This window comes from Gorilla gorilla, chromosome 4, assembly GCF_029281585.2.
Source record: "Gorilla gorilla gorilla isolate KB3781 chromosome 4, NHGRI_mGorGor1-v2.1_pri, whole genome shotgun sequence".
Classification (NCBI taxonomy): Eukaryota; Metazoa; Chordata; class Mammalia; order Primates; family Hominidae; genus Gorilla; species Gorilla gorilla.
In genome coordinates, this window is record NC_073228.2 from 70,272,012 (window position 1) to 70,333,755 (window position 61,744).

Sequence of the window (61,744 nt, forward strand, 5' to 3'; positions counted from 1 at the left end):
GAAAGCTAAATGTACAAAAGGTACAATGGAGAAACATTCTGATCTAGTGAGAACGGGAGACCTAGGATTCATCTTTTCAGTCTCCCCCTGCCCTTCCCCAGCCCTCCCTCCACCCTTCACTCCAGTCCTGGCTCACTAAGATACCTCGGCAGAATACTTTACATTTGAAACCCACTGAAATGAAAGAATCTAAAGTTCAGACTGAAGGGGAAGGGAGCACCTTAAGTGGCAGTATCAAATTATAATTTCAGTTCTTAGCACCAAAACTCATTAACTCAGGGTAGTTACATGGTTGACTCATGAACTAAAAAAATTCTATGAATTGTTTAAGAAATCTGATCCAGATTTTATAAGCAACTTCCTCATCTCTTAAATATCAACATATAATGTTTTAGGATGAGAATAATATAGTAATAATTATATGTCACTGTCATAAAAGACAATAGCACTTCTAACTGAATTATACAGATAAACCCAGAACTAGCCTCTTACATATTGCAAACAGGTAATACAATATTGCAAAATGAAATTGATCTATTTAAGTTCCTTTTTAAATCTTCTCATATTAAATAAACACACACATATTTACTCAACAGGAAAATCTTGCAACAACAGAATTTCAAATACTATCCTGCCAAAAAACAAGCAATTTTTCCTCTCAGCAGGAACTCCTGGCTTTTGGCCCACAACATTTGCATAACCAAAATGTGTTATGCAAAGGTGTTCAAGGTGGCCTAAGCCATCTTGGAAAAAAAGCTAAAAGTGGCCGGGCACAGTGGCTCACGCCTGTTATCCCAGCACTTTGGGAGGCCAAGGCCGGCAGATCACAAGGTCAGGAAATCAAGACCATCCTGGCCAACATGGTGAAACTCCATCTCTACTAAAATACAAAAAAAAAATTAGCCGGACATGGTGGTGCACACCTGTAGTCCCAGCTACTCGGGAGGCTGAGGCAGGGGAATCACTTGAATCCGGGAAGCAGCGGTTGTAGTGAGCTGGCATCGTGCCACTGCACTCCAGCTTGACAACAGAGCGAGACTCCATCTCAAAAAAAAAAAAAAAAAAAGCTAAAAATATACTTCACTGTGGCAAGACCGCAGATGCCACTTCAGATGAGCAAGAATGAATCCACCAAGCGTCACGATAGAGGTGAAGCCTACATTTCACCAAAGCAGAAAAAGGATCCTACAAAACATGCCATTTTTAACTGATAAAATAATAAAACCTCCTGATACAAAAGTATGTGATAGGGCAATGCCTCTATGACATTCAAATGCTAAAATATTAGTTATTAAACTGAAGCAAATTAGGTCACACCAGTTCCCACAAAGCTGTCCAGCTCTAGACCAATTTTAAAAGTATGTTAGGCAAGACAAGGCTAAAAAGGACCACCACCCTGGGCATCCCGACACCTAAAATCCTCCAACCTGGGGATAATTTAAAGAAAGCTGACCTCCTAAACTTATTATAGAGTCCAGCATCCAGGAGAGGAAAGACTAGAAATTATCTAAGTGAATTCTGTAATTTGTACAAGACCAGAGTGGTGCTATACTGGAATAAATTTTCTCCTGTAAAATAAACTAAAGCATTCTTCCCTTTGGGGGGAAAAAAGCTACTGCTTCTCAGACTTTTGGTTAAGATCTAATCTGGGGGAATGCCATTGACAAGGTATTTTATTTGCAGCCTCTTCTGACATCATGACATCTTACTTAAAGACAGAGAAACAAATGGAAGCTAAAGAAAAAGCTTTTTAGTTAACCTATCCTACCTCTTATAAAGTATGATATTGAAAGAAAAATTTTAATAAGGATACAATTATTTGATAAATCTATGGGTACACATATTCAATAAGTAATTCTGGCCAGGCACAGTGGCTTATGCCTGTAATCCCAACAGTTTGGGAGGCCTAGGCAAGTGGATCACTAGAAGCCAGGAGTTTGAGACCAGCCTGGCCAAAAAGGCGAAACCCCTTCTACGCTAAAAATACAAAAACTAACTGGGCGTGGTGGCACATGTCTGTAATCCCAGCTACTCAGGAGACTGAGCATGAGAATCACTTGAACTCAGGAGGTAGAGGTTGCAGTGAGACAAGATCGTGCCACTGCACTCCATCCTGAGAAACAGAACAAGACTCTATCTCAAAAAATAATAAATACATAATTCTTAAATGAAAGAAAAATGATGCTACTTTACCTCTACATAAAGTGCTGTCCCAAGACAGGAGTACAATGTAACAATATCCAACTGAGAACTCTGTGGTATGTCGGCACTACACTGAACTAATTCTCTGAACTGAACAACACTCACTCACTCAACTTATAAGAACAGATATATTTCAAAACCAGCCAAGCACAGTGGCTCACGTCTCTAATCCTAGCACTTTGGGAAGCAGAAGAAGGTGGATCACTTGAGGTCAGGAGTTCAAGACCAGTCTGGCCAACCTGGTGAAACCTTGTCTCTACTAAAAATACAAAAAATATGGCTGGGCATGGTAGCTCACACCTGTCATCCCAGCATTTTGGGAGGCTGAGGCGGGATGATCACGAGGTCAAGAGTTCAAGACCAGCCTGACCAACATGTGAAACCCCATCTCTACTAAAAATACAAAAATTAGCCGGGCGTAGTGGCGTGCGCCTGTAATCCCAGCTACTTGGGAGGCTGGGGCAGGAGATTCACTTGGACCTGGGAGGCAGAGGTTGCAGTGAGCAGAGATCACACCACTGCATTCCAGCCTGGGTGACAGGGTGAGACTCCATCTCAAAAAAAAAAAAAATACAAAAAATTAGCCAGGCGTGGTGGTGCACACCTGTAATCCCACCTACTCAGGAAGCTGAGGCATGAGAATCACTTGAACCTGGGAGGCAGAGGTTGCAGTGATCCGAAATCGCACCCCTGCACTCCAGGCTGACCGACAGAGCAAGACTTCATCTCAAAACAAACAAACAAAACAAGAACAAATAAATTTCACAAGCAAAATGGATGACTACATGCCAATTCCCTCCTTGATTAACACAAAAGAAGAACAAAGAAATTAAGATAAGAAAAATTTTAATGTAGATATTTGGCCTGAATTAATAGATATAACAATATCTAAGTGGATATTACTAAAAGAGTTACCATTTATTGAGCTCTAGATATATACTAGGCAGTGTGCTAAGACTTGGTGTGTGCATGAGCTCACCTAAAAGTCTGGTTCCACTATTAGCTCTAAGGCTGTAGGGAAGCTGCATAACTTCCTCAAGCTATGTTTTTCTAACTCAGAGACAGATACCTTAAAGATCATCTGCTGCTGCCTCCCCTTTGACCCACTAACAGAGACTACAGGTTATTAAGCAATATAAAACAAGGGTTATTAACAGACTCTGCTTTTTGCTGCACCCTCCTCAACACCCCCGAGCTCCATAAATCTTAAAGTCAAATGCTCTTAGCCTACTTTATTTTGGTACACACCTTAGAAACAAACAGAACTATCAAACACCTGTGAAGGCAAAGATCAGCTCTGTTCTGCTCTACACGGCCTCTGCAGCAGCTAGCAGTACTTAGCTCTCAGTAACACCCACTCCAACAGCAAGTTGTTTAGCTGTTCCTTACACACACACACACACACACACACACACACAGACTCTGAAGCTTCCCAGGCCTCTCCATCTAACTACCACCCTCCTTACCTCTTGCTGCAAAAACTCCTAACTGGGCTTCCCACTTCAATACTTTCTCAACTCAAAAAGCCAAGTGTTCTTTTTAAACCTTAAATCAGAACATGTCACTCTCCTGCTTCAGATTCCCCAAGGATTTCCTACGCACTGCAAATAAAGTCTCAACTACTTACGATGACCCAAGGCCCTACTTGATTTGGCCTGCTTACTTTCTAGATTGCTCACTAGGCCCCAGCAACATGAGTTTCCTTTTAGTTTCTTTAGGAGCCCTTCTCTGCCAGGTCCTTCCTAGCTGGGCCTTCGTCCTTCTTTACTCTCTGCCAGGAACGCTGTTCCTGGCTCATTCAGGTGGCTAGCTCCTCCTCAAACTTAAGGTCTCAGTTCAAATGTCATCTCAGAAGAGTCTTTCCAACCATCCTACATATAAGGTAAGTTTCTACTAGTTACTCTCAATCACATCACCCTTTTGGTTCCTTTACAGGTTTATCATAATCTGAAATGGATTATGTACTTCATTTTATTTGAGTATATTCTGTCTTCTCTCACTAGAATAAAAACTACCTGTTTGATTCTCTATAATATTTGTTGAATAAAATAAACAAACTCCCATTCATGGGTCTGATGTTTTTTAAAATAAATAAACAAGAAATATACAAGACTTATTTGTACAGGACTTATTTGAAGCAAAGTTTGAAAATCTACTGAGAGACATAAAAATCTATTAGAACACAGGACAGTTAAGTACATAAAGATGTCAATTTCCCCAAACTTCACCTACAATTTCAGTACTCCCAATCAATATTCAGTATTCAATAAAAATCTCTATGATTTCTTTTTGAATGTCACAGAATGATTCTAAAGTTCATCTAGAAGAACACATAGGCCAGAATTGTCAAAGTCTGAAAAAAAAAGAGTAATGAACAGGTAACTAACCCCATCTGTATTAAAATTATAAAATGATAGTAATTTAAAGTGTATGGTAATACACAAGAGACCAAAATAACAAGACCAATCAGAAATAGTCCCAAACACATTTAGTAAATGACAAAAGCTGCAATTCTAATAGTGGGGCAAAAAACAGATTATTCACTAAATGGTGCTGACACAACTAGCTAGTTGGGGTAGAATTCACACACAATTTTATAGCCCAAAATATGTCTCACTTCTTATACCAGAAGTAAATTCCAGATGGATCAAAGAATTAGAAGTTTTAAAAAGAGAAGGAAAAGGAAAAAAAGAAACCATTGAAGTATTAAATACAATCTGGGGACTTCTTTGTTTTAAAAATACAAAAACGCATGCAGTTAAAAAGTCTTCCTCTCACTCATTCTTCTTACTATGACAACCAATGTTTCCAAGTATCATATATCTGTGATATACAAGCAAAAATGTATATGTTGTTTTTCATCTTTAAAGCAAAGACACATAGAGGCATATAATGGTCCTCACCTTGTTTTTCTAGTTTAGTAGATAGGTGAATATTTTACGTTCTGGAGAAAGGAAAGTCTTAAGTAGAGCACAAAACACAAAAGTCACATAAATAAATTAATGAGTCACAGCTAACATTTATTATTTACTTACTTTGTGCCATCCACTATGCCTAATGCTATTTACATTATCTCCATTTTACAAACAAGGAAATGAAGGTGTACAGAGGTTAAATAATGTGCCTAAGTTCCCACAGCAGCACAGTGCTGGGTTTGGATTTATCTGACTACATAACATTACAAAAGAATAGCTAGGGGGATATGTGCACACGTATGAAAAAAGTGAATAAAGCCAGGCACGTTGGCTCACGCCTGTAATCCCAACACTTTGGGAGGCCTAGGCAGGCGGATCACCTGAAGTCGGGAGTTTCAGACCAGCCTGACCAATATGGAGAAACCCCACGTCTAGTAAAAATACAAAATTAGCCAGGCATGGTGGCACAGGCCTGTAACCCCAGCTACTCAGGAGGCCGAGGCAGGAGAATCACTTGAACCCGGGAGGCGGAGGTTGAGGTGAGCTGAAATCACGCCATTGCACTCTAGCCTGGGCAACAAGAGCAAAACTCTGTCTCAAAAAAAAAAAAAAAAGAAAAGAAAAAGAAAGAAAAAAAAGTGAATATGTAGAGAACTCTTAACCTGTTAAAAACCAGTAGCCCCATCAGAAAATAAAGAGCAAAAGTAGGCAATTTATAAAAGACATATGACCAAGCGCAGTGACGCACACCTGTAATCCCAGCACTTCGGGAGGCTGAGGTGGGTGGATCACCTGAGGTCAGGAGTACAAGACCAGCCTGACTAACATGGTGAAATCCCATCTCTACTAAATACATAAATTAGCTGGGAGTGGTGGCAGATGCCTGTAATCCCAGCTACTTGGGAGGCTGAGGCAGGAGAATCGCTTGTACATGGAAGGTGGAGTTTGCAGTGAGCCGAGATCCTGCCACTGCACTCCAGCCTGGGTAACAAGAGCGAGTCTCTGTCTAAAAAAAAAAAAAAAAAAGCCAGGTGCGGTGGCTTACGTCTGTAATCCCAGCTCTTTGGGAGGCCAAGGTGGGTAGATCACCTGAGGTTGAGAGTTTGAGACCAGCCTGGCCAACATGGAGAAACCCCATGTCTACTAAAAATATAAAATTAGCCAGGAGTGGTGGTGCATGCCTATAATCCCAGCTACTAGGGAGGATGAGGCAGGAGAACTGCTTGAACCCAGGATTCAGAGGTTGCAGTGAGCTGAGATCAAGCCATTGCACTCTAGCCTGGACAACAAGAGCAACACTCCGTTTCAAAAAAAAAAAAAAAAGAAAGAAAGAAAGAAATACAACTCTCTCCGTATTAAAAAAAGTTCAGCCTCAATAGTGATTGATAAAACACCAATCAGAATCACATTTTTTCAGTTCCTAAATTGTCAAAATGTTTTAAACTGTAATATCTAGTATTGGCCAGGGTATGGGGCATACCTCAATACTATTGGTAGCTTTACAAATTGGTACAACAACCTTTTGGAAGGAAAATGTATAAATATCTATCCATATCTACATTATTCACATCTTTTGATTTGAATTCAAATCAAAAGTGGAGTTGATTTCAGCAACTCCACTTCTAGGAATCTATCCTACAAAGCTGTTTGTGCAAATACACAAAATACATATACATATGTACATGCGCATAAATATTCATACACACACACAATTGTTTACAGCTTTGTTTTTCTGGCAGAAAAAAGAATCCAGTGACCATAAGTTGATTAAGCAAATTATGGTATTTTCTTTTTTTCTGTTTGAAACAGAGTCTCACTCTGTCGCCCAGGCTGGAATTCAGTGGCATGGCTCACTGCAATCTCCTCCTCCCAGTTTCAAGTGATTCTCCTGCCTCAGCCTCCCAAGTAGCTGGGATTACAGGCACATGCCACCATGCCTTGCTAATTTTTGTATTTTTAGTAGAAATGGAGTTTCACCATGTTGGCCAGGCTGGTCTTGAACTCCTGACCTCCGGTGATCCAGCCACCTCAGCCTCCCAAAGTACTGGGACAACAGGAATGAGTCACCGTGCCTGGCAAATTATGGTATTTTCAAGTACTAGAAATGGGGTATTAAGTTGCTGTTAATGATTGATAGAGGTAACTCCGAAATAAATAGACAAACTTGGAACAGCAGTATACAAAAGAATAGTATATTATGATTCCATAATATAGAAAATTATACAAACACAGAAAAAAAAACTGGAAGAATATGCAACAAACTCAGTAGATTACATCCAGGAAGTAGTTCTTCCAATTTCAGTATATATAAAAAATAATGTATTACTTATAATTAGTGAAAGATAAGATTTTAAAATAGCATATCCTCCTTCACGCATTAAAATGATTTTGTGTGAATATAAAGTAACTTCTTTCTCCCCCCTCAACAGGATGTATATACTCCTACATCAGGTATATTAACGTTCTGCATATTTTAGGTTATAACTCCTAGATAGCATAAGTTTTGATTTCATTCCAAATACCTCCAAATACATAAAAGTTATTGTAATTAAAAATGAATTTAAAAATCTTAAAAGTAATGCAAAGTTAAACATCTTTGAACAGAAACTCAAAGTCATGATGATGACTACTTAAACATTTTCAAAATTACATAAATCTCTATGTTATTGCCAAGGGAAATGAATTGCCTAAAACAAATTACTCTGAATGTGAACAGTGTATGACAGTGATAATGGCAAGAAGAATGTCTGTCAGTTCAACCAAGTATGGGGTAAAGGGGCAATCTATAAGCATAAAGGTGACTCTCATCATAAATCTGAGTCGAATTTTCCTAGAAAAATGTAACCTTCGCCGGGCGCGGTGGCTCACTCCTGTAATCCCAGCACTTTGGGAGGCCGAAGCAGGCAGATCACGAGGTCAGGAGATCAAGACCATCCTGGCTAACATGGTGAAACCCTGTCTCTACTACAAATAGAAAAAATTAGCCAGGTATGGTGGTGGTCACCTGTAGTCCCAGCTACTCTGGAGGCTGAGGCAGGAGAATGGCGTGAACCTGGGAGGTGGAGCTTGCAGTGAGCCGAGACCATGCCACTGCACTCCAGCCTGGGTGAGAGCGAGACTCCGTCTCAAAAAAAAAAAAAAATAAGAAAGGAAAGAAAAATATAACCTCAATATATTTGGTTTTGATATCAGTTTATTTGTGTATAACAAAGAATAAAAACAGCCAAACAGCCCAAATTTTGTTCCTCGAGTACGTTGTAATGGGGGAAAGAAATCCAAATAAGTTGGGAATCTTGACTTTTCCTTTACTCCTGACTAATCTACTTAAGAATTTAATTTTTTATATAAACTAGTCAATATTATTCTTTCAAAGGGAGTCCTAAATTCTATTATAATCAACCAACTGTTCCATATTTCTTTTTTTTTTTTTGAGATGGGAGTTTCGCTCTGTCGCCAGGCTGGAGTGCAGTGGCACAATCTCGGTTCACTGCAACCTCTGCCTCCCAGGTTTAAGCAATTCTCCTGCCTCAGCCTCCCAAGTAGCTGGGACTATAGGCGCGTGCCACCATGAACAGCTAGTTGTTTTTTTTTTTTTTTTTTTTTTTTTGTATTTTTAGTAGAGACGGGGTTTCACCATGTTGGCCAGAATGGTCTCGATCTCTTGACCTCGTGATCTGCCTGCCTCGGCCTCCCAAAGTGCTGGGATTACAGGCATGAGCCACCGTGCCGGCCAATCTTCCCATATTTCTAACTACCAGTTTTTCCCTAGGATTGAAACTACTCCAAAATTTCCTGCATATATAAATTAAAACATTATTGCATTCTAATATTATCTAGAACCATGAGTGCTGTCTAGGATGAACCAATCCCATATTTACTTTCTCTTCCTCCCCCAAATCCCAATAAACAGATTTTTTTTTCTTTTTTAAAGAAATGCTTTTAACTGGGCTCAGTGGCCCACACCTATAATCCCAGCACTTCAGGAGGCCAAGGTGGGAGGATCAATTGAGCCCAGCAATTTGAGGTCAGCCTGGGCAACATAATGAGACTCTGTTTCTACAAAATAAAAGAAATTGACCAGATGTGGTGGCACACACCTGTAGTCCCAGCTACTCGGGAGGACTGTGTGAACCCAGGACTCGGAGGCTGCATTGAACTATGATCACACCACTACTCTCCATCCTGGGCAACAGAGAGAGACTTTCTCTGTAAAAAGGAAAAAAAAAAGAAATATTTTGATAATTTACTAATTACAGCTATGTTAGTCACTGACATTGGTGAAATTTCTACCTGTTTTTTAATTTCCAAAAACTATTCAGCATCAAACTGCCATATGTGTATCAGACATCTTCTACAGCATCCACACTAACTCTAGCTGCAAAGCTCTTTTATGCATTCAACAAGTATCTGCTACTCCTGGGCACAGGGTGTTATTCTGGGAGTGGGAAAAGAGGAAAAGAAATTTAAAAACTCAGATACAGACATGCCTACAAAGGGCTTATGGTCTAGAGGCAAAGGATCAAGAGTTTCTAGAAAAATAATATACATTTTGGAGAAGAGGGAACAGGAAAGACATTTCCTGGATGATGTAATATGTGATCAAACCCTTGAAAAATAGGATAAATTTAGATGTAGTAGAGTTTGGAAGATAAGGGAGGAAAGGAGTATTCCAGAAACAAGCATAGAAAGAAGAAAAAACAAACAAAAAATTCTTCTTAATGCAACACAAAATAGCCCAAGTAGAATAAACAAATATGCCATGCTTCAGTATTTATGTAAAGATTATCAGCTTAATAAAAATATGCCTTTTCCTTTACAATAAATTTTATAGGCCGGGCATGGTGGCTCATGCCTGTAATCCCAGCACTTTGGGAGGCCATGGTGGGAGGATTACTTGAGCCCAGAATTCAAAACCAGGCTGGGCAAAACAATCAGACCCCATCTCCATTTTTAAAAAATTAAAATGAAACAAAACAAATTTTATAGCATGCATACATACAGAAAATATTACAAATGAGCTTTTTGATGTAAAACAAATTCATAAAGAATACAGTCGGCCAAGTGCGATGGCTCACGCCTGTAATCCCAACACTTTGGGAGACCAAGGCGGGCAGATAACTTGAGGCCAGGAGTTCAAGATCAGCCTGGACAACATGATGAAACTCCGTCTCTAAAAATACAAAAATTAGCCAGGCATGGTGTCATATGCCTGTAATCCCAGCTACTTGGGAGGCTGGACACGAGAATCACTTGAACCTGGGAAGTGGAGGTTGCAGTGAGCTGAGATTGTGCCACTGCACTCCAGCTTGGGCAACAGAGCAAGATTCTGTCAAAAAAAAAATTCATGTTTGTGCTATTTATCTAAGCTTTTATATTAATATAACAATTGAAATCCCTCATACTTAAAAGAAAATCCAGAAGTCTGAAAGTAGGCAAAACAAACAACAGCTAATTTATAAAATAATTTAACCTATTTGTAGGCCGGGTGTGGTGGCTCATGCCTGTAATCCCAGCACTCTGTGAGGCCGAGGCAGAAGGATCACCGGAGTTCAGGAGTTCGAGACCAGCCTGACCAATACAGAGAAACGCTGTTTCTACTAAAAAATGATTTTAACACTGTCTTCATTTCCCAAAGATTACTGAAGTCATGTGAAATAAAAGGCATTAGAGATTCTATTTTTCTGACAAAATATTTAAGAGCCTTCCTTTTCTTCTAAGCCAAGTAATTAGGGCTCCTTTATATATACATCATATACACAACACTTCTAGACAGGAAAAGATCTAGCAGTGGTAAGTTTTTCTTTCTCATTTTCTGAACCCTAACAAATTCCACAGACCATCTATGACATGAACTTTCTGACTTTTCCTGTATTTCCCTCTTTCGTAATTAGTCATTCTACTTTAGGACAAAAATTTGCCATACAAGATCCTCTCTCATATAACATTTCTTTCCATCATAACTTTTCTTACCATCCATAAATACATCTTCATATCCACAACTTTCTTTAGATCTCTCTCCCTGACTGATTTCTGATGCCCACCCAAATCTAAAAGGTCAGATAACGCAAAACAAAACAGAGGAGAGCCTTAGATTTTGAGAGAGACTTGTCTGCCTGAAGTTCTTGGGGTTCCATGAGGACAACAGAGGTTTCTCCTAAGATGGGTTTTGAGTTTGAGTTTTCTTTAAGGAGTCCCAGGCTGTCAGAAATTACCTTAGATCCTCTCATGTGGGCACTGAGTGACAAGACAGACTAGGGAACAGTGGCAACAAGGCAGACTAGGGAACAGCTGGCAATAAGACACACAACTGAGCAGAAAAAGAAAAACTTACTACAGTCCCCACTGTAAAGATGGATAAACTGAGGCACCATGCAGTTTAAAAATTCATGTTACATACAGTTGGGCTCCACAGCTCACTCTCTTAACCATCCTGTAATTTTGCTGAATCTATGCCCAGTCACTGATGCACCTGTATGGTACCTCATGGCCCCCTTAGAGCTTAGAACCTGGGTTTCATTCCTGCTCTACAGCTATATAATTTAACAATTTTCCTCTGAATTTGTTGGATTCTAACCCTATATTTCTAAAATTTTATTAATATTACTGAATCTTAAAGGGAGCTGTGATGTCTTTAGTCTTTAGAAATATTAAATCTATAAACAAAGAACTATATGCAGTTAAACTGTATTCAAATTTCTACATGCTTTAAAACATTGAGGCAAAGTATTAAGAAACACACCTAAGAAACTGCAACCAATCTACTCTGGACAAAAATGTAGATACTATCTCTCCAAAATAAGCTACCTAGTGGTATTTATACATATTCTTCCATATAACAACAGTATCTTACATGCTCATAGACTTAAAAATAACTAAAGTGTCAGAATTATAGGCATTACACATTTCTGTTGGCTTGAAAAATGATACAAAATGCATAAACTTCTAGAATGATCAGTTTAATAAAAGAGTTCATACCAAAGGTAATAATACTAGGAATCAAAGAGGGCTAAACACTGCAGGCTCTTAAAGGCGAAAGTTAATAAAACCTTGTTTTTGGTTGTGAATGTTTGCCTTACAACATTATACACGATTCTCCCCTCTTCTTTTTCCTCTTGCAAAGATGTGGTGATGAACCCTTGCTCATGCAGATGACAATACTCTTGAAAATGGTGGCAGAAAAAAAAACGAAGGGAATATGGTTCACTTAATCATCTCATAAATTAGAACTTATTACCCCTGTGACTCTTGGATAGCTCCAGAAAAAAATATGTGACAAAGATGAAATGGCTGTTTGCTACCAATACTTTATGTGATGCTTCATTTTTTGATTCCTTGAATAACACAACACATTAGTCCATTTATGTCAGAGGTTGCAGTTTTTTGAATTTTTGCATAAGTGAAAAATCAGACCTTGTCGATGACATTTAACAGTAGGATATAAATAATTTCCACGTCCTTAGCACGGAACACTAGGCATAAGTGGGCTAACACAATTATGAAAGCATAGCTATTCAAGTAACTAATTATACAACTGATTTTTTTTCCTCATCTCTAAAACATAGTAAGGGATCAGTTATTTAAAAAACACAACAGTGAGAAGTATTTTATTTTTAACTCAGTTTTGGTTTGTTAAGGCCATTGCTTGGCATAAAAATACAAAAACAGGAGGAGAAACAAGAATACAAACATGAAATAGAAGCAGTAGCAAAAGAAAATGAAGAGGAACAAGAATATGCAAAGAAAATACACAATGGAAGAAAGGAAAAAGAACAGGTGTGGGAATTAGAAGGCCTATCATATGAAACTTTTTATCCCCTCCTCGATTCATAAAATTTGAGTAACTCCAAGAGTATCACAACAAAAAACAAGCAAAAGGATACACAAATAGTCACCCTCTAAATTTTGTTAAGAATGAGATAATGCTGCCACTCACGCCTAACTCAGGCACCAGCAGGAGGAGGGCACACTCCAGAGATTGCAGGAGAAGGGGGAGGACTCCTCTTTGCCCTAGGTGTACCACCACCACTGCCACCAAGGCCTTCGTTACAGCACCCACAGGTTCCTCCCCTCCCCAGAACGGGATGGGCCCTGCAGTGCTCCTACTCCCCCTTCCCGGCCCCCAGACTTCCTACTGCTACCACCACTAGTGCCGATGCCAATACAAGCAGTCACCCTCAACGTACCAGCCCACCCTACCAGGATCCTACCACCAGGCCCCCGTGGGTGCCCTTCTACCGCTCCAGTCGAGCTGTGGTCTCCATCTCCAACACCAACTGCATGAGGCAAGCTGCAGAACCACGTCATCTGCTCAATCGTACCACAGGCGGCGACCCCTTCTCCTCCTTCAGCCTGGCTTGGAGCAGCTGGGCAGGCAAAGCAAGAAAAACCCAAAACAGGACTCAGGGATTGGAACCATTGGAGCCTCACCTCGTTATGCTGGTGACTGGGTGTCAGGCATCAGTTTCATTGAAGGCACTCACACCCACCTTCCAAAGTCCAACCTCTCCTTCTGGCAAAAGCTGGCCAGGAACTGGGGCCTGGGGTGGGAGTGAGTGCCTTCACTGAAACCGGCCCCCGGCCAAGTCCAGCTGGCCAGGAATTGCTGGGCCCACCAAGGCTGCCCTCCTCCAGGAGCCTGAGTAGGAGAAACTCAGACCCAGCCAGCCCTCCCCACCCAAAGGCTGATTCCCATTCCTGACACCTCCAACCACAGTGCCCTGTCTCCCACTCCGTAGTATTACTCCCTGCCCGGTAGTCCCAGGTGGTCTTTGCAACACAAAGAAACCACAGTGGGTGTGGAGGCCCTACCGTGCAATCCAGCTCGAGCAGAGAAAATCGCCTTCTAGAGTCTGGAGTCCGAGAAGAGGAAAACGATCCTCTACTTGGAAGCTGCGAGAAGAAGGAGGCCACTGCTGTCGCTGCCCCTGCCACCTCCTCAGCTCGCCAATGCTGCTGGCAGTGTAGCCCCCATGGCACCCCTAATCTGCCCCCTGCCACTAGCAGTGTAGCCCCTGGATAGCACATCCAACACTCTACAGTTTCAGGCAATGTAACCCCAATACCCCCCGCAAAAGCCCCCCCACACACACCTCAAGGAGCATACCACCCAATAGTGCCCAAATCTCACCCAGCCATGGGCAGTTCAGCTCCTAATGGTACACCCCCAAGTCACAGACAGTGCAGCACCTAACAACGCCCCTAAACCACCCCCCACTGCCAGCATTGTAGCCCCAGATAACTCCACCCAACCCACTCCCTGCCACGGGCAGTGCAGCAGAAGATAGCGCCCCTAATCCTTCCCCAGCCACCAGCAATACAAGCTAGTGTACACAATCTGCCTCTCCCCACCACCCCTGCCACCACGGGCAGTATAGCCCCAGATAGCCAGGCAACCTGCCCCACCACCAGCAATGCAACCCCAGAGAGTGCCCCAAACCAGACCACTGCCACAGGCAGGGTAGCCTCTAGCGGTGAACCCCAATAGGACACCCAACCCTTGCCCCCAGAGGCACACAGGGCAGGCCCAGAAAACTCACCTACCCCATCACATTTCTACCACTGTGGTTGAGCTGCAGTCTCCGACGTCACCACCAACCACAGCGAGGCGAGCCATGGTGGCACAGGTTCCAGCCTCCAGCATGTGGCAGTGCCTCTTCCTTCTAGTCCTCCTGCTGCTGACCGCTCTCCTACTGCTCTATCACCACCACCAACCTCAGCGAGGTAGTGACCTAGGCTCCAGGCTCCATCCATCCTCCACCCTCCAGCAGGTGGAAGGTTGCAGCCTCTTCCAGTCCTCTAAGCTGGACACGGAGTTGCTCCTCCGCTCGACACAGAAGAGCCTGAAATGACCTGACGCCACCTCAGCATGCTTTATATATGAGGTTATGCAAACGCAGTTCCTGGGCTACATGTTCTGATTGGATGAGAAAAAAACCTCTAGGCCTACTCTGATTGGACTTTATTTTCATGCTGTGATTGGTTGTGTTAAGACTTGGTCTCATCCAATCAGAACATGATCATAAAGTCCAATCAGAGTAAGCCTGGAGGTTTTTTTCTCATCCAATCAAGACATGCAGTCCAGGAACCTCCGTGGGCATTACCGCAGTATATAAATGATGCTGAAGCGTGATGATGTTTTTTCAAGTTCCTGTGTCTTCATGTCGAGTTGCTCGCTGCCCGACGTAGAGGACTAGGAATCAGGAGTCGGTGGCCGTATGCTGGAGGCTGGAGCCGCGGGAGCGCGGCTCGCCTCGCTGCGGTTTTTGGCAGTGAGGGAGAGAGAGCAGCGTGGCTGGAGCGGGTAGGCGAAGGAAAACAGTTTTGGGATAGATAGAGGGGAGTAAAGAGGGTAGTTAGGGCCAAAGGGAAAAAGGATAGCTTAGCCGGAGAAGGCATTGCAAAAAGATGGCAGCGAAAATATGGTGGGGAAAAAAGTTTTTGGGTAGATGGAGGTGTAAAAAACAGGGTGGGGAGCGGGAGGGAAGGAAGGTTTTGCAGAAAGACGGTAGGTAAAAAGTTTAAGGGTAGATGAAGGGGGAAAAGAGGGTGGCAAGTGGGCGGAGGAAAGAGAGGGAGGTGATGGGGGAAAACGGGGCGAGCAGTAGGGAGAGAAGGTTTTGTGAAAAGATAGTGGGGAGAAAATACAGTGAGGGGGGAAAGTTTTTGGGTTGAGCAAAAGAGGGTAGCAAGTGGGAGAAGGAAAAAGAGGGTAGCCAACAGGAGGAAGACAAGGTTTTGTGAAAAGACAGTGGCAGAAAAGAAAGACGGTGAAGAAAGAAAAGACGGTGGGTGAAAAGTGTTTTGATAGATGGAGGGGGGAAAGAGGGTGTTGGGGAGGAGGAAAGAGGGTGGCGAGAGGTAGCAGGGATGGGGGTTGGGAAAACAACGGAAAAATAGTTTGGGGTAGAGGGAGGGGAAAAAAGAGGGTGGCAGGCAGGATAGGGGAAAAAAGAGCACTAGTGGTAAAGGGGGGAGACTTTGAAAAGATGGTGGGGAAAGTTTTGGGGTGTAGATGGAGGGGGAAAGAGGGAGGCGAATAGGCATGGGGAGAAGGCTTTGTGAAAAGACGGAGGGAAATGTTTTTGGGTAGATGGAGAAGGGAAAGAGAATGGCAAGGAGGAACGGGGAAAGACGATGAAGAAAACAGTTTTTGGTTGGATGAAGCAGGGAAAGAGGGTAGTGAGCAGCAGGAGTGGAGAGAAGGTTTTGGGAAAAGACGGGGGAAAATGTTTTTGCTTAGATAAAGGAGCAAAAGAGGGTGATGAGAGTGGGATGGGGAAAAAGAGGGTGGCCAGGGGTAACGGGAAAAGACGGTGGGAAGAAACTGGGGAAAGGGTTTGGGTAGATGGATGGGGAAAAGGGTGTTGAGCAGGAGAGTAAAGGCGGCTTTGTGAAATGAGGGTGGGCAAAAAATGAAGAAGTTTGGGGGCAGATAGCGAAAGAAAAAGGGTGGTGAGAGGGAGAGGGCCAAAGGCCGTTTGGAAAAGAAGGTAGGGAAATAATGGTGGGGGACAAAGGTTTGGGGTAGATTTTTTTAATAAGATCATTTGTATGTTTGCTTTTCAGTAGTTTGAGTTCTTTATGTATTTTGTGTATGAACCCCTTGCCTGATGCATGGTTTGCAAATACTTGCTTCCATTATTTGGGTGGTTTCATTTTTATTAAATTTTAATTCAGTTTAATTTTTTTTAGACGGAGTCTCGGTCTGTCGCCCAGGTTGGAGTGCAGTGGCACGATCTCTGCTGACTGCAAGCTCTGCCTCCTGGGTTCACGCCATTTTCCTGCCTTGGCCTCCCGAGTAGCTGGGACTACAGGCGCCTGCCACCACGCCAGGACACTTTTTCTGTATTTTTAGTAGAGACGGGGTTTCACCATGTTAGCCAGGATGGTCTTGATCTCCTGGCCTCATCATCGGCGCGCCTCAGCCTCCCAAAGTGCTGGGTGTACAAGCGTGAGCCACTGCGCCCGGCCTGTTTTTTCATTCTACTGATTGCTTCCTCTGCTTTGCAGAAGCTTTTTGTTTGTTTGTTTGTTTGTTTTTTGAGACGGAGTCTCGCTCTGTCGTCCAGGCTGGAATGCGGTGGCATGGTCTCAGCTGAATGCAAGCTCCGACTCCCGGGTTCACGCCATTCTCCTGCCTCAGCCTCCCGAGTAGCTGGGACTGCAGGCGCAGGCTACCAAGCCCGGCTATTTTTTTGTATTTTTAGTGGAGACGGGGTTTCACCGTGTTAGCCAGGATGGTCTCAATCTCGTGAACTCATGATCCGCCCGCCTCGGCCTCAAAAAGTGCTGGGATTACAGGCGTGAGCCACTAAGCCCGGCCTGGAAACGTAACTTTATTTTTTAGTGTTGTATTTGTATGTATACTTTAATAGCCCTGAGTTTTAATAAAGTTGCTTTTAAAAAATGTATCTTATGTTTCAGAAATATACCCTTAGGCATGTGATTAGTTGGGTGGCATGTTGTTTAGTTTTTACAATTGCAGGATTGTCATTCCTTTGTACAAAAAAAATGAATTTTTTTCATATACTAGAGGAAAGAAGGCAGATACTAAATAAATATTGTATGCTTCCACGTAAATAAAATTTGAAATTATATAAAGACAGAATGCATTGAACTTTTCTGGGGTTGAAGTGGGGAATTCATTGGCAAAGGTCGTGCAATAAATGTGTAGGTGAAGGGAATATTCTATATTTGATTGTGTAGGTGGTTAGCTTTATAAATTTGTAAAACTGAACTGGACTAAAATGTGTGCCTTATACGCAGATTATTCTATAAAATTGATTAAAACTAGTTAGAAGAGAATCAGTCCAGGGGAAAAGAAAGAAAAGGCACGTGAAAAAATAATGCCAATGCACTAGAATTATCTTTGATGACATTAGATATAGCCTGGTTTTCTGTTAATTCTTTTTAAAATTTACGTAGATTTCTCAATCCTTTGACACTTTTTCCTCAACACATCTTACATTCTCATATATGTTAATGTATGACTACATAAGAGAGGGCTCTCACAGTTGGACTGGAACAGCTTGAGATTTATATCTAGAGATGCATCGGAGCATAACACTGACCCGTGAGCAAGACGAAAATGGCATGTGCTAGTTAGTGATTCATAATACGTTGCTTTAAGTTTAGTGCCAACTGGTCTAAATCGTTGAGAATGTTTAGTTTGATGGTTTACACAACTTGGCTTAAGAAGTATATAACTAACAATGTATGAGGGAGCCTGCTGTAAAGACTTTTCTGCACGTCCCTTTAATTATTATAGTAAGCTCAAATCTTGAAGGTTCATAATATACGGATAAAATGTGTCCGTGAGACTGAGAAAGGATCTTTAGGGAGAAAGGCTCTGTTCCTGAAAGACAGACGTTCAATGATTTCCTGCATTTTATTTCTGTTGTACTTTACCTTTACCTTTATTAAACACTAATAAGGTGGTTCTTATAGGGCCTCATAGGCCTTTTTAGTTTTCCAACCTATTCATACTTGGTGCAAACCTAGTAATTTTTTGCGTGATAGTATTGGGATTTTACTCGGAGGCTAGGCTTCACGCTGTAAAAACAGCTTTTTGGAATTGTATCATTTTCAGTCTTTCCATCGTGTTCCACTGTCCCAGCCACACACACACCAGATATGAAGACTACAAGCAGCCTCAAAAAGTAACACATCTATAGTAGATGTTTTTACCTCTTGTGAAATCTAAGGAAAATATACTAAAAGTGAAGGCATCAGTGAAACAGTATCATTTTAGGTTGATTTCGAGTATTTCAACATCAGTCTAGCTTCAGAACAATACATTTGCAAGGAGAAATGGGGTACTTTTGTGGTTTTTTACACCTGTTATTTCAACTGAAATTGAAAAAAACTAATTTGAACTAACTATAACCATGAAAAGAAGGTTTTATCAGTATTGAAATAAAATAACAAAATGCATTTGTGGGTCTGACCTCAGGACGCATTTTAAATAGTCAATACTACCTCTAACTCTCATTGCCCTTTCTCTGAGCATCAGCTTTATTCTTAATTCCATCTTACTTAATTTGGCACTGACAGATACAGACTCATTCTTACAACATATACCATCAGAAGTGAAACCTTCACACTCTCCAACTCTTGAAAAATCTGAGATGCACTTTGACTATTCTCAGATCATGGATCTATTACTTGGATCAAAAAGTACTGCACAGGGAAGTAGATACTATGATCTCTGACATTACAGTTTCAAGGCTGGAGTGAGAAAGGGATAGCTCCCTAATGAGGGAGTATCATAGAAATGATATATTCATGGTCATACTTTTGTGAACTAGGCAGACATCCCTTCATGTCAACTACATCTGTACTTCGAACAGATAAATATCCATGCATATACAAAATTATATAGTAATATAAGCATGACTTCATTAAAATTCTAACCAAAACAGTCTATTTAAAAGGTGAATAAATACCAATACAGGAGATAGTTTTGCTTGACTTATCTTTACCCTTGGGGAGACATACATAAAAGAATGTCATACTTTGTTATGAAATGACCACCATATTTATGAGTAAACTTTCATAATTTCTTTATTGTCTAAAGTAAGCACAAAACCCCTTTTAATTAATATCCCTTTTTAATATACAGAATAAATATAAGAAAATAGCACAAATGGTATTATGCCAGCACACAAACAGTTTCTGTTAAAAGTCAATCCTGTATTTTGAGAACTTGACAAAATCATAACTGAAAATAGTGTATTGTCTTACATGCAGATGTTGTGTAATCAGGGACATCCAAATCAACTTACCAAATATTTCACAATTAGTCTTATTCTGTGAAGTATTATAAAACCATGCTCTCAGGAATATAAAAGCACAAAGGGGAGGCAGGACTCCAAATAGCCATTTATTCATTTACTAAGGTTAGGTACAATGAGGACTGCATTTTCAACATTATCAGTGCCATACAGACATTGGAGCTTAAGGATAAGATCCAATTTCATAGCAATCTGTTAAAGGATAAGCCAGTGTAATGACCCAAATGTTCACCATAATAATTACCATCTTGAGTGATGATGCTATGAATAGAAAGGAACACTGCATCTCTAAAATAAACTATGTTTATATGACATGAGACCAATTTGATGGAAAGAAAGCGAACTGTGAATGGTAATTTTGTTTTTTTAATTGTTTTCATTGTGTGTACTCATATCTGAAAATACAATACCATATAATTAGAAAAGTTATAACAAAATAAGAATGGGAGCCTTAACTTTTTATATCAAACGTTCTGCACACAAATATAGCCTTTTACTGATGATCTATGGCTCCAAAATATTGGTAGCTATAATTATGCTTTGTAAAACAGAAGCTATGAATGCCTTACCGCAGAAAGACACAAAGAATTATTTCCTTACTCACTCACTGCTAGTAGACCCTGATGCACAGCATTTCCTGCCCAGATACCTGATTATTAATCCAATTTTTGTTAGGGGTATGCTAACAAACAGAGATTGGTGTTTAAACCAGTTAATGTAAAGAAATGCTCTAGGAACTGAAATATTCCTTTTAAATTAACAAAAGTGTTCTTTCTAGATAAAGTTACATGAGGACCCAAATGTATACCAGAAAATCATTTGATGAATATGGAATTAATAAGAGAATGTTTTGTTATATGGTTTTAGTACTTTGTTGGTGCCAGGTTAAAGACATGTGGCCCTAGATAGGATAACTCTACAGAAGAGAATTTAATTTGTTTACCTGCTTCACTAGAAATCCAACAATTAAGGCAGTGACTCTATTTTCCAATATTCATTTCCTCCATTTTCTCATCTCTTTTTGACTGATGGTATCATTTCGTTATTTCATTTTCATTGACATGGAATTCATTTTGGCTAAAATGACTTTCTGACTATTTGTGTATATATATATATATATATGATTTTAAAATCAATGAACAATATTGTTTCTCTATTTCCAAGATTATCCCTCTATATTCTCTAAAGTCGATACCGTGAAACAGTCCAGATAATGAGTCTAGGAATGGCAGTACGAAATGCTGTAAAACTGGAAGCAACTTAATTAGGTAATCAATAGGGAAAATGAAAATATAATTGACTCTAGTTAATGTAATGGTGCATTTATTTTACATTTTTCTTGCCTTCCTGAGATAAGTCCTGCCTGGTTATAGTATATTATATGTTTCATGTATTGCTGAATTTTGATCATTAGCACTTTGCTGAGGATTTTTTCCATCTATTTTTGTTAAAGATATTGTTCTGTGTTTTTTTTTTTTTTGATGCTGTTGTCTGGTTTTGTTACTAGGGTAATACTAGCTTCATAGAATAAACTGGGAAGTGTATTCTCTTTTTTTTTGCAAGAGTTTGTAAATAATTGTATTAATTCAACTTCGAAAGTTTGGTAGAGGCATTCTTGGCTAGAATTTGTTGCTGTTGTCATTGTTTCCTGAGGTGGTGGTTTTGATTACTAACTTTACCTCTCTACTTGATAAGATTTTATATTTCTCCTTGACTCAGTTTTGCTAATTTGAACCTTTCTTAGAATTTGTCCAGTTCTTAAAAAGTATCTAAATTTTAGATATAATTGTTCATAGGTACTTTTATAATAATTTTTTATTTAAGTTTAGTGTCCTTTTAAAATTTTCATTAATACTTGAATAGTTTCTCTTTCTTGTTGGTCGGTCTGTCTAAATTGTGGCCACTGTTGAAGTGTTCAAAGAAACAATTTTTGGCTTTGTTGAGGTTCTCAATTGTTTTTCTATTTTGTATTTCACTAATTTGTACATCCCTAATACTTTCTTGTGGTTACTGTAGTTTTAATTTGCTCTTCTTTTTTCAGTGCCTTATGGTGGCAGGTTAGAGAATGTTATTTTTGAGTATGAGAACTACTTTTATTGCATCACATAAGAGATATTATGCATTCTTAAAGTATTTTATCTTTTTTTAAAGTATTTTCTAATTTATCTTATTCTTTTTGGACCCATTGGTTATTTAATAGCATGTTGTTTAATTTCCACATAATTCTGAGTTTCCCAAATTTTCCTATTGCTGATTTATTATTTTACTCAATTATTGTCTGAAAATATACTTTGTATTATTCCAATGTTTAAATTCATTGAGGTCTATTTTATGGCCTGGGATATGGTATTCCTGGATAATGTTGCGTGTGCACTTGAGAATCTACTGTTGTTACAGTGTTCTTTAAATGTATAATCACTCTATTTTATAGTATTGTTCAAGTGTTCTATTTCTTTGTTGATCTTTTGCCTAGTCATTTTATCCATTTGTGAAAGTATTAAAGGCTGCAAGAAGTATGTTAAATTGTCTAATCTTCATTTTTGGAGGTTTCTATGTCAATGGATTTTGAAGTCTTTTCATCACACATATGTGTGCTTGTAATTATTTATTTTTGAGATATTGGCCCTTTTATTTTTATGACATATCTCTCTTTACCTCTGTAACCCCTTTTGTTTTAAAGTCTATTTTTTCTGATATTAATGTAACAATTCCAGCTTTCTTGTGGTTACTGCCTGCATCATATAACTTTTCTATCCTTTTTTTTCTATGAATTTTCATCTTTGGATCTGAAGTGTGTCTTCTGCAGACAACATGTAGATGGATCTTGTTTATTTAATTTGTTTTTCCTCCAGTCTGACAATCTTTTATTTGAATATTTAAATTCATTTTCACTTGAGGTTACTAGTATAGATTTACATCCATCATTTTACTTCAGTTTTCTGTATACCTTATGTCTTTTCATTCCTTTATTCCTCCTTTACTGCTTTCTTTTGAATTAGGTATTTTTTATAAAACATTTAATTTAAATTTAATATTTTATCTATATTTTTTCAATGTTTCCCTTAATTGTTACTTTGGGGTTTACTGTAGACATCTTATCACAATCAATTTTAGGTGCATAACAATTCTAGTGGCATATATGTATATATAAATTTTACTTTTGTTCACTTTTGTGTACTTTGGCTCTCCTTTTTGTGCTATTATGGCTGTACACATTACATCTATATATGCTATGTACCCCATAATTTATTGTTATAACTGTTACTTGATATGGTTTGTTTCGTCCTCTCCAAAGTTCATGTTGAAACTTAATTTCAATGTGACAGCATTAAGAGCTGGAACCTTGAGGATATGATTAGGGTATTAGGGCTCTGTCCTCATGGATGGTATGAGTGTGTTATAGAAGGGCTGGAGGGAATTAGGATATTAGGACCCTTTGCCTTTTCATCCTTTTCACTGTATGAAAGTACAGCATTCACCCCCTCTGGAGGATGGAGTATTCAAGGCACCTCAGCAGACACCAAACCTGCCAGCAAATTGATCTTTAAATTCCAGCCTGCAGAACTATGATAAATAAATTTCTTTACAAATTTCTAACACACTTGACATAATTTTATGTCTTAAAAAGATAAAAAGAAACGTACTATGTATTTACGGCTTTTGTTACATTAGCAGTCTTATTTATTATTTCAGGTGTTTTCATTTGTTCAGCATTTGAAACTTCTTCCTGACACCAGAAGGGCTCTTCTTAGCTGTCTTTTTCCTGGATTATTCCTGGTAAACTAGCTGACCTTTGTTTCAAAGCATATGTCTCTAATAAAGTGCCAGTCTCTCTTATTTGCTTTTTACCATCACTTCATTGTTTTTCGAAGTACCCTTATGGCTGAATTTCCCCAAACTCTTCTTTTGGGAAAAGCTTTACACTCTCTGCTGTATGTTCTGCCCCTTCCTTTGGGCAAAACTTCTGAGCTTTGGCTCTGGTGATTGCAGCAAAGAGAGCAGCATTCTCCTCTCAGAGTGACCGCCCTACTTTGAGACTGGGTCACTGGGATGAGAAGTAGCCTTTGGTAATCTCAGCTTGCCACTCCTGGAATGAGAACTTTGCCTTACAGACAAACCAGAAAGAAGGCAATCAGGGCTCAGTGTTCTCAGTGTGTTGCACCTAAACAGTCCTCATTCTATGAATTAGAGCTGGTAGGAAGAAGTGACATCCTACTTCTTGGCCACATTCAACAAAAGCTTAACCTCAAGAAAAGGTAGTGGCAGCAGGTGGGGGTTGAAATGAAAAATTCTGATGTACTGCTACTCCCAGAAAATTCTGATGTACTGTTACTTCCAGAAAGATACTATAGCCCCCCAATGGGGTCTAGTAAAAATCCTGTGTTTTTGGCTACATTGCCTTGAGTAGAGTTTATATCAAGATAGGCTGGGAGAAAGAGAGGTAAGAATGAGTTGTGGATCAAATGCAAAAAAACTCTCACTGTTCTTAGTGAGTTTCAGTAGATTTTCTTGAATAAATACTTCATCATTTTCTATGTACCATTATGACTTTTCAAGTGACATAGGTGATGGTTGTTTTATAATTTTCAACAATTTTATAAAAGATCCATGGAACTCTTCACAATTGCCCTTCTAGAGGTGGAACTTCTGCATTTATTTCTTATGCAAGGAAATTAAGGTTTTCTTTCAGTTAATTTCTCTTCTTTCTTCTGAAATATGCTTTGGAATCTCACTCTCTACAGCAAATTGGGTCTCAGTGTATTTCTTTCTCCAAGAGAAGTCTGCTAGATACTCAAATAATTTTTGTTTTATATTATGTTTGAAAGGTTGTTTTGTTGTTAAAAGACAATAGGAAGATCAACATGAAACCCTCACATTCATTGTATGAATATTATCTTTTCATTCAGAAAGAGTTAAAATATATTTGAGTGCTCATAAAGCTTTAAAAAGAAGTGGATTAAGTAATCAATCTCCCTAGGCAGATTAAAAAGCACATGATATTTTGGTATTCCCCAACTTTTATTATTTAACTTTCATGTTCTAGCAAATAACTTTCAACAATTTGTCAACTTATTTGCAGTCATTTATATTTTATATTATTAATTCCATTATTTATGCATGTGTTGAATAGACTTAAATATATAGAGTAGATGTTGACACTCGAATTTGTAACAAAGTGAAAAATTACTTTGATATGTATTTCTTTTTTTCTGACAAAATTCTGAAGTGCTTTTCCATCTCTTCTAAGACAACATATAGAAAACGTATTTTTTTTCTCATTATTAAATTTATGACTCGGAATACAGCAAAACTAATTGGCTATAAAGCAAACCTTTAAAAGAGAAGAGTTTGATGAAAAATACAAGCATTCTTAGTTATACGTCAGATCCCACAGAGCCAACTTTTTCCAGATTTATGTCCCAATTTTAAACTTTAATTCCTACTGTCTAAGCATTGTGGCTAAAAGTATGAGATAATTAATTACTCCTGACATCCAACTTTTGTGATCATAGTAGGTGACATTCCTTTGAAAAAAGTAACTTGAAAATTTTCTGGTAAATGTTGTTTGTGTGTGGGTGCAGAGTTTCATTTTCATACCAAGCTCACATATCAAAGTTGAGTGTTTTAATTATCTTTTAAGACTATGTCCTTGGATGCTGTGCTATATGCCAATATTTATATATTTTGAATATACTTAACTTTCATTTAACTTACATAGATATAATGCTTAACTTTAATCAGATTCCTTACTAATTCTGATGAATGTTGGTAGAAAATATGCTGCAAATATGTTAGAATAATTTTTAATAAAAGGATAAAAGGAAAGAAGCTAGCAGAAGAGCCGGCACCACAGAAAGCAAAGTCACATTCTGGATCCAAGCAATGTTTCCGTGAGCAAAGAACCAGCAAATTGAATTCACGAGACAGGGAGCAGAAGCAAGAGAGTGAAGAGGAAGTAGACTTCTTTTTGTTTTTGTGTTTTGTTTTCTCATGAGAAGAGTACTAGTAGTAGAAGTAAGTTCTATGAATGAGACCAGAAAGACATAGGTAGAATATGTGGACCCTCTGTATAGGATAGGTAGTTATTATATTGTGTGTTCTGGAGGTAAGATTTATATAATTTATATAATTTTATGAAATTTATGAATTTATATAAATTATATGAATTTACATAAATTATATAAATTATATGAATTTTTATAAATTATATAAATTACATGAATTTATATAAATTCAAGCCCACAATAGTATCAAGGCCTATTAAGCAAATATCCGTTAGACAGCAAGAAAGACTAAGGCTTTCAAACAAGTGTCAATAGTTAAATGTGAAGCAAACGTATAGACATTTGATACTATGACAAAATGAGGTTTATCATAATATAATATTTTCTTGTTTAGTAATTACATATAGCTACATACTAGTTTTTCAAAACTTAACTAATTCTCTTTAAATATATTTCTATGAAATTTCTTGCTATACTTGGGATACAGTTGAGTGTAAACTCATTTTGTAGGATTTTTTTTTTTAAATCATGAAACAACATAGTGATAAATTTAAATAGTTTTGCCAGTTGAATCATGTATGTGATAAAAAGGCTTTATATTTCTGATTCCTAAATCAGAGCATGGCAGTACAAATCATAAATCAAGTATTCTTATGTCCGTTGTATAATTATAGAAAAATAATGCCCAAACCTTTTTTGAATGAGGGTATGTCATGAGCATCAAAAGGGGAAAAAAAGTATGAAAATCCCTAAGAGTTTTACTCTGGAGAGTCATATAGATTGTGTGTTCTTTAGCTAACATTTTAAAACAAATATCTGAAATCACTTGCTTAACCCCTTTGAATAATATATATTATTGCCCTTAAGAGAAATTTGGTAATCTACTAAAGATCTGTTTCATATAGCCCTGACTTCTCTCTCCAGTCACGTGCCCTTACTGGTGTCTATGACCCAAACACACTAGTCGTCTCTCGATTTCACTAAGATGTTTTGCATCCTTCTCACAGCTTTTATGTCTGTTGCTGCTTCTTCAAGGCATACTTCTCTGATATTTACTAGCTACTGTCTATTATCTTGAATCAGCTTAATGGTTTATTTTCGAGGAGACAAGGGCAAATTTTGCTGCTCTATATTCCCATAGTATTGTGGTCTTCTCTTTATTAAAAACTCATTGGGCTAAAAATTCTTTGTGATTCCCATTTATTTACTTGCTAGATTCTAAATTCCATGAGGACTGGAAATGCAACACTTTTATTTACCTGTGTATCTCAAACTTTGTATTCTTCCTGTGAGACAGTCATGTATTTATAAAAATGAATGAAATTTTTGTGTCTATAGACTGCATTACCAATACCTCTTGCACTATGAAATTTTCTTTAATTTCGAAAAATCCAAACATTATTTTTTTCTCGTTTATATAGTTTGAAATTCTTTTCTGGCAATAATGTTTCACTTATATAAAAAGACCTATTAAAATATATTTAATACTAAGGGGAGGGATAAAATAACTATGCATTTTTGGTCGAAAGCACAGTTGTGTCTGATACTGTAATTATGCTGTCTAATTTAACTTTTCATAAATGCCCAGAATATCATTCATGATTTAAATACCAACTGCCAAAATTTACAGCTATCAAGTGGAAGACTCAGTTTTGTGCTATGCCACATTTTCTCTTCTTTCCTTTTTGTGACGGTCTTCCAAATTGTGGAGAAAGAAAACATTTCTATTTGTGATTGCTTCTGCTAGTTATTTCTGCAAAACAAACTACTCAAATTCAGTGGCATGATGCAGTAACCATTTTGTCATCATATATTCTGGGGTCAGGGGGTTGAAAATGCAAAGTGGGGTGACATTTCTGTGGTCTACAGTACTTGGGGCCTCTGAGAAGTCCTCGATGTCTAGGAATGAATTAAACGTTGGACAATGAAATCTTCTGAAAGCCTCTTCATTTACATGTTTGGCTTCTGCATTGGTATGACTTAAAGGCTGGGCTCAAAATAATCTCTTAACCAGAGTGTCTGAATATTGCTTCTTCATGTAACTTGAGCTTCCTCACAGCATGGAATCATACAGGTAGTTTGCCTGAGTGTTTCAGTTAATGGGTCAATGTATTGCCTTTAATAATCTTGCCTCAGAAGTCACATAGAATTACTTTAATGCTCAGTTGGTTTAAGCAATCACAGCCTGTCTCACAGGGGAAGAAACATGATGTCTACCCTTTGATGTGAGGACATTCAAAGTATTCGTGGCTATATTTTAAAAATGCCACAGTTATCTTCTTTTTAAAGAGATACCATATCTTTATTATCAGCAATAGAATCAGGATTTGAAAATAGTTCTTATGCTACATATGCATTTTTGTTATCATTCTTGTTATAATCTTTTACAGGAAGGGTGAAAGGGTAAGGGTTATGTTTCATTCTTTCTCAAATTTTGTGCTCTATAAGTATTTTTATTTTTTGTCCATAATAGATTGTGGTACAAAGGTGACTCAAAACTAGAGTGTAGAAACATAAAAAAATATGTTTTCATATCCAAGCTGTTGATAAGATATTCAAATATAAAAAAGGTTTTGAATTTGTTTTAAAAATTAAGTCTTCTAATTTTTCAAAAAGAACGAAGATAATTGTCCACTAATTGCCCATTAAATCTCCTCCTTAGTTCTACTTCCACAAAAGATATTACCATCTATGATTAATTTGGATTTCAGAGGAAGAAAATATAGTCTGAGGAAAATGGATTGTGGAGCAATCTCAATGCTAACTGCTATAAAATAGCTTATTACTTGAAAAATGAGGATATTGTATGAATTTTCACTAGTCAATTGGTAGCAAAAACAAAATTTAAGTGATTGTAAATATGTCATATTTTAAACTATCTTGTAAAGATGTTATGTACAGAGATATTATATGTTACTAGCATCTGGATTCAGAAAAATATCTAACTGGAACCAGGTTTAAGTTGGGTAATTGTAGTGTGTCTAATAATTTTAATACAAGGTAAAAACATTTTCTGTTGAAAATCAGTTTTAATATTAAGTTAGGTTTTATTTATATTTTGAAAATTTAAGGACTCTTGAATATTCTTAAGTAAATTGCAATTTAATGCAATTGTAGTTATACTCAGCAGTATAGTGACACTTGATTCAAGCCATTATAAAGGAAACATAATCCCATACTGATGATCTTCACATTTCTTTGGGTTAAAGATCAGTTTATTTCATTGAGATTACAGTTCAGGAGAAGGGTTATTGACTACATGTATCTATAGTATTGTCTAAGCAACAGGAGTTTAGTTTGCATGTTTAGTATTTTTGAGAGCACATCAATGTAATGAAATGTATTTAAAATTGTGCCCATATATACATAATTATATATATTTATATATATATTTTTTACAACAGTGTTTTTCCTTGGAGATGATTCAATCAAATTGCAGCAGAGACACTTGTAATTAGTTATTAGAAGTACAATCTAGGATTGTTTTCCTGAACGTTTGTGACTAGCAATGATCTCTTACAGACGTGGGGGTCTGGACACTTGGACCTTAAATTGGAAATGGTTAAAACAGTGTTATCCAAAGAATGACAATGGTTTGTTTGCCAAGTCTTTTTGTTTTGTTTGGTTTGGTTCTTTTGAGACGGAATCTTGCTCTGTCACCCAGACTTGAGTGCAGTGGCGTGATCTCGGCTAACCGTAACCTCCGCCTCCCGGGTTCAAGCAATTATCCCACCTCAGCTCCCTGAGTAGCTGGCATTACAGGCAACCGCCATCATGCCCAGCTAATTTTGTATTTTTAGTAGAGATGGTGTTTCACTATGTTGGTCAGGCTAGTCTTGAACTCCTGACCTCAATGAATCCATCTGCGTCAGCCTCCCAAAGTGCTGGGATTACAGGCGTGTGCCACTGCGCCCAGCTGCCAAGTCTTTTTGTGTTAGTATTGCTGTTGAATATATCTGGTGTTTTCATTCAAGAAAACACTTAAAAGCCATTTTAGGGGCCGGGCGCAGTGGCTCACGCCTGTAATCCCAGCAGTTTGGGAGGCCGAGGCGGGCGGATCACCAGGTCAGGAGATCAAGACCATCCTGGCTAACACGGTGAAACTCTGTCCCTACTAAAAATACAAAAAATTAGCCTGGCATAGTGGTGGGCGCCTGTTGTCCCAGCTACTCGGGAGGCTGAGTCAGGAGAATGGCATGAACCCGGGAGGCAGAGCTTGCAGTCCAGCCTGGGCGACAGAGCCAGACTCCGTCTCAAAAAAATAAAAACAAAAGCCATTTTAGGATAAAAGAACCTTTCTCAGAACTATCACTGTACACATCTTCCTGTTTCACTGATCCCTCTTCTCTCCTTTAGTTTTAACCTTTTGTGATAGCTCTTTATGCATCTTCTTCTGAGGTCATTGAAGATGTGTTCTGTCTTACTGGTTTCTGTTACCACTAAGTACTTCTTATTTCTAAACAGGTGGTTTGATTTTATGACCACTCAGACAACTCTAAGAAAGATGCAAGCATGTGCTGCTTTTCCCTACTCTACACTCATAAACTTCAAACAATTCCCTCTTCTGTCTGCATCTTCCGATAAGGATATAGACTTAGAACTTTTAAAATCGATGGCTAACCACTCTTTACTGCAAGAGTGGTATACTATATTGGACCATGATTATGGGCAAGATCACCTAAACAGAATGGATAACTTTACACTGTGTGTAAGTACTCACTAGGCACTCTCCTAGTAGTGTCTCTACTTGATAGATAAAAGTAATAGAAGAAAAATGAGCAACTTCATTCTCATGATTTCTAATATGTCATCATAAATATGAGGTCCTTCATTTCTGTTAAGTAGAAAACCAATGATGATACTGCTTACAGAAAACCATCTGTCCATCTTCATCAGTATCAACAAACTTCCAGGCAATTTGCATTGGCAGAAGCTGTTATTTGTCTTTGCTAATGTTTAACAATAAAATTCTCAATGACATACTTGATACTCTGGAAAGATAGTATTTTTATTCTTCACAGGGTAGAACATGCATTACAAATTCTGTAATTAGTAAAATACGTGCAATGAAATGGTTTCAATTTCCTGTATGAATAGTTTTTATGATGGTTAATCTAAAATATTTATATTTCAATTAGTGTTTTACTTAATACTTTATTACTTCCTTTTAATCAATCAAAAAGGAGGTATTACCTGTCCAAAGGAAGCTTAGCTATGTATTATGCATTGGAGACTACATTAAGGAATTCACTAGGCAATGAGTTCTAGGTGTTAAAAGGGGCATTAATTTAAAAAAGAATATTAAAGATGCGAAATTTTTAAAGCCTCAAAGACATGTGAATAAAAGGTTTAAAGAAGAAAATACTGTGTTGATTGAACAATATTTATTTTTTCCCAAATTACTAAGCTTTCAAATCAGGGACTAATCATGAAAGACCACATGACTTATTTTTAAATTAAAAACGATACTGAAATAAATTTTTCTGGTTGAAGAGAGTTTTATTCTAAAAAGAAAAAATGTCTATGAAGCAAAAAAAAAAAGAAAACATATGCTCTTTTCTTACGTTTGCTCAAGCAGAATTTACCTCTGCAACTCGTATAATCGGTGCTATAATTATGTACAGATATATTTTGATACTTCAAAGAATATATAAAATTCCCTAAATGAAAATTATTTTAGATTAAACATATTAATGATCAAGACAGCTTTTTTTGTTTATAAGCAAATTAGATTATATTGCTTATGAAAGTTTTTTATATTTTTATTCCATGGATCATGCAAAAAATCATGTTAGACAATGAAAGGATATCGTGTTTTCTCCTTTTTGCTTTATTACCATTTTTTTTCTGTGCTTAGTTCTGCCTTTGCTGTATAGTGTGGAAATATAAAAAATTACAAGAATTGCTCAGATGTCTTTTTCAAGCCTCCAGGTTGCCAATATATTCACTTCATCACTCTTATCTGATTCACACACATTCCTCTATGATCCTACAGAGCAGTTATATTTGTTATAAAATCTAACAGACCACCCAACTGTGGTTTGCAACATCAAACCGTCATGCTTCTTGTACACAGTATATTAGAAAATTGGGTTTTTACATATCAGAGTAGAAATATATTTCACACATATTTGAGGCATACTGTTATATTCCTAAGGAAATAATATTTTATTTCATTGAAGCCACATGATTTTTACTATGATGTAGTTACTCACTGACCACCAAGTCTACAGACAGCCTCTACCAGAATCAAGATACACATAGGTAAATTATTTTGAATATCTTTTGAAATCTGGGGTGCTCAATTTGATCCATGCAGGTTACCTTAATTAGCATACATCTATTGGTCATTGGCATACTTTTTAAAATGAGATATAAAATTATACAAATATCTGTAAGTTCTCTAAGGCATCTTTTCCTAGCAGCATTTTACAACGGATAAAGGAGGTTGCCAGTAGATAGACAAAACAAAAAATAGAAACATTTCTTAAGCACTTTTTTTTACATGTCATAACATGAATCTACTATCTTTTTTATTTTTACTTTTGTATTCTGAAAAAATGTTAAAATTCGTTATTACCACTGTGTCTCTGTTCTTTCCTAATAATGTCCTTTTCCTCTATTGTCAGCATTTTAAAAAACATTCTTGATCTCTAACACCTTTCTAGAAAATTCTGACAAATTAAGTGGCAGCTAGAGCAAGAGGAGATTTAAAGAATTACTGTTGATAATGAAAATAATGAAGTACATATTTGGCATGGGCATGTTGCATGTTGACAATATATCATTGCATAAATGTTTGAAATATTTTTCCTTTATGAAGTAATTGTCATGAAGATCGAAACTATTGAATATATTTGCTGTATAACTTTGTATAAAATAGATTTATATTGCTTTGAGCTGAACAGATATTTGCACTGAAATTGTCCTTGTCCATGTTATTTTAATGTTGTCTACTGTCATTGGCAAAAATGTATCTAATACCTTATCTCTTTCCTCTTCTCTTTCCCCAAATCACATACAACTGAAAGATGCTAGATGTTAAGAGTTCTGGTAAAGTAGTCTTCTAAAATCCTTTTTCATTTGTCTAGAGGAAAAAAAGTACCAAAATTCAGGACAGATTTTTCTTCAAGGTATCAAGAGTAGACCATATAGATTTTTTCAAGTAAGTTTCTAAAGCTATATTTTAGAAATCAAAAAAGAAATATTTGCATTAAAACCATTATTCCCTTAAATTTTTGGAGGATTCTGTTTGACTTTGGCATGAGTAAAGTCCATTCTCTTATTTGCAGTGCTATTAGATTTGAGGAGTTTTAGCAGAGATCCTGGAACAACTGCTGCCTATCAGGGTGTGAAATCAATGACATGGATTCCTGTAGAAACTATTTACTTTGCTATATCTCCTCAATATATGTATATACAAACAAGATCTTTGACGCTGGCTTGAAATCCACAGCAAGAGGTACACCAGGAAGCATCAAAAACTATTAAGTATATACAAAAATAGTTGAATGCATACCTCAGTTAGCAATGTTAACAGAGTTTGTGTCCCACAACCATTAGATTTTGCTACTCACAATTATCAGACCAAATTAATATGAATACAACATCTCCACTCAAGGACAGTATCATTGCAAATATCTGCTCATTTCAAAGCAATATAAATATGTTTTATACAAAATGGCACATAGTAAATGTATTTGATAGCTTAAATCTTGATGCCAATTACTTCATAAAGGAGCAAATATTGTCAAATATTTATGTAATGATGTATCATCAACATGCAGCTTGTGTTCCTTTAACATAGTAAATGCTTTCTTCTGAGAGAGAAGGGGCCTTGATTCTTCTATTTACTCATTCTTGCTGGAAAATTTTGCAAATATAGGAAGAAGAATGAATCTAGTAATTTTCTTTCTTTTTTTTTTTTTTTTTGACGGAGTTTTGCTCTTCTTGCCCAGCCTGGAGTGAAATGGCACGATATTGGCTCACTGCAACCTCTGCCTCCTGGGTTCAAGCGATTTTCCTGCCTCAGCCTGCCGAGTAGCTGGGATTATAGGTATGCGCCACCACTCCCGACTAATTTTGTATTTCTAGTGGAGACGGGGTTTCTCCATGTTGGTCAGGCTAGTCTCAAGCTCCGGACCCCAGGTGATCCGCCAGCCTCGGCGTCCCAAAGTCCTGGGATTACAGGCGGGAGCCACTGCGCCCGGCCGAACCTAATAATTTTTTAGAACCTCTTTCGTGCAAGCCAGACATTGTCCTAAGCATTTTAGAGACACTATTTCATGTATGTGTTTGAAAAAGTTATCCCTATGAAAGCTAATGTTTCTGAACTGTGAAAGATAGCTTATTTGCTCCTTTAAATTCATGTGCCACTTTTTCCCATTACCTTCTTTAACATGCATTATGTCTTCTGGGTCCTCTGACTTCTAAATGGCCTCAGCTCATGGTGAACCCTTAACAGGAGCTGCGAAGGATGAAGAGTTAGACCAGCATACTAATTCATCTTGCTTCTTCCCTGTAAGTAGCTACATCTTTAACCACTGATTCAAACGAAACATAGACCATACAGGATGTTTTACTTCTGATTTTGAGTAATGCACCTTCTCCTTCAGATGTGCTTGTGGTAAGGAAATGGCTGCTAGGAAGTGACAGGTTACTTCGCTATCCTTTGTGGTATCTCTACCCAAACCCTAATCCATCCACTTGTAAATTAACCCTTCAGGAATTATACTGGTCTCCGTGTTCTATGTGTACTGCTTATGAACTGACATCTGTGTAAACTATTGAGAATTCGAGAAGCTTAACTCAAACATTGAACATCTTACGGAAATAGAGGGTGTGTCTCCACATTTCTATGAATAATAAGAGTGTTGATTTTTACTCTGTTGATTTTTAGCTTCTGTAAAGGTAATTTTTATTTTTTTATACTTATTTTTATGTATCACATGACTATTGCTCCCAGGTAATGTGGACTAAAAGGGCTTTCTTAGTTTACACACACTCATGCACACACACACACAGATATGTATGCACACACGTGAGACATTTGCAATTGTAAAACCTACTATGGAGTGAAAAGGAAACGGCATAGGCAAAATGCCATGGCTTACCTACAACTACAATTTGGATATTAGATATTTATTTTTTGTTCTTCATAGAACTGCTTTGACTGCTCAGGCTTTTAGGGGTTCCAAATGAATTTTAGAATAGTTTTTTTTCTAGTTCTGTGAAAAATGGTATTCATAGTTTCGTAGGGATAGCATTGAATCTATAGATTGCTTTGGACAGTATGGTCATTTTAACAGTATTGATTCTCCCAATTCATGAGCATGGAATAATTTTGCATTTGTGTCATCTATGAGTTCTTTTACCAGTGCTTGATAGTTTTCTTCTTAGAGGTCTTTTGCCTCCTTGGTTAGATGTATGTCTAGGTATTTTAATTTTTGTAAATATTTTAAATGAGATTATGTTCTTGTTTTCAATCTTAGCTTGAACGTTATTGGGGTACACAAATGTGACTGATTTTTGTACATTGGTTTTGCATCCTGAAGCTTTCCTGAAATAATTTATCAGTTCAGGAGCCTTTTGTTGTCTTTAGGTGTGGAATAATATCAGGTGAAGAGACAGAGTTTGACTTCTTTTTCTATTTGGATGCCCTTTTTTTTTTCTCTTGCTGATTCCTCTGGCTAGCACTTTCAGAACTATGTTGAATAGGAGTGGTGAGAGTGGCCATCCATATTTTGTTCCAGCTCTTAAGGGAATGCTTCCAGTTTTTGCCTGTTCAGTATGATGTCAGCCATGGGTTTGTCATAGATGGCTGTTATTAGGGAGCATGTTCCTTTAATATCTAGTGTCTTGAGAATTTTTATCATGAACAGATGTTGGATTTTATTGAAATATTTTTCTGCATCTCTTGAGATGGTCATATTTTTTTTTTGCTTTAAATTCTGTTTATGTGGTAAATCACATTTATTAAATCCTACGTGTTGAACCAACCTTGTATCCCAGGAATGAAGCCTGCTTGATCTTGGTGAATTAACTGATGTGCTTATTGAATTTGGTTTCCTAGTAATTTGTTGAAGATTTTTGTATCTCTATTAATCAGAGATACTGGCCTGTAGTTTTCTTTCTTGTTGCGTCTTTGCCAGGCATTGATAATAGGGTGATGCTGGCTTTGTAAAATGACTTGTGGGGGAGTCCTGTCTTCTTAATTTTTTGAAATAGTTTCAGTAGAATTTGTAACAACTCTTCTACATACATCTGGTAGAATTTGGCTGTGAATCCAGTTGGTCCAGAGTTGTTTTGATTAGTAGGGTTTTTTTAAATCATTGATTCAATTTCAGAACTCAGTATTGGTCTGTTCAGTGTTTCAATCTCTTTCCCATTCAATCTTGGAAGATTGCATGTTCTCAGGAATTTATTTCTTCTAGATTTTCTAGTTTGTGTGCATAGAGGTGCTTATAACAGTCTCTGAGGATCTTTTGTATTTCTGTGTGATTGGTTGTAATGTCACTTCTCATTTCTGTTTGTGCATAGTTAGACTTTCCCTCTGTTCTGTTAATCTAGCTAGTGGTCTAACAATCCTGTTTATATTTTCAAAAAATAAACTTTTGGTTTTGTTAATTCTTTGTATGGGTTTTGGGGTCTCCATTTCATTCAGCTCCACAATGATTTTAGTTACTACTTCTCTTCTGCTAGCTTTGGAGTTAGCTTGTTATTCGTTTTCTAGTTCCTCTAGATGTGATGTTAGATCATTAGTTTGCAATCTTCCTAAATTTTTGAGGTAGGTGTTTAGCTATAAACTTTCATCTTCACACTGCTTTCACCATATCCCAGAAATTTTTAATATGTTTTGTCTCTCTTCACTTATTTCAAAGAATATTTTTCACTTCTGCCTATATTTTGTTGTTTGCCTGAAAGTTATTCAGGAGCAAGTTGTTTAATTTCCTTTCAATTTTATGATTTTAAGATATCTTCTTGGCATTGATTTATATTTTTTCCTCTGTGTTCCAAGAATGTGGTTGGTATGACTTCTATATTTTTTTAATTTATTGAGACTTGCTTTATGGCTGAGCATGTGATCCATCTTGAAATATATTCTATATACAGATGAGAAAAATGTGTATTTTGTCGTTGATGAATGGAAAATTCTGTAGATGTCTATTAGGTCCAGCTGACCAAATGTCAAGCTTAAGTCCAGAATTTCTTTGTTAGTTTTCTGCCTTGATGATTTGTCTAATACTTGTTGGTGAGTTGTTGAAGTTCCCCACAATTACTGTGTGGGCTGTCTAGGGCTCCTTGTAGATCTAAAAGTATGTGTTTTATGAATATGGGTGCTCCAGTATTGGGTGCAAATATAATTAAGATAGCTTAGTCTTCCTGTTGAATTGAACCCTTTATCATTACATAATGCCTTTCTTTGCTCTTTTTTACTGTTACTGGTTTGAAGTCTGTTTTTTCTGATGTAGAAATAGTGACTCCTGCACTTTTATATTTTCCATGTGTGTGGTAGATCTTTCTCCAACCCTTTACCCCATAAGCCATAATGGTTTATGGATGCCATTACATGTGAGATGGGTCTCTTGAAGACATCAGATAGATGGGTCTTGGTTTTTATTTGTTTTAATGTTGATCATATTTTAGAAAGGTATTGAGAAAAGTTGTCTTTCTGATAAATGCCATACTTTAGTAAGTAACAACTTGAGATTCACATCACAGAATTTGCCTTAGAGGTTGAGCAATAATAGCCTTTTTTTGACTAGGCTTGCAGCTTCTCTAAAATTTCAGAATCTGACCGGGCGTGATGACTCACGCCTGTAATCCCAGCATTTTGGGAGGCCGAGGCAGGTGGATCACGAGGTCAGGAGATCGAGACCATCCTGGCTAACACGGTGAAACCCCGTCTCTACTAAAAACACACAAAACAATTAGCCAGACATGGTGGTAGGCGCCTGCAGTCCCAGCTACTCAGGAGGCTGGGGCAGGAGAATGGTGTGAACCTGGGAGGTGGAGCTTGCAGTGAGCCAAGACTGCACCACTGCATTCAAGCCTGGGCAAACAGAGCGAGACTCCGTCTCAAAAAAAAATCATCTCTCAAAAAAGTTTTATATGCAACTTTTTAAAATAAATGTTTTACTAATATAAAGATGCATAGCATATAACGCACAAGTAATAAAATATTAGTTCCCTTTTCAGGGGGAGTTTTTGTTAATTTTTGCCAAACTCTTAAATCCATAGATAACTGACTGCAGTTAGCAAATAAGTAGAGTTTCAATATGAATATTGGTTACTATTTTTATATACATTAGTGGTAAGATAAAAGTAAAATTAAAACCTTTACTTGTTCACCAATGATGCACTCTTCTGAGAATCATAATTTTTTAATACAAGGATAATATGTCCGTGTATGTTGGGGCGGTTCACAATGTAATGGTTACAGACATAATTTAAAAAATAATTTGCATTATTAACATACTTCTATTCATTCTTTATTTTTACTTTTATTAATTACTTTTGTTCTACACAATCAACAAAATATTAAATTGAACCCTGATATGTGGTGTTAATTTTCATGCTGTAAGTACTCTCTTCATGACTGAATTACAAGCTACAATCTGAGGCCATTAATAGGAAGTTGGAGAGATGCACATTAGCTTGCCCTTATATAGTGTTGCCATGATACAAACATCATCTATGTAAATATTTTTGGTAGCATAAATCACAGCAAAATATAGCGAAATACTTAGGAAGTGATGAATTTAAGTAATTTATTTTCCTTATTTTTAATATAATTTAATTATAAATTAAAATGTTTATTTTTAATAATTTCTGTGTCTAAAAATGACCTCAAAATATTTCTAAGAATTTAATAGTTGGATCTCATAAGTTGATATGAGATAGCTCTCAAACACAATTGTGTATAACTAAAAAGTCTAGAATTATAGCTAGTTTTAGTCAGGAAATAAAATGATGTGGTCAGAATTTTAATTCTCTCATCTAGGGAATAGCTAAGATTTAATTTTACATCTAGATTGGGTCACATGTTCATATCTGGACAAATTAATTACAACCATCCAGTTAGAATACACTAGTCAGAACTGGGTCATGGACAACTTCTAGAATTTGCAGATTTATCAGGTTCACCTAAACCTCATTGATTCAAACTTAAAAACATTATTCCATCAAAGAAAATTGGTGAAAAGAACTGCTAAACCTTTATTGCATACTCTTTCCAAAAATATACACCTACAGTATAAAATACTAACTAATAATGAGAATATGTTTATTGAAAATTTAGTATATTTCAAACACTGCTAAAAACTTTTACATATTATCTCATTAGATCAAATAAGACAACTTTATCATTAATATTATTTATCTTCATTTTAAATATGAGTAAGTCTCTAGTCATGTCTTTCTATTTAAGATCATGTATGGAAAGTATTAGGATGGTGCAAAAGCAATTGTGGTTTTGCCACTAAAAGCAATGGCAGATGACTTTTAGTTTGTAATAGTAGATTGTAATCTGTGTTAAAATCTGTATTCTAATCTTGACTCCAAAACTTACACTTTACATATAGAATGCAACACACTTAGTGAACCCCACATTCTCATCATTAAAAGTCCATTCACTTTTGTTCATGGCCCTTTTGATCATAGCGTCATAGAATATTTTAGCTGCACAACAAAGCTACCCATTGCCTAGAACATGAAAATAAGTGAGAGGTGCTGTCAATCTAGGATAAAAACAGTAGAACATGGTTCTAATGTATGAAGAATGTCTTCTTTAGGAGATCAATAAATAGTAAGTTTATTAGACAAAAACGTGATTGACTAAGTTTGAATAATGAAAAAAGAAAGAGAAGACTAGAGTGGCAAGTAATAAGCTGAAGCTGGGGACACATGAAAAATTAATAGAAAAAAACTTACTGAAAGAAAAAGTTGCAAATGCCTTTATTTTTGTTTATTTTAGGTCTATATGGCTTGAATAAGCTTTTCTTCCCAAATCCATATATTCCAGGTAGATACAGTAAACTTCATTAGATTTGCTTCCAGTAGTTTGTAGTCATTGTTTAATTGGGGATTTTTCTGCTACTCCAAATATCATATGGAATCCCAGTCATCTCTTAGTGTCTCTTTTAAAAATGATTTTGCCAATATTTTATAGGTAATACAAGTCCAGAATAGTAAAATTATCCAATAAAGGCAAGTCAACTAATCAATTAATCTGAAAATAAAATTGTCACCTGAAATTCTACTATGTAGGGGTCATTGCTGTTAAACATTAGGGCCCTCCACTATTGTGGGGCCAATTTAGTTCTATACACTTTCTGATACTCTCAACTGTGTCACTATAACATGTATCCCTTGTCCCGATCACCAAGTCTTTTTCTTATTCTTCTACTCTCTCAAATTCTTAAAATGAGACCCAACATTGTCTGAAGGAAAAACTTGGGGCTGGGAATTAGGATCTTATCAATGAAAATGAAGTAATCTAAAGGTCACTTGGATATCTTTAGATATTTATTAACATAGATGAAATATGGCTAGCAACATAGAAGCAGAAGATACTGTGAACAGAAAATAAGAAGATGAAATTATCTAAAATAGGAAGTATAAAAAAAGTCAAGGACATTGGAAATGAGCCTGGGGGAGCAAAGTTACTCTATCTTTTAAATAATAATTTTCTTTTTTTCTTTTAATAATACATTCTTTAGAAATTATAAGGCAACTCGGGAGGCTGAGGCAGGAGAATGGCGTGAACCCGGGAGGTGGAGCTTGCAGTGAGCCGAGATCGTGCCACTGCACTCCAGCCTGGGCGACAAAGCAAGACTCCGTCTCAAAAAAAAAAAAAAAAAAAAAAAAAAGAAATTATAAGGCAAAGTATTAAAACTTGTGATACCAGTGTGCTCAAATTATGTCTACCCATTGGAGATTCTCACTTTTATCTTTTCAATTTATATTTTAGAAAAATTACTTGTCCCTGTTTAAATGTATATTCATCCCAATATAAAATACATAAATAAAATGATATAGTAGACTCAATACTTTAAAAAAAAAACTTAAATTCTAACATTCTGTAGTTCTTACACATCTCATTTGTAAAACAAGTAACTGATTTTTAAATTAATGCCCTATAAATAGGTTAAATTTATTTTTAAATTTGCCCTCCAGAGAAAAGGGTTGTAGCATTCTATTTTCAACATACAAAATCAATCTAGATATTGAAATAACCTTGTCAATGGCAGATATTCTAACAGATGATCTAACCACTAATTTTTGCCTATGATTTATAGCAATTTTTTATTTGAATCTGTAGGATGTAAATACGTTTTACGCTGAACATGTCACCAAACAGTACAAGACTTTAAGCTAAAAGTAGCTAGGAAATACATAGGGACTCTTAAAGTGTTTGAAACAAAGATTTTACAAGGCTTATCGTCTGCTGAAAGAAAAAAAAATTTCTACATTTCCGATAATGTCAGAATAGATAGGACATTGTTGCACACATAACTGATTCTGACTGTAAGAGTGAGTTATCCCAAGTGAAATCCTCTAAATGCTTGCTTGACGCTGTAGGATGAAAATTTGCAAGCAAGAAAAGTTGAAAGGCAAGCCTTGGGGGTGAAAATTTGCAAGCAAGAAAAGTTGAAAGGCAAGCCTTGGGGGTGAAAATTTGCAAGCAAGAAAAGTTGAAAAGCAAGCCTTGGGGGAAGGAACAGAGTATCAACATCACAATAAAATCTGCATTTGCCATTTTAAGTAGGATCCTGTAGCAGGATGTAGAGGAGCCTGCTGTGTTTAAAAATGATCTTTTGCCCTTGTGTGTGTATGTTTCAGCATTGAAATAATCAGTCCTCTTTCAAATATAATTTGATAGCATAAAGTACCCCACTAGCACAACTTTTGAAGCTAAGCTTTTCATTTTTCTAGTGCACTTAGAAATTTTTTCACTTGTGTTTGATACCCCAGACCAATTGACTTAGAATTCCCTGCCTGATATTGTAAAGAATTTACTTCTATTATGTCTTTTAACACATAAAATGTTGTAAACTGTCACCTCTAATTATGGTAGCATGCAGGCAATGAAGCCTAACAGGACATCTGACTAAACTAGATGTGACATGTTAGTATCACAATACATCAAATTTGAAAGAATGCCCTTCTTTCACTTTATATTAGAAAATATTTGATTTTGCTTTGTCATATTTTCTGCTTTTCTTTTTAGATTCAGTAATATATAAAAATACCAAGTTTTAAAATTGAGCGAACCCAAGACCTAACGCCTTGAAGTAATTAACAAATGAGATGACATGTGTTTGCCTGTGCATATGCATTTAAGCATATTTATGAATACAGTCATGTTGGAGGCTTGATTTACACAGCATCTTTTAGATATTCAGAGGTTACTTTGGAGCAGCCTATACTTTTGACCTTTAGCAATGTTCTTGCAAACCAGTCATTCAATTCTACTGGAATGAGATTAAAACAATCCAAGTATGGCTGTGTATTGATACGCTTCTCCTTGTGTCCCTCTCCTCTCCCACCACCCCAAGGCTCTGGTAAAGAAATTTCTGTTTTTGTTCTCCAGACTCCTTATATAGATCTAATCTATTACTCTTTATTCACCAATGTCTGTATATTGCAGTGACTAATTTCTTATTCTTCTATGGAGACTCTTCTGCAAAATTCTTGAGAAAATGATTTCATTAAGTCTTACATTCTGGTAGCAGTTTATGTTTGGCCCTTAGATTTTGGGATTCAAGTCTACCATTCACAGCCTAGAGAGACAAACATGATAGCAGTTGTTTTCTTTTGGATAATGGAGTTAAGATTTCTTCCATATAAACGGTTGGGGGAAAAGCAGACATATTTATTAGGCCCTATTTAAGAGTTTATTGACTCTGTTTAAAAAATCATTAAAAACTTCAAAAAAAAAACAAACGGTGTGGAAGGAACTTTCAATGCTGAACATTAAACATTGAAACTTGAACATTAAAGCTCGAACATTGGCTTTCAAACACACCAACAAAACAATTATTATATGTATGTAACTTTCACTGTATGAATTTACATGCCAACTTGTAGATTTCTCTTTGTAGAAAAGAAAACATGAAAGATTAATATATTGTTTTATAGGCCGTTAACAAGTGCTGTATTTTATCCAGCAGTCTTATTTTAACATTTCTCCCCACATTATCTTTATATGCCAGTTCCACAAAATGTATTTTAAACCAGTTTTACCTTCTTTTTGGTTCCCTCATTAATGAGTTGTGTATAATCTTAAAATATGTTTATCCTAGGTTTGTGTGAGAATCATCTTTTTAATATAAAACTTCTAAATTTTGGTTATGTCCTAGATAACAGATGAAAAGAAATGATTATACTTGAAGCATTTTTTTATTCCAATTAATCTCCGTAATAAATCTATTAAATTTAGCTCAAGAAATATTTGTGGAATGACTACTTATACAGGTAATGTGATAGCACCTGAAAGGGGAAATGTTTCCTTGTCCACCTTGCAGGGCATGTGACAGGGGAAGTGGCTTGCTTCTTCAGTGCCCTGCTGCTCACACCTCTCCGGGAGGATACAGATGGGCAGGCTGTGGGGCTCCGACCCCAGGGCAGCGTCCAGGAGTGAATGTTCACAGCTCCTGAAGCCCCAGTGGGCAAGTGTTACAGGGTGCTCTTTTAGTTTTGCCGTCTATAGGATTGTGTTAACCACCTCAATTACACCCTCTACCTTGTTGCAAGGACAGAGGGCTTTCTGTACCCCAGGTTCTAACCTTGATATACTGGAAGAATTGGCTCACACCTGGGCTTGGAGAATTAGTACAAGGTTTTATTTAGTGGCAGTCTCTCTCAGCAGATGGGGGAGCCAGAAGGGAGATGCTTTTTCCCTGATGTGGGGCCGTGGAGCTTCTCCAACTGCTCTGGCCAAATTCTGCATCATTCTCCTGGCAGATGGCCTGCTGGCCTGCCGGTATCTTCCACCTGCGTGCTCCTCTTGACATCCTCTTTACGTCTAGCTGCTTGTGTGTCTGCCTGCTAGGGTCTCAGGGATTTTTATAGACACAGGATGGGGCATAGCGGCCGAGGGTGGTCTTAGGAAATGTAACATTTGGGCAGAAGGCAGGTGAAGCCCTAGCCAGGGACCATGCCCTCCTTTATCCAGCTCTTCCTTTCCCCACTTCTGTATCATTTAAAGGGACCATGACCTTCCCTTCCCAGCACTCCCATATCACAGCTACTCATAAAAAGTGCCTACCATCTGGTCACTTCACTCCAAGAGATCCATGTAAGAAAATTTAAAAGAAGATATACAAGATAATAAATGATAAACATTTATAGATAGTCATAATAAAGTGGATCATAAGAAAGGTGAAAGGCTGTAGAAACTGATTAAAAATAACTTTATCTACAAATTCAGAGCATATACCATTTCTACTAAAAAGTACGTATTCAACTTATGTTAAAAATGACACTGTAACCACTCTTCTACTCTCGATGAAATCAACTTTTCTGTCAAATTTAAAGGATGATACTGTACAGCATTTCTCACTAACCATATTTTTTCAACTTTTTTCTTTCTATTCTAACAACCCTTTAATTTTCTCAATGTTCTTGGCCGATGCCTCTTACTTAATGCACCAAGCATTCAACAGTCAGCTACTTGGAATGTGACTGATATAGTGGATATGGATGTTTCCGCTGCCATTAAGGACATCAATTGTAACTGAACAGTAACCACAGACAAAAAGCTTTATGAGATAATAACTAGTTCTCCATAATTTAACACTCTCAGTAAAAACAAGCCATGATTTCATAATGTAACATTCTTTATTTTGGTATAAATATGAAAAAATCAGATTCATAATACATTTGTCTTGAATTTTTTAAACTCATAAAGAAGAACTTTATCAGGAATATTCACCACTTCTACTGCCTCAGCTTTCTATTAGGTATGATTTTAGATGCAAAAGTGTTTTTTAAACGAGGTTTTATATTGATCTCCCATTATACTCAAGCACTCCCTAACATAAAAAACTCACAAGTACATAGTAAGTTTGAAGATAACAGATTTATAATTTTGATTTTCAATAGAAAGTACTTTATCCTAATTTACTTAGAAGATAATAGCATATTTAGAAATGAAAAATAGTTTTCACTTTTTAATGCAACCAGTTAAAAATAGTTAACTGACTCTCATAAGGGAAAGGTATTTTGTAGTACTTAAGACAAAAAGATATACTTGTAAATATTACAGATATATTTTAAAGTTGACAAAGTATTCTCAGCCATTTTAAGTCATAATCTGTCAAAGACAAAATTATGCCACTATAGAGGATCCAAGATGATAGGTCTGATCTGTCAGTCATGAAGGTTTATAACAAATAGTATAGATTGAAGCAGATCAAGCATGAAGTCCAAGAAAATTGTCTAATGTTGTGTTGTGTTGGCAAATTCCAAAGGTGTGGAGATTATAAAATTAGAAAGTGACAAGTGAACAGTTTGAGAGACAGTGGGCTCATCAATGGAGACATGACATAAACAACAGAATTGCTTTACAAAAGGAAAATGGACATTTTTCAGAGACTATCATCCCACCTATAATTGCTTTAACTAGTGCACAAATGACTTCCTAAGATGACAGGTATCAATCTTTCATCAACCTTTCTCTGCAGTGATGCATAGAACAGATGGTGTTAAGGTATCCAATGGAAGTGTCAGGGTCAATAACATAGGACATAATAATATAAAATCACTGCAATACTTATTCCACTGTTAGAAAAAAAGATAACAAAAATAACATACCAGATTACTGGCATTGAGGTTGAGCATGACTTTGCAGGAATGACCAGGGCCAAAAATATGCCTTTCATTTATTTCAGTGGGTATTTGTGAAGCCAAAACTCTGTTCATATATTAGACAAGGTGTTGGAGAAAAAATGAGAAAAAGAGAGGTGTGGTCCCTCCTTACTGTCACAAAGTTTACTCAAGTAGCGTGTACTCAAGCAAGCAAGCAACATAGCATATTGCAATAGTGTTTCAATAGGAAAATACAAGTTAACTGCAGCAGCACATTTAGGAGAAAACAATTTTCCAGGAAGGATTTTCGGAGACATAGTTATTACAGGAGTAATTACTTATCATACTTAATACATACATATATTTATAATAGGTTGTACTTTTGTATACTACAATTCAAATGTGCCAACTTATTTTCTTTAGTCTATATGAGTTTATTTTCTTTATACAAGTTTATCTTGCCCCATTACTTCTATTATTTAAAAAAAGAAAAATACATACATACATATGCATATACACATCTATATGTATATGATAACTCAGTCTCTACTGATTTAAAAATAGTTAATACTAATCAATTCAAATGTTCTCTCAAAGTCAACCAAAATTAACAGCCCCTGCTCAGAAATCATACATAAATCTAAAGTCTTCACGCTTATGCTGTACTACACTTCATGAATTTTTGTTTACGGAAATCAATATTTTATGCCAAAAATAGAATGCTTCTTAGAAAATAATTGAAAGAAGGAAATTAATTGTATAACAGAAGAGTAGCAGTTGATTGAGATAAAGAGATTGTTACATGCATGAGTTAAAATGCTTAATTGTGTTTGGATCCTATATCAGAACTAATTTCCTCTCTTTTTAGGTTAGCATTGAGGTGAATCCCTTGATGATAAAGCCATATCATCACCTGTTTTACTCTAAACAAAGACATTTATAAAAATGGTAAACCTGATTAAATTTCATAGTATTAAAAAAGATTCTTGTGTAAGATTATTATTAATTTTTACAATGCTCCTAATGTCAGCTGAGGTAAAATTAATTAGAACAACCGTATCTTAGGAAAACAGAGTCAATGAGCAGAGATTATCACATATTTAAAGGAAATAAGAGCAGATGAAAGCGGTTGCTGAGGAACGAAGTAAAGAGAGTTTGAGACAGTGGAAGATGGAACAGGAAGAAAAAAATAAGATAAAATGGTGACATCTCTTAAAATTGTTTTGGAAGAGTCATTTACACACTATGGATGAATAGCAATTTATTCCTGGAAATGCTTGTTGCACAGGTTGTGCAAATTTTCAGTTATGGATAGATTTAGTTATTGATCAGTCATACTGCTTTCGAGAATTTTAATCGTTTAGATCTCTTAAAAAGTTCCCATGTATATAAACAAAGTCCATTTACTTGATGGCATTATATTAGCCTCAGGATATTTGGAGGACTTGCATACTTGGAGACAAGGGCATTCCGGACATCAGATGTTTTCAGGACAACCCTCTCACCCAGTGAAACAGATTGTATGTTTTTTCCACTGTGGCTTGCTCCTATTTATTTCTATTTCCTTCAGCCCAGAAAGGATTATTGTAATGTGTCAAGTTCATCAGCATTTTTAAAATTCTTACATTAATCTATTTAAATTGAGGTTCTATTTTACCTCAAAGATATCTATTACCTGTATTTATCCAATTGAGTTCTTGCCACATATATTTTTTTTTAATTCTGCAATTCCTCTGAACTTTTTAAGAGATCCTCACTTGCTGGTTAGAATAATCCTCAAGTTTTTCTAATCATAGCACTTTTATTTTCTCATTCTTCCGATTAAAATTCTATCCTCTTCATTTACAAAGGTGAATATATTTGGAACTGTCATCTCCAATGAAAAGCAATTAGAAACCCTAGAAAAGATATTTGAAATAATTATTACAAACCATTTTACAATTTGTTAATTTTTCCAGATTTCTATAAAAAGCAAATGCAAATAGGAAAGAAACAGGAACTGGGCCTTCATATGTTTTCCAATCTGAGCTGACTTCAAGACTTGAAGATTAGCTAGTGGTAAACAAGATAAAATAAATTTAAAGAGGATGATAAATGTAGAAGTTATCAAAGATTACAATTTTTTAAAATCTCAAAACTTTTGTTTAAAGAGATTCCCATCAAAGGAATTTGTATCAAAAAAAATGAATAAAGCTGAAATGTAATTAGAATCAATAAGAAAATATCAGAGCTGGAAGGACATTAATAAATCCTTAGTAAAAATAGCATTATACAGATGAAAAAAAAAAGTCTGGGGTCAAGAAACTTACTTGATTTGTCTAAGGTCATGTTACTTTTCAATTCATTTCCAAGACCAGTGTTTCTCCAAATAGAGATTAATGAAAAGAAGAAAGAAAAAGCAGATCTCCACTTTTCAAGTGATGCTGTAAATCCAAAGTTGTATACTATGTTTTCCAATGTTTAAAATAGTGCCAAGCATTCAGCTGTTAGAACCTATAAGACAGAATAATGTATAGGACTGCCAATTATATAAATTTAGTCACACCTCTATGATCTAGAAAGTGTCATAGATCTCAAAAAATAAAAATACAGGAATGTCAAGGAAAAAACATGAAAACACAACCACATAGCATAAAACAGGAAAAAAATGTGATTACTCTTTGTCTTAGTCAGTTAAGGCTACTGTAATGATACGGTTACGCTCTGGTCCCCACCCAAATCTCATTTTAAATTGTAATCCTCATAACCCCCACATGTCAAGGGCAGGACATGGTAGGAGGTGATTGGATCATGGGTGCAGATTCCCCCATGCTGTTCTTGTGATAGTGAGTGAGTTTTCACAAGATCTAATGGTTTTATAAGTGTTTAACAGTTCCTCTTACAGACTCATTCTCTTTCTTGCCTGTTGCCCTGTAAGAAGAGCTACTTTCTGTTCTGCCATGATTATAAGTTTCCTGAGGCCTTTCCAGCCATGCAGAACTGTGAGTCAATTAAACCTTTTTCCTTTATAAATTACCCACTGTTGGATATTTCCTTATAGCCATGTGAGGATAAACTAATAGACATAGCAAGATACAGTAGAGTGGGTGGTTTATAAATGAAATTTATTTTTCACAGTTCTGAAAGCAGGAAGTCTAAGATCAGGTTGCCAGCCTCATTGGTGTCTGTTGAGGGTCCTTTACCGGTTGGAAACTGCCCACTATTCTCGTATTCTTAGAGAGAATCAACGTCTCATTAATTCCACTAATAAGGATTCCATTCTCATGATCTCATCTAATCTAATTTTCTCCCAAAGGCCTCACCTCCTCATATCATAACATTAGGGGTTAAGTTTTCCCCATATGAATTTTAGGGGAGGATGCAAACATTCAGTCCATTCAACTTTTTCAGTGGAGGGTGAGTCATGGAATTGTGTTTGAATGCTTCATCGAGAAAACAAGAACTTGAACTGGAACCTGACAGGAATAAAATAAGGGTCCGCAAACTATACCCCGTGGGCTAACTCTGGACTAGGAGCTGAAACTGTATATATGTAACATTTGAAATATATATGTAAATATTTATATATATATATATCAAAACAAGTTTTATGACACATTAAAATTATGTGAAATTTAAATTTCTGTGTTGATTAATAATATGTCAGAACAGGGTTACGCTCATTTGTTTATGTGCTGTCTGTGACTGTTTTCAGGTATATTGGTAAAGTGGAGTTGTTGTGACAGAGACCATACAGGCCACTGAAGATACCACAAGATAACAGTAATTTCCTATTATTTGTTGATCATCACTTTGCACTAGTCTCACTGTCTCTCTCTCTCACTGTTAGGACTTCTCCAGACAACATCAATCTTACACTCTCCCAGTGTCTGAAACTGTACTCACTTTACATTAAATGTACTTCTCCCTCTCCACTTACTGGCAATGGAAGATCAAACATACTAGTTTCTGAAAGGCAGTAGCAACTTTGAATGGAAGGTCTAAGTTTGAGAGATTCTATAAAGGTGACTTGCAGAAAACAATTTTGGGTGTCTTTTTTCTGTGGAGACAGTTAGATGCAAATAGTAGTGAACAAAATGTTCATTTTCCTTCTGGCTATGATCCAGCATTGCAGAAATGTTTGCACTAACGAGTTTTTGTGAAACAGTAGCAAATACGGAACATCTGGAAAGCCAAGAGAGCCAGCCTGGGATGTCTAACAGTCAGTATATCATGCTATAATTCTAACACAACATTATACACAACACACACGTTGTTGTTCTTGTCAAATTCTATAAATTTCTTCTATTTGAGTCATAAAAGACCATGATTTTTATAGTTAAATAAAAATATAAACGATAGAAATTACTAAACCCATAGCATTTTGATGTGGATAGAAAGAATATTGAAGAAAAACTTAAAATATCAAAAGAATGTCATCATAGGAAAGAGACAGTTGTGTATGCTATTGTTGGAATCTGGGTCGGGTCAAAATTAATTCATGCTAAAATATTTGAACATAACTAAAATCAGTTATCAAATTGTCTGAAAAATTTATCATGTTCTGTTAAATGTCTGATATTTTGTTAATTGAAGAAAAGTTTCCTCAGTAAAAGTGCTTATATTTTTAAAAAGTTTAAGGCAAACAAAATTTTTTTTTTTAATTCTTAAATTTCCATTTCTAATATCTAATTCATTCTTAAAAGGGAAAGACACACACATGCACAAACACACACACTGACACACACATACATACCTTTCTTGTTTTAAGAAATTGATGAATGAAGACCCATATTTGGAAACATGAAAGTTAAGTTTAAAAATTATTTTAGGCTTATTTTTTATGTGTGTGGACATGGCTTCAATTAAGTATATGAGTTATTTTTCTATATGATTTTCATTTAAGATTACATAAATTATCTCACAGGTCTATCAAAAGAAGAAAGACACATAGAAAGATAATTGTCTTAATCCATTTTGTGCTATTATAACAGGATACCACAGCCTAGTTAACTTTTATGAATAGAAATGTATTGGCTCATGATTCTGGAGGCTGGGAAGTCCAAGCTCTGGAAAGGGCCTTCTTTTGTCATCCCATGGCAGAAGAGTAAACAAGGGAAGAAAGAGGCAAAAGGGGGATGAACTTATCCCTTTATAAGGAAGCCTCTCCTTTTATAATAGCATTAATACATTTATGAGGGCTGAGCTCTCACGGCCTATCATCTCTTAAAGATGCCACTTCTTAGTACTATTTGAATGGTAATTAAATTTCAGCATGAGTTTGGAAGGAAACATTCAAACCATAGCAATAGTATACAATTTAATACTTCTCAGCTATAAAAAGTAATGAACTGCTAGTGCATGCAACAGCACAAATGAAATCCAAAAACATGTTGAGCGAAAGAAGAACCCAGATTCAAAATTAATCTATAATGACAGACATTAAAAAATTGTCTTCTCTGGAAGAGGCAGTAGATTTCACTAAAAGAGAATATGAGGAAACTTTTTAGTTGGATAAAAATATTCAATATCCTGTTACAGTTGCACAGTATTTAATTATTAAATAATTTACAGAAAACTTAAGATCATGGCAGGTTATTGTGACTATATACATATAAAAAGACCAGAAGAAAAAATAACAGTGGTTTTCTAGTTAATCGTTGCTTTCATTTTTTTCCTTATTTTTCAGTATTTCCTTAATTTTGATATGAAGAAGCTGAAATATTTATATATTCATAACTATAGCTAGGTATACATACAAATATATAATTATAAATTGGAAAAATGTTTTATTTATATAGCACATAATAAAAGTAAAAAAAGGAAGGTCTTCACAGTTTATTGCTAAGATGATGTGAGAGCTCACTAGAAGACATGAGTAGAGAGAAGTGGAAGTACCTGATTATTCCCTATACTTAGAATTTTATTTTTTTTCTCTTTTCTTGCCTGTTTACTTTTTTGCTTCCTACTACCCCTTTGATCTAATACCCGAAGCTTTGTTCTTCCCTCTTTTATAGATAGAATCAGAACCAGATAACAAGGGCTGTTGTATAGGTCACTAAAATTATAGATATTTTGTTCACCAGTATATTTGTAATAGTATAGGATTAATTTAAAAAAAGGTTTTTACTACGGAAAATTATGTAAAATATTCAGTTTTGGAGAATTCTTGGGAAAACTGGTTCTGGATTACTGATAAGGACCTAATGTTTAAAATAAAAATATTGAGGAATAGGATCTAGTCTGAACTAGAATATATCACAATTTTCTTTGTTTTGAATAGTATGATGCAAAATATACCTTTGTATGTTTTGGAGATGTGGATATATTCTTCTTTTTGAAAATTAATAATAGGCTTCCAATTCATTAACTGCTTAACGTTTGTAAAACCAAAATTGTATTTTCTGTAGAATACAATAGCATGGAAGAAAATAGAATTGCTATTCTTCCTTTAACAACCTGCTAAATATTTTTTATTGTAAAGATTACTTATTATATGTAATTGTGGTTATGTATACATAAGTAGATCAAGGAGCCAAGACTACTCATTGGGAAACCAAGGATTATACATCTTACTACAACAAATTCTTTACTCAAGCTAATCCGTGTACCATATCCAAATTATGCTCCTTCCCTGATTCTCCTGGGTCCAACCTGTTCTGGTTCACCTACCTGTTGAAAATACAGCCACCACATTCACTCTACTCAGATTTCCCTGTCTTTGATAATCAGCATTCTTAGCCTCTGTGGAGCTAAGGTTTTAGCTTCTGCTTGACCTCTTTGTACCCATAACACCACAGCACTTTGCAATGCAACCAATCTGTGAAGGCAGGAGTTTATTCTACCATTTCTCAGACCACACTGTGCAATATATGATCTTAATCCCCCAGCAGTTACTCAGAAGTGTACATTCTAGAAGTGTGGAGAAGTTAATGCTCTATGGGGTGAAAATTAGTGGGAAGCAGGAGATGATAAGGAACTGTCAAATTAGTTCCTCTTCCATCCTCATTCTGAGAGATTCTGACATGGGGCAACAGTCTACAGGATAATTTTAGAAAACATCCTATCAGAAAGCAATAGGCTGTGATTTTTTGGAAACGAAAGTCATCTTCATAAAACACCTTTTCTTTCTTGTTGTCTTGGTATTGCCTCACACAATAAAGCTTAAGTGTTTAACTTTGTTGCAGGCTTTCTTTTCTAAAGAACCTTGGCTAAGACAGTTAGCAACAATCAAGACAATAAAGAGATTATATTAAGTCTGTCTTGGCAGCTATTATGACATAAATTGCTGTTTGGGGAGAAATCTGTCTATGTGTCAGAGGAGACTGGGCATGATAAGAATAAAGCATGGGCTCAGGTTTGTTTTTCTCTTTGAGTTATAAAGATGCTTAAGCTTCTATCACCACAGTAATCTGAAACTTATATTATTTGTTATTAAAATTACATGACTGACATCATATCACATATGTAGTAGTAAATGTGCATGTTAGATTTTACAATACTCACTTGTGAAAAAAGTGGAACAAAATAAAATTGGTTCTGACAGAACTGGCAATTTTTACCAGATAGTTATGTAACCATGTCTAATTAATGGTATTTTAAAAGCATTAATTAAAATATGCAAATGTATTAATTTGATATTTATTTGATATACCCATATTTAAAATAAAAATATACTAACCTCAAGGGATTTGGAATGCATTCCCAATTCTCTTCCAAGTTTAGCTACTAAATAATTATGAGACCTTGAAGAAGTCACTTAACTTCTTTAGATCTCAGTTTTCTCATCAATTAACAAAATACATGAGTTGAATTATAGAAATCCAAAGTCCTCTTCCAATTTTAACAATGCAGTAAGCAATATTAATTAAGTAGCAATATTTGGGACAGTGTAATCGAACACATAGCTCATCAAAGATAACATTCATATGTCAATGTAGTTGTGTGCTGTAAATTTTTGATTGCATTCAGAAACACTTTATAAAGATTAAATCAAATGAGATCAATGATTATTATGTTCACTGTAGGTTGCTATGACAATGCTGGGCCAATGAGAATTAAAACTGAAAATAGGACATAGTCATTAAGTCATTCAAGTATTTGTTGAACACCTATGGTGAGTTAACATCTATACTTCATGCTGGTGATTCAGTAGTTCACGAGAGAAGTGCCCTGAAGAGGGAACTACCATCAAGCCATTCACATATTAATTATTCCAAATGGTGTCAAATGCCTTGAAAAGTTTTCTTCACTTAAGAAACAAATGAGCTAGAATTATCACAGGTTAAGTGTGGAATTTGTGGTTTGTAAACTAATATGTTGAACAACCAAGCTTTACAAAAGGCAAGGGTTGAGGGAGTTCAAGAGCAACTGTTAGTAGATACTCTCATTCTGTTCATCATCTGTTCTTCATATTTTAGTTTCAAGTCCAGAGACCTTGGGAAAAGCATAAAATTGTCACATCTTGACTCAGGAATCTAATGAAATAATCAAATCCAATCATAGATCAGTTAACTTTGTTCCTGGCCTGGGTTCCTAACCAATTAGAATAGATGCAGTTAGCTAGATAACATTGGAGAAGTGCCTGGACAAGCCCTATCTTACCATAATTTAACCCTCGAGTTGCTGGACTATATTGTGGTCTCTAGAGTATCCATGAGAAGAGCCAAATAGCTAGGAACTAAGCAGACAACAGTGGGAGCATTTAACTTGAACATTTCATTCTATAAAAATGGCTACATGATTTTTAAAAACTGGTATTAAGAGAACTATTATATTTTTCCTGGGATAAAAAGTAATGGGTTGAGAAAATGTGTTTTACTTTATACCTAATGGCAAGTTGCGGATATACACAGATTGGTGCTGAGTTTGCTCAGGACTTTAACTTTCTTACATATGGGATTCATTTATTTTTAATAGTCACTAGGCGGCAATTCTGGGGCCAAAAGGCACAGTATCTGATTATTAGTGTAGTTTTATAATCTTTTAAATTTTCTGTTCATAATGGAAAGACAGCATTATCTGGGGAAACTAGCTATATGAACTTAAAAAAAAAACCTGCTTTCATAAGGTTGACTGACTATGGAATCCAAATGCAGATAACTGAGTGTTCGTTAAATGCTCTTTGACTAATACGTATAATTATGAAAAGCTTCCTACATTTTCCCTTAAATTATTTCCTTCATGGCATTTCAACACTTCCTTTTGATCACTAAGAATGCTGTAACACAGCTGTAGAAAATGTTTGTCTCATTAAAATTAAGCCTACTGCAAGTTCAGAGGATTCTAAGTGTATGTATAATTTTATTTCCACTGGGTGATTTCTGCAATGTGTATGAGCCATTCTCTCTAATGGAAAGTGCAATAGTAAGGTACTTTAAATAGGCATTAATCCTCATAATACATTCGCAAGTTAGGTAAGCAACATGAAGCATAGAGCCATAATAAGCATTACCCACTTCATCCACCTTCACAGCCTGCAAACCCAGAAATCACACATCATGAACAAAGAACATTTGCAAAAGGAATAGCAAAGATACATGTGGTTTATTTCCTTCCTGACTGTCATAGGAAGGTGAAGCAAAAATATCAAATGTATTTTTTAGAAAAAGGAACAATAAATTAAAATAAAACAACACAACACTGTACTATAATTGTCATGTAAGAGAAGAAATGAGGTCTTATTCAGCTGTTATTTAGTACTGATACATGGATATTGTCATTGTAAAAAGTATTTACTATCTTCAACCCTATTGTTGAAAAAAAATCCTCTTTTCTTCAGTTTATTATTGACGTGCTAACTTACCTTGCCAAATGAGAAAGTTAGGATACATTATTATTTCAGTGAGTGCTTAAACACTAATGAAAACAAAACCAAAGTAAACAATCAAAACGTTACTTTTAGGATTTCATAACTTCCATGAAGAAAAGATTCCTGTTTATCTTATCTGCATTAATAGTACAAAAAATTCACTGAATTTTATAAAAATAATGTTATCTTGGTGAATAATTTGTTTTTTTCATCTTGGAAACAATAAACACTATAAGACTTATAGAAGATGTTTGGAATCAATATAATCTGTTACAAACAGATGGAATATTGATAAAGACACATACACAGTTAAATAATAAAAATAGGAGTTTAGTCAATAAGGCTGCATTTGCACAAGTCATATCCTCAGGTTAAACATTTTTGTATTTTTAACCAGGTATAGTGGCTCGCTTCTGCGATCCCAGCTCCTCAAGGCGCTGAGGCTGAAGGATTGCTTGAGGCCCAGAATTTGAGACCAGCCTAGGTGACATAGCAAGACCCTATCTCTAAAATAACTAATAGTAATAACAGTAGTAACTCTTATGTGTAGTTTTCAGTCATCTTTGTTTCTTAATTGGATTGAATTCTTTGTCACTATGCTTGATAGGGCAAACATTAGTCACTTAAGTCACAAATCTTCAACTCTAGACTTCTAATTTTTCAACCATGTGGGTTCAATTTGTACAACTACATAATGCCTACATTTAAACAGTAAATCTTAGATTATTTTATCTTGTTTTAGGTGTAATCAATATTTACTAGTATTGTTTAAATGAATTGTAAATTTGCATTTTAAATTAATCCTCACATGCAGTTTTGGAGTTCTTACTCGCATACTTTTCTATACTCTGTTCACAAAATTAAAAGACTTCTTGAATAAAATTTTCTATATTTTTTTCTATTAGAATGAAATACATAAATGCTAAAAAAGAGAGTATAAAAGATGAGAGTTTAAGAAAAGCTTCACTGCCCTTACCTTGCCCTGGAGTACTGCTCTTGCTGATTCAACAGAACTTCAGTTTTCAAAGACAAACTTTAAATCTCCATCAAATATTTCAAAGACAGAAAATAAGACTTAAAATGTCATTCTTTTATAATGAGTCATTGGAATTTTTTGCCTACAGCAGAATATGAACTTAGATATCATTGTCGGTGTGAAACTCACTGTTACAAAAAATAAATTTAGAAATGTGAATTGAACAAGAAAAATATGAGTCTCAATATTTCTTAAATTTGATGTCTATTAGCAGATGCATAATTGTTCACTTGATGTCAATTTTCTCTTACTTTTTCCTTTCTTATGTGGTAGAATTTAAAAACCTTATCAAAGTATTTATAAAGTGATCAATTTTCTTAGTACAGTAGTAAAGCTATTCCAAGGAAGCATAATAAAAAATCACACAACTTTGAACATGATCAGTATGAATCTGTGGTTTTACATATCGCAAATTTGGGAACTATTTACATCAAGATGCCGTGTGCTTATATAATCCCTTGAAAATCTTATGAAAACATAATTGTCTATGTTTGGTTCAAATTCAGTGTCAGAACAATGTGATATATTATGACACGCAGAGGCTGTGTCTTAACTCTGCGAAACTTAATTCTGTATACAGTACTTCTTGAACATTCCCAAGAGCAAAGTGGTTGTGGCATCCCTGAAGTAACTGGAGAAGAGCCATCAAACCTCAAGTATACAGCTGAATTCACCACTGAAGTGCTAGAAAACCTAACTGAAGCTTGATGAAAGGGATTGTGTCAAGTGTTGAGCTTGCTGAGTGTTTGGATATCCAGAGGCCCGACCTTGGTTCTCCAAAGACTGTGAACTCAGCAATACAGCTACTCGGGCATTTGTTATTTTCTGAGAAAAGAAACAGTGTATTTGAAAACACATGTGGGTTTCTCTGATTCCATATATGTGCAGAATGAACAGATACGTCAAACAGAGGTGGCTGATTATAGCCCTTTTAGATATGGGTTACAAAGCTCTAAGTCGAAGGCCTAAAGAGACCAAGGGTCCGCATGCAATCAGATTCGGTGTTAACTAAGAAGCCAGCTTTGTGATAAGCAGGACTTTTTGAATTTGAGGTTATTAAAAACAATACAAACAAAACAGACAACATCCAGTGAAAGCCAGGAGATCTAAAATTAATGTGATTAAACCATAAGTTTAAAAATGATAAAATTTAATAAAGTGTTTTGATATTATGGAAAAGATATTGTAAGACAAAATTTGCACAGATATGACCGGGCAAATAAAAGAAAATAAATAGGATATGCGCAGCATTTCTTTGAAAATGACAAGAAAAATTATGTGCAGGATTCTCTATTTAATAAATGTTGCTGGGAAAACTGGCTAGCCATTTGCAGAAAACAAACTGGACCCTTTCCTTACACCTTGTACAAAAATTAACTCAAGATGGATTAAAGATTTAACATAAAATCTAAAATCTTGAAAAACCTAGAAGAAAACCTAGGCAATACCATTCCGAACATAGGCATGGGCAAAGACTTAATGACTAAAACACCAAAAGCAATTGCAACAAAAGCCAAAATTGGCAAATGGGATCTAATTAAACTAAAGAGCTTCTGCACAGCAAAAGAAACTCATTAGTGTGAACAGGCAACCTACAGAATGGGAGAAAATTTTTGCAATCTATCCATCTGACAAAGGGCCAATATCCAGAATCTACAAGGAACTTAAACAAATTTACAAGAAAAACAACACAACCCCATCGAAAAGTGGACAAAGGATATGAACTTCTCAAAATAAGACATTTATACGGGCAACACATATGAAAAAAAGCTCATCATCACTAGTCATTAGAGAAATGCAAATCAAAATCACAATGAGATACCATCTCATGCCAATTAGAATGGTGGTCATTAAAAAGTCAGGAAACAACAGATGGTGGAGTGGATGTGGAGAAATAGGAATGCTTTTACACTGTTGGTGGGAGTGTAGATTAGTTCAACCACTGTGGAAGACAGTATGGTGATTCCTCAAGGATCTAGAACCAGAAACACCATTTGACCCAGCAATCCCATTACTGGGTATGTTCCGAAAGGATTATAAATCATTTTACTAATAAAGACACATGCACATGTATGTTTATTGTAGCACTATTTACAGTAGCTAAGACTTGGAACCAACCCAAATCCCATCAATGGATAGACTGGATAAAGAAAATGTGGCACATATACACCATGGAATACTATGCAGCCATAAAAAAGAATGAGTTCATGTCCTTTGTAGCGGCAAGGATGAAGCTGGAAACCATCATCCTCAGCAAACTAACACAGGAAGAGAAACTAACACAGGAAGAGTGCATGTTCTCACTCATAACCGGGAGTTGAACAATGAGAATACATGGAAACAGAGAGGAAAACATGGAAACATCACACACCGGGGCCTGTTGGGGGGTGGTGGGTAAGGGGAGGGATAGTATTAGAACAAATATCTAATGCATGCAGGGCTTAAAACCTAAATGACGGGTTGATAGGTGCAGCAAACCACCATGGCACATGTATACCTATGTAACAAACCTGCATGTTGAGCACATGTATCCCAGAACTTAAAATAAATATAAAAAATAAACTTTTAAAAGTACCATATTAAAAAAAATTATGTGCAAAACCTTGGAGAATTTTGACTGTCAAGCTTATTTGGGGCTTTAATTCTGTTTAAATAAACCCTATTTGAATTCATATTTTGTTTTCTATTCAAATTTGTCTTTCACTGTGCTACCAACATTCTTTGAATATTCCCACCTCTGGATCTTAGCACCAATCATTCACCACTTGGTAAAAATCAAACACTTTCTGTCAGTTTACTGTGTTTTCTTAAGGTTTACTTCAAAATTGTTAATCATATGAAGCTGACTCCAACCACACCAAGTCAGCAGAAATCCATCGCTTTGAAAATTTTAGTTGTTACTCCATACCCTCTGTCTGGAACTTTTTTCTTTTTCTTTTATTTATTTTATTTTTTAATTCTTTTTTTATTATTATACCTTAAGTTCTAGGGTACATGTGCACAACGTGCATGTTTGTTATATATGTGTACATGCACCATGTTGGTGTGCTGCACCCATTAACTCGTCATTTACATTAGGTATATCTCCTAATGCTATTCCCCGCCTCCCCCACCCCACAACAGGCCCCGGTGTGTGATGTTCCCCTTCCTGTGTCCTTGTGTTCCCATTGTTCAGTTCCCACATATGAGTGAGAACATGCAGGATTTGGTTTTCTGTCCTTGCAATAGTTTGCTCAGAATGATGGTTTCCGGTTTCATCCACGTCCCTACAAAAGACATGAACTCACCATTTTTTATGGCTGCATAGTATTCCATGGTGTATATGTGCCAGATTTTTTAAATCCAGTCTATCATTGATGGACATTTGGGTTGGTTCCAAGTCTTTGCTATTGTGAATAATGCCGCAATAAACATACGTGTGCATGTATCTTTACAGCAGCATGATTTATAATCCTTTGGGTATATACCCAGTAATGGGATGGCTGGGTCAAATGGTGTTTTTAGCTCTAGATTCTTGAGGAATTGCCACACTGTCTTCCACCATGGTTGGACTAGTTTACGGTCCCACCAACAGTGTAAAAGTGTTCCTATTTCTCCACATCCTCTCTGGCACCTGTTGTTTCCTGACTTTTTAATGACCGCCATTCTAACTGGTGTGAGATGGTATCATTGTGGTTTTGATTTGCATTTATCTGATGGCCAGTGATGGTGAGCATTTTTTCATGTGCCTGTTGGCTGCACAAATGTCTTCTTTTGGGAATGTTTTTCTTATCCCTTCTGAATTGCTACTTATCTGTGTATGTTTGAGTTTAGTATGGGACATGTTTAAGGTGTTTGAATGACACTCAGCTGAAGAAGATTCCAGCAGACAAAGGGTAGGAAACTCCAGAGGATGTTTAGAGTCAGAAGTACCTCTCTTTGGCTCATGTTCATAGTCCAAATGGAAACTGTGTGAATGAGTTAGACTGCAAGGAAATGAATTCAGAAAAAGGCAGCAGAAGATTGATACTGTCTTTCAAAAAAGATTTCTCTGGTATGGTAATACACGACATAAGATTGCAAGAAGTTCAGGTCATGAGGGCTATTGCAAATCTTGCCTCAATGACCGGAGCATTTAGCCATTAGCCCTGTGGAAGTCCTGCCATCATATCGGGGGGGAAGTGAATTGATAAACTCATCTGGGAAAGCAAAACACTGCAGCTACTTCATCCCCAAAAGTTAATTTGTTTAAGTGTCAACCAGGGCATGAAATATGATTTAATCTTACTTTATAATAGAGGATTGAGGAAGCCAGCCTTTCAGTTCCCAGGAGAAAATAAACAGTGACAAGATTTTGCCCATGAAATCTGCTTGTGGAAGTTTCTTTTCCTCCTCCTCTTTTTCCTCCTCCTCCCCATCTTTCTCCTCCTCCTCCCCTTCTTCTTCTTTGTCACCCCCTCTTCAAACCGGGATCAATATAGGAATGAAGTCTGTTTCTCCAGTTTCACTTAGAGTTTTGAAAGAATTTGAAGAACAGGACTTAACTAACAGAGGCTATGAAAACCAGTGCAAGTCATACGTATTGATCACTTAATATTATGTAGAAAATAATAAGGGGGTTTAAACAATGTTTCTGGCAACTGCCTTTCTCATAAAGCTTGACCTTTTAATTTGCTCCCTATAAGAAAAACATGTTGAGGAACTGAGAGTCTGGCCAGTGGCAAGGCAACTCTCTCAGCCAAACATTCTCCTCAAACACCCACTCATGTAACCAAATTGACAAGGATATCAGGCCCCGTGATTTGCCCAGGTGAAGACAGAAAAAGGCTGGGCAAAATGTGAAGAATAACAATATCAATAAGTCTTGTCATTTTCTAAGTGTTAATTTCTTGGCATTTTACTTACATTATAATGCTTATAATGAAGTGTTGAGAGAGATAGTACCTTGAATTCAAGGATAAGAAAGCCACAACTCTGGAGGTTAATTGAATTGTTGGAGGTCACATATTGGGTAATTAGCAGGACTTGAATTTGAACCCAGGTGAAGAAATATATTTCACCCAGGTCCAAACCAGGGGATATAAAACATCAAAAATGCTGACCCTGTAAAATCCTTTGATCCGGCCTTAAAGGAATCTTTTCTAATGATGTTGCTGGATTTTTATATTTACCTATAAATAGGGGAATAAGCAGACGCTTACCCAGGTGATCCG

The 61,744-nt window shown here is 36.3% G+C and overlaps 1 long non-coding RNA gene across 1 annotated transcript; it reads left to right on the plus strand.

Moving 5' to 3' along the window:
* Window positions 1-15,294: 15,294 nt before the first annotated feature.
* LOC129533933 (uncharacterized) lies at window positions 15,295-59,224 on the plus strand. Its single transcript, XR_008680351.2, has 4 exons — window positions 15,295-15,417; window positions 33,854-33,970; window positions 34,358-34,434; window positions 56,422-59,224. It is a non-coding gene; the product is annotated as an uncharacterized lncRNA (long non-coding RNA).
* The last annotated feature ends 2,520 nt before the right edge of the window (window positions 59,225-61,744 follow it).